The 72,089-nt window shown below is 32.4% G+C and overlaps 7 protein-coding genes and 1 pseudogene across 7 annotated transcripts; 3 read left to right on the forward strand and 5 right to left on the reverse strand.

Annotated features, from left to right (window-relative positions):
- Positions 1-2,047: 2,047 nt before the first annotated feature.
- On the reverse strand, positions 2,048-4,484 carry LOC112420367 (putative receptor protein kinase ZmPK1; annotated as a pseudogene).
- An 11,667-nt stretch (positions 4,485-16,151) lies between these two features.
- On the forward strand, positions 16,152-18,334 carry LOC11409771 (receptor-like protein EIX1). Its single transcript, XM_039832045.1, has 2 exons — positions 16,152-18,196; positions 18,310-18,334. Exons 1-2 carry the CDS (start codon positions 16,152-16,154, stop codon positions 18,332-18,334), a joined length of 2,070 nt encoding a protein of 689 aa, XP_039687979.1.
- A 1,875-nt stretch (positions 18,335-20,209) lies between these two features.
- LOC11410392 (putative receptor protein kinase ZmPK1) lies at positions 20,210-21,434 on the forward strand. Its single transcript, XM_024778893.2, has 2 exons — positions 20,210-20,302; positions 20,397-21,434. Exons 1-2 carry the CDS (start codon positions 20,210-20,212, stop codon positions 21,339-21,341), a joined length of 1,038 nt encoding a protein of 345 aa, XP_024634661.2. The 3' UTR covers positions 21,342-21,434.
- A 791-nt stretch (positions 21,435-22,225) lies between these two features.
- LOC11416411 (putative receptor protein kinase ZmPK1) lies at positions 22,226-24,464 on the reverse strand. Its single transcript, XM_003599265.4, has one exon. It carries the CDS (start codon positions 24,452-24,454, stop codon positions 22,334-22,336), a length of 2,121 nt encoding a protein of 706 aa, XP_003599313.3. The 5' UTR covers positions 24,455-24,464; the 3' UTR covers positions 22,226-22,333.
- Positions 24,465-25,475: 1,011 nt separating this feature from the next.
- On the reverse strand, positions 25,476-27,931 carry LOC11415392 (putative receptor protein kinase ZmPK1). Its single transcript, XM_003599264.4, has one exon. The coding sequence runs from the start codon at positions 27,929-27,931 to the stop codon at positions 25,565-25,567; it is 2,367 nt and encodes a 788-aa protein (XP_003599312.3). The 3' UTR covers positions 25,476-25,564.
- A 4,478-nt stretch (positions 27,932-32,409) lies between these two features.
- LOC11426116 (putative receptor protein kinase ZmPK1) lies at positions 32,410-34,975 on the reverse strand. Its single transcript, XM_003599263.4, has one exon. It carries the CDS (start codon positions 34,973-34,975, stop codon positions 32,561-32,563), a length of 2,415 nt encoding a protein of 804 aa, XP_003599311.1. The 3' UTR covers positions 32,410-32,560.
- Positions 34,976-39,232: 4,257 nt separating this feature from the next.
- LOC11415391 (putative receptor protein kinase ZmPK1) lies at positions 39,233-42,007 on the reverse strand. The gene has a single exon (XM_003599262.4). It carries the CDS (start codon positions 41,911-41,913, stop codon positions 39,481-39,483), a length of 2,433 nt encoding a protein of 810 aa, XP_003599310.1. The 5' UTR covers positions 41,914-42,007; the 3' UTR covers positions 39,233-39,480.
- An 8,796-nt stretch (positions 42,008-50,803) lies between these two features.
- Positions 50,804-55,001, forward strand: LOC11409259 (UDP-glycosyltransferase 87A1). The gene is made up of 2 exons (XM_003599260.4): positions 50,804-51,438; positions 53,925-55,001. Exons 1-2 carry the CDS (start codon positions 50,964-50,966, stop codon positions 54,875-54,877), a joined length of 1,428 nt encoding a protein of 475 aa, XP_003599308.1. The 5' UTR covers positions 50,804-50,963; the 3' UTR covers positions 54,878-55,001.
- Positions 55,002-72,089: the final 17,088 nt, after the last annotated feature.

Genomic DNA, 72,089 nt, shown 5'->3' on the forward strand with positions numbered 1-72,089 from the left:
CCACAATATTATGTTTTTTAACATACAACAATGCAGCATGGTTGAAATGTCCCAATCGTTTATGCCAAAGCTCAGTAGCACTGATTGGACTTGAAACAGCAGCCTGCACCTCTTCCATAAGATCTAAAGAGAAGCTTTTTCCCTTCATTTTGACCTTAAACAGATCATGCCCGTTTGCATCTTGAATTAAACACATTTTATCTTCAAACAACACTTTGTAACCTTTTTCAAGTAATTGCCCAACACTCAACAGATTTTGATGAATATCTGGTACATAAAGCACATCAGTAATGATTTTAGTACCTGAGCAGCTTTCAATTGCAATTGTGCCCTTTCCTTTAACTGAAATGCACTCTCCATTGCCGATTTTGACTTTTGAAATGGTTGTTTTATCCAACTCCTTGAACAACTCCTCATCATTGGTCATATGATGTGTACATCCACTATCAATTAGCCAACTTTCACCATGGTTGTTAGTGGAAAAACAAGTTGCTACAAATAACTGCTCCTCATCATCTTGTTGATCAGCCACTTGAGCTTCAGATTGAGCCTGCCTTTTGTTCTTGCAAATTTTTGCAATGTGTCCAAGCTGGTTGCATTTGTTGCAGCGTATGTCAGGCCTCTTCCAGCATCTAAAGTGTGGATGATTTCTTTTTCCGCAATGCTGACATGCGGGATTATTTGTCTTCTCGTCATCAGCTTTACTGCTCCATTTGTTGGAACTTTCTCCTTTCTCTGAGTTGTTCCATTGGCCCTTTTTCTTCTTTCCTTTGTGACTTTGACTGAGCTTCAGTTTAGCTTGCAATGCACCTTCAATTGTGCCTTCCTCCCTCATAAGTCTCCTTTGTTCTTGGGCTTGCAAAGCATACACCAATTCTGACAAAGTAATTGTTGACATATCTTTGGAATTTTCCAAAGAGGAAATGGTGGATTCAAACCTTTCAGGAACAGTTACAAGGATTTTTTGGACAATCCTTATATCAGAAAACTCACCTCCTAACAACCTCACGTTGTTGACAATGCTTAGAAGTTTGTCAGCATACTCTTTGATTGTTTCTGACTCCTTCATCCGCTGCATCTCAAACTCCCTGATCAAATTCAGCACTTGCATCCCTTTGACTTTCTCATTTCCTTCATACTCTTGTTTGAGAAAATCCCAAATTTCTTTTGCTGACTTCAGAGTCATGATTCTTGTGAAGATTGCTTCAGAAACAGCAGAAAATAGATAAGACTTTGCCTTCGATTTTCGCTGCTTTCTCTCCTTATGATTTTTGATTTGTGCAATTGTTGGATTGTCTGGTAATGGCTCAATCTCATAATCATCCTCAACAGCCTCCCAAAGATCATGAGCGTCAAGATAAGCCTCCATTCTGGTTGCCCATAGGTGATAATTCTCACCCTCAAAGATTGGCAATTTTATGGCTGAGTTATCAGAGTGCATTTTCAACTCTTTGGTAAGTGTTTGGGTGTTTAGTGGAACTCTCAACCTCACCAGGTCCCTCAAGAACAAGAATGCTCTTGATACCACTGTTGGAATTTAGAAAAGAAATTAAGCAGACTTATGAGTTCTGAAAACTGAAACACACACATTTCATTCCTTCTAACAACTTTAAATACAAGAAATTCATAATCAGAAATAAACAAAAAAACTGCCTATAAATTTGTAACAGACAAACATAAATTTGTAACCTCCTATAATTCCTATAGTTAAAATCATAACAGTCATAACCATAGGAATACTACAATAAACTCTAATAATAGGTTCTGATCCATATTCTCAACATATTGGAAGTATATGGATTAATGAAGTGTGAAGTGAAAAGAAATAAGGGCATTGAGGGTATATGTGACAAAGAAGTTGCAAAAGGTGGATCCACCAATATGAACCTCAATGTATTTGTACAAGACTTGTCGTGTGTTCAAGGGCATTGAGCACAAAGAGCTCTTGTACCTTTGTGACAATTAGAAAATTGGCAGATAAATAAGAATTTAGTGAAAAAAAAGTAATATCCTAATCATAAGTTCTTAAATCACATTACATCTAGAAAATAATTGAAACACAAGAAGTGAAACAGGAGAGATGGTTATTCATTGCACTTGCCATTAATAGTTATGTTGATGACTTAGGAGCCTCTCAACAACTTGACTTATGGTGGGTCTAACATCTTTCTCTTCCTGTACACAATCCAATGCAACATTTGCCAAAGTTTCCATTCTCTTTGCATCATAATTTGATCCCAATGCAGGGTCAACAATTTCTTCAACCCAACAACCAACTTCTAGTACTTTTTTTCTTTTCTCCCTAACCCATGTTACCAATCTCTCATGATACAACTCTTCTTTGTCTTTGATTTGGATACCAGTTGTTGGACTCTTTCCGGTAATCATCTCCAACACCACAACTCCATAGCTATAAACATCCACTTTTGAAGTGATTTGCATGTTGAAAACCCATTCAGGTGCCATGTAACCTCGTGTCCCTCGAATCCTTGAGAAGTTTGAATTATCATGCTCATTCCTTTTCAATAGCTTAGACAAACCAAAATCTGCAACCTTAGGTCGATAATCATAGTCAACAAGTATGTTTTGCGGCTTTATATCGCAATGCAAAATCCACTCCAAACACTCTTCATGTAAATAAGCAAGACATTTTGCAGTTCCTATAGCAATACCATATCTCTTTCCCCAATCAAGTTCATTTGATAAGAGATTATCAGCTAAAGTACCATTTTCCATGTACTCATAAACCAACAATTTATGTTTTCCCTCAGCACAATAACCCCACATTCCAATCAAATTCATGTGGTTAAGCCTTCCAATGATGCTAACTTCTGCAAGAAACTCACTATCTCCTTGATTTGTGTCATACAAACGCTTTATCGCAACAACTCGATCATCAGATAAAATACCTTTATACACGGTTCCTCCAGCTCCTCTTCCAATCTCTTGGCTAAAACCTTTTGTAGCTTCTTTTAATTCAGAATAGCTGAATTTTCTAAACCCGGTTGCTGATGCTATAACATATCCATGATTATCAACACTAGATTGTTTGCTATTCTTGAATAAGATACACCCTACTAGAAAGAAGCATAACACCTCAATTCCGCCCAAGCCACTTGCAAACATAAGCATGAACTTCACCAATCCATTTTCTTTTTCACCAACGTATAATCTTTGTAGTTGTTTTATTCCATTATTTCTCGAACAAACCAAGTTATCATACTCAGGGGGAAAAACTATATTGGTTTTTGGCAATTTCAAAAAGAGTGAACCTCTGAACTTTGTCGACTGAAGGCCGTTTAGTAACTGCGTCTTTGGATAACAATTATTCACACCCTTTTTCTTGACATAGCGAAATTGGAAAGCTATGCATTCACACATTTGTAAGCATAGATGCTTACATTGTTCATAGGTGTAATTTTTATGGAATCCATAGTCATAGCTGTTAAACTCAACACGGGGTAAGAATTTGAAGCGATATTCTGTCTTGTTATTGCATGAAAATTGGAAGCTTGGTTTGCACCCTTGAGACCAATCTTGGTTATTGATTATGCTATAACCTAGAAGACACGAACATTTTCTACCTTTTATTGGACCATAACTGCAAGTGCTGTTAGGTCCACAAATTCCATGAATTTGACATGGTTGTTGGACGAATTGCCCTGACACTAACCACTTCTCTTGCCCTTGTTTTCGGCTATAAACACGAACATTGCCATCAAAATCAAGTGTAAGTCTTCGTTGTAGCACTGTTCCATAATCACTTGTTATGAAAGTGAAATCATCTGAAGAACTGAAGTTTCCCAAACGATTTAATGTTGCTACCCTGTTATGATTGTACATGGATCTAGAATCTTGCCAATCAAGAAACAAAGGATCTGGCCAATAAACGCTTGAATCTCCAGGGCCATCATAGAGAAGACGGAGAAGATTATCGTTGTCAAAGAAAAGCTTGTAGCAGCTAGAGGAATAGTTGGTGTCTCTTTTGGACGAAACAAGGTTCATGTACCTTGTGAAACTTTGATCGGGAAGGAGGGTATCTGTTGGAAAATCAAAACTTCGCCACAAAATGAAACCATTTTTGTTATGTTCTCTGAAAATGAGATTTCCCGTATCGTACAAAACCAACTCAAGTTGTTTGAGTGAGTATGTGTTTGTGGACCAAACATTAAACTGTCCTGCGTCGGTTAAAATGAGGTTGCCGGTATTAAGAAGGGAAAGTGTCGAGCGTTTCCGTTAACTGGTTGGTCACGATTTGCCATCCAAACAACGGTAGCATTGGTGAGGTTTTTGTGTTTTTGAGTGAACCATATGGCGAATGAATAAGCATTTTCACGTACCGGATAAAAGCCTGCGGTGAATGTGCCTTCGGGTGAGACTATAACGTCTTCTTCATGTCTCTCCACTGACAGGGAAAATGATGATGAATGTTGAAAATGGAAAAGCAAAATGAGAATTGTGAAGAAAATTGGTGAATGAATCATTTTAATTGTTATTGCTGCATAATCTTCTTACTATTTGCCATCATATATAAACGTAGTACGGTAATGAAAGAAGTACGTGAAGCGAAATTCCTTGACTTTACCCAAGCCACACGGCATTGACAATGTCACCCAACCTTGTATTAATTTGTCGGAAATAATTTTGTTTTTTTACAAAAACAAAACAATATTCGGTCATTCAAATTGATAGAACACATCAGTTACAATAATATGATCAATGTGAATCTGTCAACAAACTCACGACACCCAAGTATACAACGAAAAAATGCTTACAAATAATATGATAAAATATAAATCATTATAGTACCTATGATTCCGGATCTGCAACGTTGACGCCAAAATCATTGATTGAATTTATGATTGACTGAAGCTAATCTTTCAATAGAAATCAAACGAACACCGCAACAAGATACAAAATTAAACAACATCGCACAAAGATAATGAACAACACAACGTCGCACTCAGCAGGGATATCACGAAAAAAACACAAGAAAAAACTTGTGGTCGGAAATAATTAAAAACAGTTTTTCACTTGAAGCAGTTTTTTTTTTCTTCCCGAAAACTATCTAATGAAGGTACTAATGTTTTTTTCTTTGGTGAAACAAACTTATAGCATTTCATTAATCAAAATGTGTTTAATATAATTTGGTATTTCAACCAAAATCTACAAACTAGTTGGTAATATAGACGCCTTAGCTAAATTGTAAGCAACCTCGTTTTGCTCGTCTCCGCACAAACTCAACACCTTAGTTTTTATAAAATTGCTTACGGATTGTCTTACAATTTTGGATAGTAATCCCAAATTATGTAGAGCCATGTTTTAGAGATAAGAAACTATCAACCACTCTCTTCGCATCCAACTCAAGACCGATGGATCTCTGCTTAAGCTCATAAACTCATTTTAAGGCTGATAATAAACCAAGAGCATGAAGCTTCTCACTTGAAGCAATTTTTGTTTTCTTTTCAGTTCTCATTCTTTAGAAAAATGTAATGAACGAATGAAAACTCTTGAAACTAATTATTTTAAAAAAGAAAATATTTTTAGGGATAAATTTCATTATTTAATCTATATCAATATTAATGAAAAAGACAAAAAAAAAAAACTTTTATTGATTTGTTTCTGTTCAATTCATATATTTGTGTACAAGTACAGACTCTATATATATGTACAGGGAGACTCCTCCATCGATTCTAGTACATATTACATGTTAATGATATTGACCCTTGACATAAGGAATCAATATTTAATCCTAACAGATCCTAATCAATTATTGTAAAACATATGCTAATAATGATGTTGACCCTTACATAAGGGATCTGTCTAAACTAAAACTTAATTGACAGCTCATACAAGCTAATATTCAGCCATATTACTTGTTGACTGGTGCTAGTCACACCCCAAAAAAAACAAGTTACACCCCAGAATGACTAATATACCCCTAAGTTGAACATAAGTAAACTAAATTTACATTAACCTAAATTGAACATAAGTAAACTTAATTTACATTGAACATAAGTAAACTAAATTTACATTAACCTAAATTGAATAAGTAAACTGAATTTACATTAACTGAACATAAGTAAACTTAATTTACATTAACCTAGATTGAGTAAACTGAATTTACAATAACCTTTTATATCTAGATTGAACGTAAATAAACTAAATTTACATTAACCTAAATTGAACATAAGTAAACTTAATTTACATTGACATAAGTAAACTAAATTTACATTAACCTAAATTGAACATAAGTAAACTGAATTTACATTAACCTAGATTGAACATAAGTAAACTGAATTTACATTAACCTAGATTGAATAAGTAAACTTAATTTGCATTAACCTAGATTGAGTAAACTGAGTTTACACTAACCTCTTATATACATGTAAACTGAATTTACACTAACCTAGATTGAACGTAAAGTAAACTAAATTTACATTAACCTAGATTGAACATAATAAGTAAACTTAATTTACATTGACATAAGTAAACTAAATTTACATTAACCTAAATTGAACATAAGTAAACTTAATTTACACTAACCTAAATTGAACATATCTCATACCAAAACAAACAATAAACAAATAGAAACTCATTGAAAATGAAATTCATGAAATTCACTAACCTTTATGAATATAGTACAGATCAATAACAAAGATGTTGATTCAGATATTGGTTGCGTGATTTGTGGATGAAAGGGGGTAAGGGTTCAGAATGATCATAAAAGATGGATTTTTAAAAATTTACATGAAGAGGGCAATTTTGATATTATTGTAAAATTTTAAATAAATTTGGGTGTAACTAGTTTTTTTTGGGGTGTGACTAGCACCAGTCTTACTTGTTTCCCAATAAATATATTAAAGAAATACATTATTTTAAGCTGAATTTTTTCTACTATTTTTACACTTAATTTAAACTATGGTCTTTACAATTTTATCCATTTCAGAATAAATTTAAATCTTTTACTAAAAAAAGTCCGTTAAATCTATTAATTTAGAGTAAACTCAATGCAATATGAACAAAATTAGACATTATAAAGAAGTTTTAATTCATCTTACTTTTCAAAAGATTATATAATCAAGTGTGATAAAATAAATATACAACTAAATAAAATAAAAAAGCAGATAAACAGACACATTAATGTCTGTCTTTCCAGTATCCGTATATATATTTTTTTTTATCCTACACAAAATGATAAATAAAAGGCTTAAATATGTATTGAAATTTTATATGATATGATGATATTTTTATTTAGTTTCATGCTATTGTTTGTTTGATGAAAGTGGGGGAACATGGATTTGAAAGAGCAAAGAGCATGTTTGTTTCTCTGGATATTCAGAAGGTGTGTTGTTGGGAGAAGACGACAAGGAAACGAGAGGGGAAAGGGAGAAGATGAAGTCAGGGATATTTTGGTCTTTTCGCAAGTTACATCAGCTAATTAATGATGTGGCGCTTATTAATGGGGTTGAGGGACCAATTTTTAAATGATTAAACTTTACAAGGGTAATTTGCCAGAATTAATGATTAATCAATTTTTAGATGACCCTCAATTACATGGACGAAACACATATTAAAGCCTAAATAAAATGATAATTATTCTATTCAAAATTACCAAAAGAACAAAATATTAACTTTCATAATGAATTGACGACCTTCTGGTTAAGTACGGATAAACTTATACTATATGGCTTAGATATGTAAATACTCCTCTAACTCCGACTCTCATACATCTTGACTTGGGAGATTTGCATAGAACTTTGCATAGGATATACCACTTTACCATGAGACCTAATAACTTTGTGAATTTCTTTTCTCAGCTTAAGCACTTTTTGTGCCCCTTTAAAATGACCATTTTACCCCTTTATATTTAATAATCCGAAATGCATTTGACATTTTTTCAGATTATAAAATCTAAATTGTGTTTACACAGTTTTAATGGTCTAATTTTAAATGATATAATTTAAAATGACATAATATAAAACTGACAATGAAATTTAATAATTCAACACATTTTATTAATTCAAAAGGATTTTATAATACACATTAACATAACACTAATTTGTACAAAATGTTTGACATCAAAAGCTAAATTTGTAATACAAGAAGATGGAGGAGAAGCTTCACCTTCCCTCTCAAACCCTCCAAAGAATTCGTGAGCACCAGATGATGGAGAAGGCGAAGGTGGAAACCGATCTATACAATTTTTGAGGGTCAGCTATGAGATTATATAACTTGAACCAGTCAAATACAAGATTTTGATGTGGTCCACATTTCACCGACAATTTTTGTGGTTCACGACACATATAACATTATACAAATTGGTGTGTTTGGTTCATTTTCAAATCACGTCATAGAACCTTGAACACTTATCTAGTAGATATGAACACTAAGCTAGTTGTAGTTTACTACAATGGGGGAAACTGAATATGTTTAGGGTCCACATTTATGTCAGATAGTCTGGCTTGAAGGATTAGCTTGATCAAATTAACGGTCATCTCAACCACAAATTCATAAGAAGGGTGGCCAATGTTTAGTACCGTCGTCTGTCGATCAACTTAGATGAAAGTGTTTGATTCACCTAGGTGAATCTCTAGAACGACGACATCGTGAGAATCATGTTCTCTATATTTGGTCAGTATAGTTCAAAGGGAGCAATCAAGTTAGACAATTTCATTGGTTAAATCTTTTCATGATATTTAGGAAAGTTTGATTTGACCCCGAACCTACAAAGAAATCGGGGCTAGCACAAATATACTAGATCAACTATCCCATTTACCTGATCCATAATCTTGTTTGTGTTTAATATTGTTGTTTTTTTTTTTTTTTTTGAATTATCTTGTTGAAATCGTTATGTTTAATTTATGTTGTAGAATCTGATTTAAGGACAATTTTTCTATTTTCTATAATCTAAACATTGTTAAGATTATATGATCTAAAACGTGCAAATCCCTCAAATCATAACTTTTAACAAAGTTTGTGAGAGTTAACTTAAAATCAGGATCTGCAGGAATCGTGGCACGATGGCTGAGCAACGTGGCAGGATTGGAGGTTTCAAGTTTGAGGCAAAGCACTGGAAAAATCGTGGCACGATGGGATCGCATCGTGGCACGATGGTGTGCTGGCAGCGAAAAACAGAAACATATTTTTTAGTGCAGATTTGTTCCAAATTTTAAGCAATACTTTTACTATAAATATAGACCTTGTATCAGAGCAAACTTGGAGATAGAGGGGGCTGAAATAAGGGTTTAGAAAGGCAACAACAAAACTAGGGTTTGTATAGAGTTTGTCTATTTGGAACAAACACTAGGGTTTGAGGGTTGATTCACCTTGGGTTAACTATTAGGATTGAGTTTCTTGGTTACGGGAAGAGGCTGGGACTTTGGGTAGAATTAGGCGGGAGACTTATTCTTTTAACCCGTTGATTTCTCTTTTGTAACGATACTCATCATATAGTGGAACGGATGACTGCTCTCTCCCCTAGATTAGGTCAATTTGGACCGAACTGGGTCACCAAATTCTTTTGTGTTCTTCTCTTCTTTGTGTTCTTCTCGTCGTTCTTTTCTACTTTTGGCTTGTATTTATAACTTCCATACACTTTGTTTTGGTTGCTTGATTATCCCTTGCTCCACACATCAAAGGAAAATAGACACTCTACCCTATATCGAAATGCAGCAGAGTGTCTATTTTCCTTATTTACCTTGACCTATTTAGGGATAAAGTTACTAATATTGTAAAATCACAATTAATTAGGTAGGGCTACATTATTTAAATATTTTAAATATGTTTGTACACCGAACATTTTGTAACAGGAAAAAGTGATCAAATATAGAGGTTTGTACATTGAACATTTTCACCGTTGGATTCATTGAATCAAAGTAGCATCATATAAGTTGTTTGTTTTCTTAAAGATAATTCCGATAAAGATGAAGAGGAGATTTAAGAATATCATAATCGCTGTTAATCATCTGAATTACAAAAATCTAATCTTGCATGTTGTCATCAACATCATCTTACAATACAATAGAATTCAACGGAGCATACACTCTCTCAACTGATCCTCCTCCCAAGTCCATGACATCCTACGTCATTTCCAAGCTTCATTACTAAAATAAAATACAATTAAGGAGCTTTATGGTTCAATACAAAAGAAAGGATAAAAAAAGTACTAGTCTGGTCCCTTTATTTTAGTTTCATTAAGTGAAACATAAAAAAAAAAATATTCTACAACATCTATACTTCACAAATTATAAGTCACTTCTCAAAAAAAAAATTGTCCTTAAAATCGATTTCTTTACGATATTAATAAATTATTAATGTTTATTTTTTCTCATACTTCTCACTATTTATTAGGCTTTTATTCCAATTCTCATAACTTATCTTTACCTTGCATGTCTGTTATGAATGATAATTTTGTAAAATAACTTATAAACTTATTTTCCATACAAAATTAACTATATTTTTTAATTTACGTAAAATGGATAAAACAACTTATAATAATTTGTGACGATAAGGTAGCATTTAGTATGGAATGGTGCTATATCTTGCAACAAGCTTGCTCGCGAACATATCACAAATATTTAACCTATTTATTTTTTAATAATTATTGTTTATGCTTAATTTTGAAATGTGACTATAATATTTAGTGGTTTTAAGAGACATAACAGAAGGGGTTAGCATTATTTTAGCTTATTCTTTGTTCTTGATTTCAATATTTCATAAGTAATATTGAAGTTGTTTATGTAACAAACAAAAAATGGGATCAGAATCGGTGCTGGTTTTTTTTTTTTTTTTTTTTCCATGGGACTAAAACAATTATGATTTAAGAATTCTATCAAAGTTACAAACAAACATAAACGAAAGTGATGACTAATAATGGAATCTTCACATACAAAATTGAAAATAAAAAAAGTGATCCAATTACACTTTGAGTAAATATAAGTATTATTTTTGAGTTGTTCATGTTGGACTTTTATTTTGGCAAAGGAATTTCTTCAGCACAATTAGCTGATCTACGAATAAATAATGCTTAATCAAAATGATTTGAGATTAAACCAAACAATTAAACTCAAGTGGTTAATAAACTTTATTAAAAAAGAATCGATCGAGAGAACATGAGTTCATGAAATTAGTTAAGACTAAACTGTCTAAATATTTTAAATATGTTTGTGAACTAAACATATTCTAATAGGTTATTAATTTTTTTTTTTTATTTTTATCAAGAACAAATATTGTTTTTAATTGGCTAAACTACAGTTTTGGCCCCCTAAGTTTACCAATGTTGCGATTTTGGCCCCCTATTAAAAAAATGACAATTTTGGTCCCCTATGATTTAGCCCCTTTGCAATAGTGACCTTTTAGCCAATTTTGACCTAGTCAACGCCTAAGTGGCATGCCACGTGTGTAATTACTAAATTAAAAAAAAAATAAAAATGCCAAATATTTAATAATGAAATAAAATGATATTAAATAATAATTAAAAAAAAATCCAAATTTTTTATAAACACTCATCCTCTTCTTTATATCTTCATCATCATCATCATTCTTCATACATTTTCACAAAAAAAAATCCAGATTTAAAAAAAAAAAAACAAAAAACAGAAACTGAAAAGCTATGTGTATTAACTACTGAATTAAAAAAAAAAATTGGAAATGGAATGTCACGTGATAGTTCTTCAAGAACAAAATTTTGATTCTTTCAAAAAAAAGAAAAATTCATCAATCTCCTCATTCCTCATCTTTTCCCAGCGAAGAAGAATTACAGGGAGCATCAACAAAAAGAATAAAAACTCCCTAATCCTGCACAAGGTAGCAGGAAAAACACCAACAAAAAACTGCAGCAGCATAGCAGACTAAAAGCAGCAGAAAACCAGTAAACGAACCCAACCAACTGAACGCTAAAAACTGCCGCACAGTTGGGCTATTTGTACACCACACCCATTCCGAACAGCTGCAAGCAAAACACAGATATGATTTCTAAACATATTGCCTTAAAACTGCAGTTTTGAAAGATCTTTAAATCCACATCAAACTTGCCCATTTTGGTACAGTTTACCTTTACGAAGGCTGGTGTTCGAACTTTGTTATGTGAATTCCGGCGAAGTCGAAAGCACGTTTGATTTGTTCTATGTCGGGATTTGAGAAGGTTTTGGATGAATGAAGCTTGTGTGGAACCACAAATCTGAGTTGTTGTTTCGGTGATTTATTGTTATGAATTTTGTTTTGGATTTTATGTTCACCTGTGTTATTATGTTAGAGATGATTTCCTGGGTTTTTTTGGAACTCATCATCATCACATGCCTCTTCCTTTTTCAGTTTCTGTTTTTTTTTTTTTTTTTAAATTCTGGATTTTTTTTTTATGATGAATGTATGAAGAATGATGATGGTGAAGATGAAGATATGAAGAAGAGGATGAGTTTAAAAAAAAATTGGGTTTTTTTTAATAAATTATTATTATTTTATTATATTATTAAATATTTGGCATTTTTATTTTTTTTAATTTAGTAATTACACATGTGGCATGCCACTTAAGCGTTGACTAGGTCAAAATTGACTAAAAGGTCACTATTGCAAAGGGGCTAAATCATAGGGGACCAAAAGTGTCATTTTTTTTAATAGGGGGCCAAAATTGCAACATTAGTAAACTTAGGGGGCCAAAACTGTAGTTTAGCCTTTTTAATTATGTCCTTTTGTTAATTTATTTGTTTTTTTAGTACTTTTTTAAATAGCCAACGTTAATAGTAATTAATTGAATCATATATGATATGTTACATTAGGGGTCCTTTAAGTTTAAGATTTGTAAAAGATTAGTCATTTAAGTTATTTTGGTCACATATAAGTCCTTTAAGTTTATAAAAGTTTTCAATTTAGTCATTCTGCCACATCGTTGTTTTGGTTAACAAAAGGACTAAATTGAAAACGTTTATAAACTTAAAAGAACTTGTGTATGACCAAAATAACTTAAAACTAATCTGTTAGAGACCTCAAATTTAAAGGACTTATGTGTGACGAAAATAACTTAAAGAATCAATCTATTACAAACCTCAAACTTAAAGGACCTATGGTATAATTTAGCTATGATTTGGATCATGTTATGTTATTGCTGGATAATTTTCTTATTATTTGTCATTATATCTAAACATAGTATGATAATGAAAGAAATACGTGAAGTGAAATTTCCGTGACTTTACTTTTAGCTCCTTCTCTCAATCCCCACAGCTTGACCATAATACGTGAAGAAATACGTGAAGTGAAATTTCCGTGACTTTACTTTTAGCTCCTTCTCCCAATCCCCACGGCTTGACCATAATACGTGAAGAAATACGTGAAGTGAAATTTCTAACTTTACTTTTAGCTCCTTCTCCCAATCCCCACGGCTTGACCATAATACGTGAAGAAATACGTGAAGTGAAATTTCCGTGACTTTACTTTTAGCTCCTTCTCCCAATCCCCACGGCTTGACCATATTACGCGAAGAAATACGTGAAGTGAAATTTCCGTGACTTTACTTTTAACTCCTTTTCCCAATCCCCACGGCTAGACCATAATACGTGAAGAAATGCGTGAAGTGAAATTTCCGTGACTTTACGAGTGGACATATGAATGTAAAGTTGTTCTCACAAATCTCAAACATGCGTTACCAAGAACTCTAATTCTCTCAAGACCCGAACAAGGTGAAGCCCTCTACTTATATCTTCATGTTTCTGTTGAAGCTATTAGTGCAACACTCGTAAGAGAAACCATAGAGAGTAAAAGGTCGGTTTACTTTTTGAGCAAAACCCTCTAAGGGTCAGAAATCAAGTATGAATAGCTCGAATAAGATTGCACTTGTAATAGTGATTGAGCGAAGTACATACTCCCTCCGTCCCAAATTGTAAAAAAAAAAAAAATTCATACTTATTAAGAAAACTAAAATATAAGAATTTGAAGTATAATTTTTTGTGTTTTCTTTGGAATAAGTTTTCTGAGAAGATGTAAAAACAATTTTCATTGGTTATTGATTATGGAGAAAATAGAAGAGAGATAAAACTGAATGTAATTTGCATATAATTTCATGAGAATAAATAAAAGTTTTTCTTTTGAAGGATGATTTTTTAAAATAACAAGATTAAATTAGATAAAAGTTTGTCTTTTTTACTTACATTTTAGGACAACAAAAATGAGTTTTTTTCCTTACATTTTGAACGGAGAGAGTACTATATATGAAAATATTTTCATTAAAACAAATAAACTATATAGTATGAAAATGACATTTTCTCGGTATTTTTTTCCATGCTATTTCCTTGAGAAAATATGTCGAGGGTCATTTTCTCTCTGCTATTTCCTTGGGGAGATAAAAAATTTAGGGTCATTTTCCCTGTTATTTCCTTTGCACTTTTCAAATATACAAGTTTTAGTTCTTTGTAGTTGGTCCAAAGTGCGATTTACTTTTAAATTGTTCGATCTTGACGGTGCGTAGCTGCAATTAAGAATTGAGGTTCTGTCAAAAAGAATTGAGATCATAGTTTTAAAACTCGGCTCGGTCATCGATTTGGCGGGGGTATTGGGTCAATGGTCGAACCACTGAGTTATTGGTCGAACCGCATGACTGAATCAGAACCACTCGGATGACTCGGTTAGATAACTCGGTCCTTAGATTAAATTTATATAGTTATTTAACCGGATTAACTCGGATTGAATCGGTGATTCGTCACTTTAGAAACTAAAATAATTAATGAGTGTTGTAATTTAAAAAAGGTTTACATTTAAGGACAAAAATAAAATTAAATGGGTGTTTAAATATATGGACGAAGAGAGTAATACATATTCAAATAAATATAGTAAAATAAAAAAATTCTTTCAAAAAAAAATATTGTAAAAAAAATGTTTATTAAAATATTTGAGATGTCGGACAATAATATTTAAATGATAAGAGTGTGCTTGGTTACTTAAAAAAAATAGAGTGTACTTCGTTCCCTAAAAAAATTGTTCGGTTATTATATATAAATAATAAGAAGTTATTTTAAAACAAAAGAGGTTCATGTTGCAGTGGTAAGTGATTGCCTTGCAAGTTGGGGGGATGTAGGTTCAACACCCAGCGCTGCTATTTTTTGGCTTAATTAATTCAATTAATTTCTGCTTTACTTCAAACCGGTCAAGTTTGTCAAACCCGCCGGTTCACCGGTTTTTTCCGAATTTGACTGAGTCACGCCGGTTCAGTCCGGTTTGATTACATGACCGATCCATTTATTAACTCGAACTGGTCACCCCACCGGTTTCTGGTCGGTCCGATCCGGTTTTCAAAACTATGATTGAGATTGTATATTTGACAAAATCTTATCTTTGACCTTAACATAATTTGAGTATTAAAGTCCCTGAGCTTAGCTCATTCATTTGTTAGGGATATTTTTTAATTTATGTGTGACCTCTAGACATTAGTTTACTTGACGAAAATAATAATAATAATAAGAGTATTAAATTAACATAGGATAAAAGGAGTTGTGGTTCTGAGGATGGACGTGAAGGGCGACAATAAAGGGCATAATTTTTTAGAGGTACCAAAAATATTATTTTATTTAATAGTTAGTATATTATATACATAAATTTTGTTGTTATTTGATTAATTCTATTGAAAATATTTATTTAAATAAATTTATTTATGATTAATATTTTACAACAAAAAACGTAAGAAGAAAAGCATTGAAAAATCAAAGTGCACGACTTTTTTGATTCGTCCAGATTCCAGAACACCAAAAGTCTTAAAACCGACCTAAATATAGAAGTTAGGCTACGATTATGCATCTTTGCCAAATACATAAGAACTAACAATCATGGTGAAAAGACTTAGTAAAAACAGAAAACAATATTCATGATAAAAATATTTAATAAAAAAGAAAAGAAAGCATGATAAAAAGATAACGTAGATAATTGGTAATGGAAAAAAATGTCATCCAATGGTCAAGCAACAAATGAAATTTATTAAAACAAAAGAATGATGAAAACACCTTTCTTGAACACAATTCTTTGTATATAAGTGTTTGTTTAACTCGTAGATAGTATCCATTAGAGAAACCCATCTTTATTTTGTTGTTGAAATTATGATGAGAAACTATATTATTCTTATATTCTATGCATTGTTGGTGTTGTCTTCCATTGTTGGGTTCAACTCAACAATGAAGAACGGAGACAAGAAGTGCAAAGAGAGGGAGAGACATGCACTCCTCACATTCAAACAAGGCCTTCAAGATGAGTATGGCATTTTGTCCACATGGAAGGATGATCAAAATGCAGATTGCTGCAAATGGATGGGAGTCTTATGCAACAACGAAACAGGTTATGTTCAAAGACTTGATTTGCATGGTTTGTATTTAAATTGTGAAATCAATCCTTCAATAACTGAGTTGCAACATCTAACATATCTAGACCTTAGTTCATTGATGATTAGAGGTCATATCCCAAATTTTATTGGCTCCTTCATCAATTTACGATACCTTAATCTCTCAAATGCCTTTTTTAATGAGAAGATTCCTTCTCAACTTGGAAAACTCTCACAGTTGCAACACCTTGATCTCAGCCACAATGAACTCATTGGAGGAATCCCTTTTCAACTAGGGAATCTCTCAAAGTTGCTACATGTTGATCTTAGTCACAACATGCTCATTGGAACAATCCCTCCCCAACTCGAGAATATTACATGGTTAGAATACCTTATACTCGGTTTCAATTCTCATCTTGAAATCAATAGCCAAAGTCAAGGCAATGTTGAATGGCTATCAAACCTCCCTTCATTGAGAAAAATTGACTTGACTAATGTTCTAATTGTCAACTATTTTTCTTATCACACCCTACAATTTTTATTGAAGCTTCCAAGCCTTGAACAATTGTATCTAAGTGAATGTGGCATTTTTGATGACAATATTTTTCCTTTATCTGATTCCCATTTGAACTCTTCTATTTCTCTTACTCTCCTTGATCTATCTTGGAATGAATTGACGTCATCAATGATATTCCACTTGGTGCTTAACTACACCTCTAATCTTCAAGACCTCTACCTTTCTAATAACTTTGTAAGAGGTACTATTCCTGATGATTTTGGCAACATAATGCATTCACTTGTGAATCTCGAACTCTCAGACAACAGTCTAGAAGGCAAGATCCCAAAATCCATTGGGAGTATATGCACCTTGCAAAAATTTGCAGCTTTTGATAACAACTTGACTGGAGATTTGAGTTTTATCACCCATAGTAACAATTTTAAGTGCATTGGAAATGTATCCTCTTTACAAGTGTTATGGTTATCAAACAATACAATTTCAGGTTTGTTACCCGACTTTTCAATCCTCTCATCTTTGAGACGGTTGTCTCTTAATGGCAATAAGTTATGTGGAGAAATACCTGCAAGCATGGGATCACTTACGGATTTAGAGATTTTGGACCTGGGAGTAAACTCTTTTGAAGGTGTCGTCTCTGAATCCCATTTCACTAACCTCTCAGAATTGGTAGACCTAGATTTGTCTTACAATTTGTTGAATGTGAAGATTAGTGATAATTGGGTTCCTCCGTTTCAATTAAGTTATTTGCGTCTAACGTCTTGCAACCTGAATTCTAGATTTCCTAATTGGCTCCAAACACAAAACGACTTATCTGAGCTTTCCCTTTCAAATGTAGGTAATTTGGCGCAAATACCTCAATGGTTTTGGGGAAAATTGCAAACACTAGAACTATTGAACATTTCAAACAACAATCTCAGTGGTAGGATTCCAGATATGGAACTCAATCTAACCCATTATCTTGAACTAGATTTGAGTTCAAATCAACTCGAAGGTTCCATTCCTTCTTTTTTACGACAAGCCCTAGGACTACATCTCTCCAATAATAAATTTTCAGATTTAACTTCCTTTATATGCAGCAAAAGTAAGCCTAACATTTTGGCGATGTTGGATTTATCAAACAATCAATTAAAGGACGAGTTGCCTGATTGTTGGAATAATTTAGCATCATTACACTATGTTGACTTGAGCAATAACAAGTTGTGGGGAAATATTCCATCCTCAATGGGTGCTCTTGTTAACATAGAGGCTTTGATTTTAAGAAATAATAGTTTGAGTGGACAACTTACTTCCTCATTGAAGAATTGTTCAAACAAGTTGGCTTTGTTGGACCTTGGAGAAAATATGTTTCATGGTCCATTACCTGCATGGATTGGAGAGAGTTTACGGCAATTAATAATATTAAGCCTTCGGTTCAATAACTTCTATGGAAGTATACCTTCAAATATTTGTTATTTGAGAAACCTTAGAGTCTTGGATCTTTCCCTAAATAACTTATCAGGAGGAATCCCAACATGTGTGAGTAATTTTACTTCCATGACTCATGACGACAAGAGCTCAGCTACAGCATTGTATCACTCGTATACAATCAAAACCAAGAATGCGTCTTATTATGTACCATATTATTTCAACCTAATCTTGATGTGGAAAGGTGAAGACCAACCCTACAAAAATGCAGATATGTTTTTAAAAAGCATTGATCTCTCAAGCAACTATCTTTTAGGGGAAATACCAACTGAAATGGAGTATTTAGTTGGATTGATTTCCTTAAATTTGTCAAGGAACAATCTTAGTGGGGAAATAATTTCAAACATAGGAAACTTCAAATCACTTGAATTTCTTGATCTATCAAGTAATCATTTGTCAGGAAGAATTCCTTCCAGTCTAGCTCATATTGATCGCCTCACTATGTTGGATTTGTCAAACAATCTGCTCTATGGGAAGATTCCAACTGGAATACAGTTGCAGAGTTTTAATGCCGCATGTTTTGGAGGAAATTCCGATCTCTGTGGAGAACCACTTGGTATAAAATGTCCAGGAGAAGAGCCAACCGAACATCAAGTGCCAACAACAAATTCAGGAAACGAGAATTCAATATTTTTGGAAGCTTTATACATGAGCATGGGGATAGGATTCTTCACTAGTTTCGTTGGCTTGGTAGGCTCAATAATGTTAATATCGTCTTGGAGAGAAACTTACTCCAGATTCTTGAACACCTTGATCTTGAAAGCCTTCATGTGGTGGAAGCAGTGAATGAACTTGTCTAGTTGCTCCAAAGTGGATGAATGATGAGCAGGTACTTATGCTCTTTCTTACTTTTTTGTTATGGTTCAATTAAATCATGAATATTTTAAGTCTTGATGTATAAGCTTTATCATTACCAGTGATCATTACCAGTGTTTCCCTGTGAGGTTTATTCCATGGAAATTGCACTGCTTTGATGTTATTTCCAAGTACTAAATTTAATTTTTTACTTTTGCAGGATCTCTTATTCGTTCTGTATGGGATGATTGCATTTTTTTGCTGTTGTAGAATAATGTAGATTGATTAGCACTGTGAAGTCCAAACCCTTGACTGTTTGTTTATGGAATGGATATAGTATGAATAAATGGATTGTATGCTTAATTATATATAGGTTTAGAGTTTACTCCAGCAGAACAAATTATCAAGGATGCTATAGAAACCTATGGGGGCTGAATACAATGTGACATGTGGTGATGGTGTATTCATTGCTCATGTGATTCCTTTTTCTATTTTTAATTTTATGTTATGTTCGTATAATTAACTAGCATGTTAAATAAGATTTGACGATTTAATCTTCACTACTTAATTGGAAATGCCATTTGTCTATTCTGTTTACTTGAAATTTGCTTTGCTTGTCACCTAATTGTTGGTGTTCCAATAGCAGTACAAGTTGGTTCCAATAATGGATTTAGCAAAGCCTTTTGTTTTTTTTAGGGAAGAAAATCATTGCATTTCATTAGATAAAATATGCCAAATACATGTAGGTATATCATCAATCACATGGGGGCTAGGATTAGATAGGGCTGCCAGAGCTAACTCGTGAGCTACCCTATTTGCTTGCCTCCGGCTGAACTCAACATGAGAGTTCTGAAATCTATCAACTAGTAGCTGTTTACAAGCAGTGATAATACATCCAAACTCGCTACTATCTTCTAGACTAGAATTGACACAATCAACAACCTTTTTACAATCAAGAACAAAATCTACATTATCAAACTGTTGATTAGAGAGTCAATCCAAAGCCGTGTGTAGTCCAACAGCTTCCCCCACATCTATATCACAAATAGGGGCAAACCATTATGTTCTTGCAAGTACAAAAACACCATCATCATCCCTAAGACACATGCCCAAACCAACCCTGTTAGGAGAAATAGAAAATGATGCATCAATGTTGCATTTATACCTGCCAGGTGCCGGTTTCTTCCAAACATCTTCCTCTTGTCTCAAAGGCCGAACCTGTGGAGTTATGGGTTGGTTACTGCTGCATGATCTAATTCTTTGGGCTGAGCAAATCCTTTTGTTATTAATTTAGTTATGTCGAATGATGAGTTCATCCCTACATAGAAGCACTTTCTTAGAGATAATCAAGGCTACGTTCTTGCAGGAGCAAGATTTCGAAAATTCACTTATTCGGAACTAAAACTTGCAACAAAATGTTTTAGTCAAGAGATTGGAAGTGGTGCTGGAGGAACTGTGTATAAGGGTTTATTATCTGATAATAGAGTTGTGGCTATAAAGAGACTGCATGAAGCAAACAAAGGAGAGAGTGAATTTCTTGCTGAAGTTAGCGTCATTGGAAGGCTTAACCACATGAATTTGATTGGTATGTGGGGGTATTGTGCAGAGGGAAAACACAGATTGTTAGTTTTTGAGTACATGGAAAAAGGTTCTTTAGCGGATAATTTGTCATCAAATGCACTTAATTGGGGTAAGAGGTATAAAATTGCTCTCGGAACTGCAAAGTGTCTTGCATATTTACATGAAGAATGTTTGGAGTGGATTTTGCATTGTGACATAAAGCCGCAAAACATACTAATTGACTCTGATTACCAACCCAAGGTAGCGGATTTTGGGTTGTCTAAGTTACTACAAAGGAACAATCTTGATAATTCAAGTTTCTCAAGGATGAGAGGAACAAGAGGTTACATGGCACCTGAATGGATTTTCAACTTGCCAATCACTTCCAAGGTAGATGTTTATAGCTATGGAGTTGTGCTGCTAGAGATGATTACCGGGAAGAGTGCAATGACAAGTATCTTAATCACAGATGGAGAAAAGACTCATAATGAGAGTTTGGTAACATGGGTGAGAGAGAAAAGAAGGAAATTATTAGAAATGAAATCTTTGGTTGAACAAATAGTAGACCCTACATTGGGATCAAATTATGACATGGTTAAATCGGAGACTTTGACAATGGTTGCTCTAAAGTGTGTTGAGGAAGAGAAAGACATGAGACCTAACATGAGTGAAGTTGTTGAAATGCTTCAAACTCATGAACATGATTCTTGATGATATGCACAAACTAAGAGCCATCTTTGATGGTTATTAGTTTTCATGTTTATCTTTCTCAATTCAATTCAAAGTCATGGACATAATTCTTGATGGTTTGCACAATGAAGAGCCTGCTCTCATTGCTGTTATAGTTCCCCTGCTTATCTTCATCTTATCAAATTTTTGAAGTCATACTGCTCTATTTATATAGGTCATTTTCTTTTGCAGTTTAGTTTGCAACCAAAAAATAGTTGAGTAAATGTAACAGTAAAGATGGAATTCCTTCAAATATTAAAGATTTATTGACCAAGACAAGTCATGGAGCAGTAAAGACCAAGAACTAGAAAATTACTCAAATACTCACCCCTAGATTAATAAAACTTTCATCTCCCACGCTTTTGCATTTATCTTTTTCTTTACAAAATCAAAAACCATCATATTTCTTCAATTCACAACTTTAGGCTAGTTACACGTAAATGTAACGCTCTCGAATGCTTACATGATTGCCAATTGACCGCACAAACCAACACCTAAATGTAACAACTCTTAAAGCTGTTTTTGTTGGTGTTCCAATGTTTACATTCCGTTTATTCTTTGAGCAAGTTAAAAAGATCAGAAACGTGAGGATTTGATCACACCAGAACAAATATAGAAAGTTATGTGGAAGTTTATGGATTATGGAGCTTTTGCCTCTACGGCTTATTATAACCTCAAATTGACTGTTCATGTTCATTTTTACACGAGTGTATACAAATTTAAATCAGTTTACATTCAATCCATTTTTTACTAAAATCAATTTTACAAAATATATTTTTTTACATCAGAACCAATAATTTCCCTAACTATTAAACTAAGTTAACTGTAGGGTAAGGAAAAAAAATTAATATCCTAATCATACATTCTTAAATCACAATACATCTAGAAAATAATTGAATTACAAGTAGTGAAACAGTTGAATAATAGTAATAAGGAGAGATGGTTATTCATTGTGCATGCCATTAATAGTTATGTTAATGACTTAGGAGCCTCTCAACAACTTGACTCATGGTGGGTCTAACATCTTTCTCTTCAGCCACACAATCCAAAGCAACATTTGCCAAAGTTTCCATTCTCTTTGCATCATAATTTGATCCCAATTTAGGGTCAGCAATTTCCTCAACCCAACAACCAAATTTAGATCCTTTTCTCCTTTTTTCCCTAACCCATGTTACTAAGCTCTCATCACAAAAGTCTTCTCCATCTTTGTTTGGTATACTTGTTGTTGGACCCTTACCAGTAATTATCTCCAACACCACAACTCCATAGCTATAAACATCCACTTTTGAAGTAATTTGCATGTTGAAAACCCATTCAGGTGCCATGTAACCTCTTGTCCCTCGAATCCTCGAGAAATTTGAATTATCAAGGTCATTCCTATTCAATAGCTTAGACAAACCAAAATCTGCTACCTTAGGTTGATAATCCGAGTCAACAAGTATGTTTTGTGGCTTTATATCGCAATGCAAAATCCACTCCAAACACTCTTCGTGTAAATAAGCAAGACCCTTTGCAGTTCCCATAGCAATGTTATACCTTTTACCCCAATCAAGTTCACTTGATGAGAGATTATCAGCTAAAGTACCATTTTCCATGTACTCAGAAACCAACAATCTGTGTTTTCCCTCGGCACAATAACCCCACATTCCTATCAAATTCATGTGATTAAGCCTTCCAATGATGCTAACTTCAACAAGAAACTCATTCCCTCCTTGACTTGCATCATGCAATCGCTTTATCGCAGCAACTCGATTATCAGATAAAACACCTTTATATACAGTTCCTCCAGCTCCCCTTCCGATCTCTTCGCTAAAACCTTTTGTAGCTTGATTTATTTCAGAGTAACTGAATTTCCTAAACCCTGTAACTTCCTCTAGATCATTCCCATGAATAACAACAATAGATTGCTTCCTATTCTTCTTATATAACATACACCCTACTAGAAAGAAGCATAAGACCTCAATTCCGCCCAAGCAACTCACAAACCAAAGCATGAACTTCACTGATCCATTTTCTTTGGAATTGATGTATGATATTCCTAGTTGTTTTACTCCTTTATTTCCTAAGCAAACCAAGCTATCATATTCTTCCGAAAAAACAGTATTGTTTTTTGGCAATCGCAGAAAGAGTGAACCTTCGAACGTTGTTGAATGGCGTCCGTTTAATAACTGCGTCTTTGGGTAACAATAAGAGAAACCCTCTTCCCTCATATAGCAAAATTGGAAGGCTATGCATTCACATGATCGTAAACACAAATGCTTACACTGACTATAGGTGTAATTTTTATAGGATTCATAGTTGTCAAACTCAACATGGGGTAAGACTTTGAAACGAGACTTTGTCTTGTTGCAAGAAAATTCGAAGCTTGGTTTGCATCCTTGAGACCAGTCTTGGTTGTTGATTATGCTATAACCTGGAAGACATGAACATTTTCTACCAGTTCTTGGATCATAACCGCAAGCACTATTAGGTCCACAAATCCCGTGTATTTGACAAGGTTGCTGGAGGAATTGCCCTGTTACTGACCAATTCACTTGCCCATGTTTTCGGCTATAAACTCGAACATTACCATCAATATCAAGGGTCAATCTTCTTTGTAGGACTGTTCCATAATCAGTTGTTTTGAAAGTGAAATCATCGAAAAAATTGAAGTTTCCCAAGCGATTTAATGTTGCTACCCTGCTATTATTGTATGAGAACGACCTATCTGCATCCCAATAAACGCTTGAACTTTGCGCGCCATCATAGCGAAGATAGAGATTATTGTTAGAATCGAAAAAAAGCTTGTAGGAACCAGAGGAATAGTTGTTGACACTTTTCAACGAAACAAGGTTCATGAACTCAATCAATTTTTGATCAGGAAGGAGAGTATCTGTTGGGAAATCAAAACTTTGCCACAAAACGAAACCATTTATGTCTTGTTCTCTCAGAACGAGGTTTCCTGTTTCGTACAAAAACAACTGAAGTGCTTTGGATGAGCTAGTTTTAGTCGACCAAACGTTGGACAACCCAGCATCGGTTAATACTAGATTGCCGGTATTAAGAAGGGAAAGTGTTGAGCGTTTTCCATTAACTGGTTGATCACGATTTGCCATCCAAACAACGGTAGCGATTTTCCATTAAATGGGTTACATGCAAGGTACTATACAATGCTATCAGCCAATCACGATGTGAATCCCTCTATGATAATGAGCAAAGGTGATCAGCCAATCACAACGTCAATCCCTCTACGGGAGTTCCTCGCCAATTTCACCTTGAACCCTTGCTTGTAAATTTAGTAACATTTGAACAATTGTTAGGTAAAATCCATGTTACTAAAGAGCTTCAATAACATTTCATAGTATTATTAGTAACATTAAAAAACTGTTGTATATTCATATTTTTGTAACACTTTTCATAGTATACTACCAATTGATGATTTATTCAATGAAAATTGTTTTTAATTTGTTGATGTTTGAAATTTTTTTATTTGCTGTCAGTAATGTAGATGATTGTGTTGATCATATACAAGGAATTTCTTCAGCACAATTAGCTGATCTACGACTAATACGTAAACAAAACGACTTAATTAGGTTTTGTAACTTAGTTTGGAACGCATTTCAACAGCGCCATAATTCAAGACTTGGAAATTGGAGAAATCAATTCTTTAAAAGCTTTGATAAACTTTCCAATATTTGCTTGAAAGAATTCATTCAACAACATCTAGTCATTTCAAAGAAGTTGCAAAAGGTGGATCCACCAATATGAACCTCAATGTATTTGTACAAGACTTGTCGTGTGTTCAAGGGCATTGAGCACAAAGAGCTCTTGTACCTTTGTGACAATTAGAAAATTGGCAGATAAATAAGAATTTAGAGATTTTTCCCCTATAATTTATTTTAACCTCAAATTTACTTTTCATGTTCATTTTTATACGAGTGTATACAAATTTAAATCAGGTTACATTCAATCCATTTTTGACTAAAATCAATTTTACAAAATCAAATTTTTTTTACATTAGAACCAATCGTTTCCGTAATTATTAAACTAAATTAACTCTAGAGAAAGGGAAAAAAAAAAAAAAATAAGTAATATCCTAATCATAAGTTCTTAAATCACATTACATCTAGAAAATAATTGAAACCCAAGAAGTGAAACAGTTGAATAATTGTAAACAGGAGAGATGGTTACTCATTGTGAATGCCATCAATAGTTATGTTAATGACTTAGGAGAGCCTCTCAACAACTTGACTCATGGTGGGTCTAACATCTTTATCTTCCTGTACACAATCCAATGCAACATTTGCCAAAGTTTCCATTCTCTTTGCATCATAATTTGATCCCAATGCAGGGTCAACAATTTCTTCAACCCAACAAGCAACTTCTAGTACTTTTCTTCTTTTCTCCCTAACCCATGTTACCAATCTCTCATGATACAACTCTTCTTTGTCTTTGATTTGGATACCTGTTGTTGGACTCTTTCCAGTAATCATCTCCAACACCACAACTCCATAGCTATAAACATCCACTTTAGAAGTGATTTGCATGTTGAAAACCCATTCAGGTGCCATGTAACCTCGTGTCCCTCGAATCCTTGAGAAGTTTGAATTATCATGCTCATTCCTGTTCAATAGCTTAGACAAACCAAAATCTGCAACCTTAGGTCGATAATCAGAGTCAACAAGTATGTTTTGCGGCTTTATATCGCAATGCAAAATCCACTCCAAACACTCTTCATGTAAATAAGCAAGACATTTTGCAGTTCCTATAGCAATACCATATCTCTTTCCCCAATCAAGTTCATTTGATGAGAGATTATCAGCTAAAGTACCATTTTCCATGTACTCATAAACCAACAATTTATGTTTTCCCTCAGCACAATAACCCCACATTCCAATTAAATTCATGTGGTTAAGCCTTCCAATGATGCTAACTTCTGCAAGAAACTCACTGTCTCCTTGATTTGTGTCATGCAAACGCTTTATCGCAACAACTCGATCATCAGATAAAATACCTTTATACACGGTTCCTCCAGCTCCTCTTCCAATCTCTTGGCTAAAACCTTTTGTAGCTTTTTTTAATTCAGAATAGCTGAATTTTCTAAACCCGGTTGCTGATGCTATAACATACCCATGATTATCAACACTAGATTGCTTCCTATTCTTGAATAAGATACACCCTACTAGAAAGAAGCATAACACCTCAATTCCGCCCAAGCCACTTGCAAACATAAGCATGAAATTCACCAATCCATTTTCTTTTTCACCAACGTATAATCTTTGTAGTTGTTTTATTCCATTATTTCTCGAACAAACCAAGTTATCATACTCGGGGGAGAAAACAATATTGTTTTTTGGCAATTTCAAAAAGAGTGAACCTTTAAACTCTGTCGAACGAAGGCCGTTTAGTAACTGCGTCTTTGGATAACAATTATTCACACCCTTTTTCTTGATATAGCGAAATTGGAAGGCTATGCATTCACACATTTGTAAGCACAAATGCTCACATTGTTTATAGGTGTAATTTTTACGGAATCCATAGTGATAGCTGTTAAACTGAACACGAGGTAAGAATTTGAAGCGATATTCTGTCTTGTTATTGCAAGAAAATTGGAAGCTTGGTTTGCACCCTTGAGACCAATCTTGGTTATTGATTATGCTATAACCTGGAAGACACGAACATTTTCTACCTTTTATTGGACCATAACTGCAAGTGCTGTTAGGTCCACAAATTCCATGAATTTGACAAGGTTGTTGGACGAATTGCCCTGACACTAACCACTTCTCTTGCCCTTGTTTTCGGCTATAAACACGAACATTGCCATCAAAATCAAGTGTAAGTCTTCGTTGTAGCACTGTTCCATAATCACTTGTTATGAAAGTGAAATTATCTGAAGAACTGAAGTTTCCCAAACGATTTAATGTTGCTACCCTGTTATGATTGTACATGGATCTAGAATCTTGCCAATCAAGAAACAAAGGATCTGGCCAATAAACGCTTGAATCTCCAGGGCCATCATAGAGAAGACGGAGAAGATTATCGTTGTCAAAGAAAAGCTTGTAGCAGCTAGAGGAATAGTTGGTGGTGTCTCTTTTGGACGAAACAAGGTTCATGTACCTTGTGAAACTTTGATCGGGAAGGAGGGTATCTGTTGGAAAATCAAAACTTTGCCACAAAATGAAACCATTTGTGTTATGTTCTCTGAGAATGAGATTTCCCGTATCGTACAAAACCAACTCAAGTTGTTTGAGTGAGTATGTGTTTGTAGACCAAACATTAAACTGTCCTGCGTCGGTTAAAATGAGGTTGCCGGTATTAAGAAGGGAAAGTGTCGAGCGTTTTCCGTTTACTGGCTGTTCACGATTTGCCATCCAAACAACGGTAGCATTGGTGAGGTTTTTGTGTTTTTGAGTGAACCATATGGCGAATGAATAAGCATTTTCGCCTACAGGATAAAAGCCCGCGGTGAATGTGCCTTTGGGTGAGACAATAAAATCATTTTCATGTCTCTCCACTGAGAGGGAAAATGATAATGAATGTTGAAAATGGAAAAGCAAAACGAGAATTGTGAAGAAAATTGGTGAATGAATCATTTTAATTGTTATTGCTGGATAATCTTTTTACGATTTGCCATCATATATAAACGTAGTACGGTAATGAAAGAAGTACGTGAAGCGAAATTCCTTGACTTTACCCAACCCACACGGCATTGACAATGTCACCCAACCTTGCATTAATTGGTCTGAAATAATTTTGTTTTTTTTTTTACATAAGCAAAACAATATTCCGTCATCAAATTGATAGAACACATCAGATACAATAATACGATCAATGTGAATATGTCAACAAACTTACGACACTCAAGTTAATAGCATACAACGCCAAAATGCTTACAAATAATATGATAAAATCTAAATTATCATAATACCCACGATTCTTGATCTGCAACGCTGACGTCAAAATCATTGGTTGAATCTATGATTGATCGAAGTTAATCTTTCAATAGGAACCAAACAGACATCACAACAAGATGCAAAATCAAACGACGCCGCACAAGACAATGAACAACACAGCGTTGCACTCAGACAGAGAAATCAGGTAAAAACACAAGGAAAAACTTGTGGTCGGAAATAATTGAAATAGGTTCTCACTTTTTAATCAAGGTTCTCACTTTTTTGTGGAGAAACCAACTTATATCATTTCATTAATGAAAATGTGTTTAATATAATTTGGTATTTCAACCAAAATCTACAAACTAGTTGGTAATATGAACACCTTAGCTAAATTGTACAGGAACTTCGTTTACTTGTCTCCGCACAAACTCAACACCTTAGTTTTCATAAAATTGCTTAAGGATTGTCTAACAATTTTGGATAGTAATCCCAAATTATGTAGAGCCATGTTTTGGAGATAAGAAACTATCAACCACTCTCTTCGCATCCAACTCAAAATCGATGGGTCCCAGCGTAAGCTCATAAACTCATTTGAAGGCGGATAATAAACCAAGAGCATGAAGCTTCTCACTTGAAGCAGTTTTTGTTTTCTTTTGGTTCTCATTCTTTAGAAAAATTTAATGAACGAATGAAAACTCTTAAAACTAATTATTTTAAAAATGAAAATATTTTTAGGGATAAATTTCATTATTTAATCTGTATCAATATATTAAAGAAATACATTAGTTTTAAGCAGAATTTTTTTTCTACTTAATTTAAACTATGGCATTTACAATTTTATCCATTTCATAATAAATTTAAATCTTTTACTAAAAAAGTCCGTTAAATCTATTAATTTAGAACAAACTCAATACAATGTGAACAAAATTAGACACTATAAAGAAGTTTTAATTTTTTTCAAAAGATTATAATCAAGTGTGATAAAATAAATATACAACTAAATAAAATAAAAAAGCAGACAAATAAACACGTTAATGTCTGTCTTTCCAGTAGTTAATCCGTTTTTTTTTTTTTTTTATCCTACACAAAATGATAAATAAAATGATGTTCGTTTCCCAACCTAAATCAGTGAACTATTCTATTCAAAATTACCAAAAGAACAAAATATTAACTTTCATAATGCATCGACGATCTTCTAGTTATGTACGGATAAACTTATACTATATTGCTTAGATATATAAATACTCCTCTAACTCTGACTGAATCTCATAGATCTTGACTTGGGAGATTTGTATAGAACTTTGCATAGGATATACCACTTTACCATGAGACCTAATAACTTTGTAAATTTCTTTTCTTAGTTTAAGCACTTTTTGCGCCCCTTTAAAATGACCATTTTACACCTTCATATTTAATAATCCGAAATGCATTTGACATTTCTCAGATTATAAAATCTGAATTGTGTTTACATGGTTTTAATGGTATAATTTAAATTGACATAACATAAAATCGACAATGAAATTTAATAATTCAACACATTTTATTAATTGAAAAGGATTTTATAATACAAAATGTTTGACATCAAAAGCTAAATTTGTAATACAAGAAGATGGAGGGAGAAGGAGGGAAGGTTCACCATCCCTCTCACGCCTTCCAAAGAATTCGTGAGCACCAAATGATGGAGAAGGCGAAGGTGGAAACCAATCTATACAATTTTTTAGGATTAGCTATAAGATTATATAATTTGAACCAGTCAAACACAAGATTTTGATATGGTCCACATTGCACCAACAATTTTTATGATTCACAACGTATATATTCTTATAATGATTTGAAGAATAATTCTTATTATTTTAGGGTTTTTAAAGACATTTATTGAAATGTAAGGATTATTTTTCAAAGTCACGCAAAATGTAGGGAGCAAAAATTAATTTAACCTTAAAATAATTGGGACCCGCTAACTGGCACATCAGCATTCCGTTAGAGAATTAACAGCAATGACTAATTTTGATAACAGAGATAAAATGTGAGGATTTTAAAAACAATGAAATGTAAAGACTATTCTTCAAAGGGGCGCAAAACGTAAGGACTTAAAACATATTTAACCCTATTTTAATTTTTGATTTTTTTACAAGATTCATATTATATAATTCAAACAAAAAAATTTGAGAATTTTGGACAACGTGTAAGAAGTTAGCATTGGGGGAAAATAGAAAAAACTCTACCCTATGTCGAAATGTAGTAGTAATGTAAAAGGTTGGGTGACCCAAGGTCAATACAAATTATGGTCAAGCCGTGGGAATTGGGAGAAGGAGCTAAAAGTAAAGTCAGGGAAATTTCACTTCACCTACTTCTTTCATTATCATACTATGTTTAGTAACCCAAAGTGAATATTTTAATAAGAGAGAAAGGGAGAATGGTAGATAGCAACACTTCAACTATTAATTTGACAGCTCCTTCAAAAAAAAAAACTATTAATTTGACAGTTGTAATTGGATCATTTTAAGTTATTTACCTTATTTTCCTTATTTGTCCTTGGACCCTTTTTAAAGATTTTAGATTAAGAAATTATTGTTAAACGTTTTATATCCGACAAAATGTGTGATACGAACATAAGTTTACAAGTGAGAATAATTCTCACTTCACAAGTCGATTGTATTAGGTCCAACCACGATTTTTAAGATATATTTAAAAAAAATCAAAGATTACAACTTTCATTACATTAAATACACAATTTTTTATAAAAATTTATCTTTAAGTTCTTTTAACAATGCTCTGGAGGCACTCGTTAACATTTAAAAAAAAATCATTATTAGCATGCTTGTTCCATTTAAAAATAATAAAAAACATTGACATGGATTGTTTCTAAAAAAAGAAATCTAAACTGAATGAAATTAAGAAGTTGTTTTAGGTTAATATTCCATCAAAGTCTCGTATATAACTAAAGATTTTTTATTTTAAATTATTTGAATTATAATATTTAAAGTGGTTCTAAGAGAAGTGGTTAGCGTTATTTTAGTTTATTCTTTGTTCTTAATTTCAATATTTCATAAAAAGTGAAGTTGTTGATGTAAAAAACAAAAAATGGGATCAGTGCCAGGTTTGTTTTTTAGCGTGGGACCAAAACAATGTATATAATCAAGAATTCTATCAAAGTTACAAACAAACAAAAACTAAACTGATAACTAATCTTAATGGAATCTTTACATAAAAAATTGAAAATAAAAAAAGTGGTCCAATTAGAAGTAGAACTGTCAAATTAATAATTGAAGTGTTGCTATCTACCACTATCCCTTTCTCTCTTATTGAATCTTCATTTGAATTTAAACTTTGAGCAACATCAATACCAAAGTTGAAGTACTTGATGCAACATCTATAAGTAAATCTAGTTGTTCATGTTGGACTTTTATTTTGGCATTCAATCATGCAAAGCATATAAAAGGAATTTCCTCAGCACAATTAAAATGATGACTTGAGGTTTATGCGACGTGGTTTAGAATGGACTTCAAGATTTGGAAGCTGAAGAAATAAATCTTTGAAAACTTTGTTGAACTATCCAATTCATTCCTAGGTAGTTTCCTTTCAGTGTCTAATTCCCAAATGATTGAAATTGTTCAAGCATTAAACACCAGTGGAATTCAACTATGGAAATAGCTTTATCTAGTGTTCCAATGCTTACATTCACTTTATTCTTGGACTAAGTCCGAATAGTAGAAAAAAATTGGATGTGGGGAAAAATGGGTTGGCGTTAAAATGGTGAGTTAAAAGTGAGGAATTGATCACACAAGAACAAATACTGGAAATTTACGGATCATGGAAGTGGATCCTCCTATAGGAACCTTGATGTATTTTAGAAGACATTTCGTGTGTTCAATGTGACGTTTTAGAAATCGAACATCAAACCAGTGAGACTTTCAACTTATAGTTGGATAAAATTGTGATCGAACCACTCAATGACTCAAATAACTAAATTTTAGACAATGACAATTTAAGGTTTAACCGACTGAACCATCTGATTTGATTTTAAATAATTGTTCCGAGGTCATTGGACACACGGACCTTATTTCTTATTCGATTTTCAATAATTTTTCGAGGCCATTGGAGACACGAGTCTTGTTTCTTCGTGACATGTATAAAACAGGAAGATAAAAGAGGTGATATGATACGTATATTAATTTTATTTGAGATTGAGCTTAAAACAGGCATACAAGCAACATAAATGTGAAAACTATGATCACATTCTAAACACTTAGTTATTTAAATGTTACCTCCAAAATTGTGATAACAACCTCCATGAATCTAATTACATCTAGAAAATAATGGATAGCCTTAATTATGCTCATCCCTTAATAGCCTCTCAACAACTTGACTCATGGTGGGTCTAACATCTTTCTCTTCCTTTACACAATCCAAAGCAACATCTGCCAAAGTCTCCATCTTCTTTACATCATAATTTGATCCCAATTTAGGGTCAACAATTTGCTCAACCCAACAACCAACTTCTAATCCTTTTCTTCTTTTCTCCCTAACCCATGTTACCAACCTCTCATGACACAACTCTTCTTTGTCTTTGATTTGGATACCTGTTGTTGGACTCTTTCCGGTAATCATCTCCAACACAACGACTCCATAGCTATAAACATCCACTTTTGAAGTGATTTCCATGTTGAAAACCCACTCAGGTGCCATGTAACCTCTTGTCCCTCGAATCCTCGAGAATTTTGAATGATCAAAGTCGTCCCTATTTAATAGCTTGGACAAACCAAAATCCGCTACCTTCGGTTGGTAATCAGAGTCAACAAGTATGTTTTGCGGCTTTATATCACAATGCAAAATCCACTCCAAACATTCTTCGTGTAAATAAGCAAGGCCCTTTGCAGTTCCCATAGCAATGTTATACCTTTTACTCCAATCAAGTTTATTTGATGAAAGATTATCGGCTAAAGTACCGTTTTCCATGCACTCGTAAACCAACAATCTATGTTTTCCCTCAGCACAATAGCCCCACATACCAATTAAGTTCATGTGGTTAAGCCTTCCAATGATGCTTACTTCAGCAAGAAACTCACTCTCACTCTCTCCTTGATTCGCTTCATGCAAACGCTTTATCGCAGCAACTCGATTATCAGATAAAACACCCTTATACACAGTTCCACAAGCACCCTTTCCAATCTCTTGACTGAAATTCTTTGTTGCATGTTTTAGTTCAGAGTAGGTGAATTTCGTAAATCCTGTTGCTGCTGCTGCAAGAACATAGTTGTGATTTCCTTCACTAGAATGCTTCCTGTTCTTTAATAAGAAACACCATACCATAAAGAAGCAGAAGAACTCAATTCCTCCCAAGCCACTTGCAAACCAAAGCATGAACTTCACTGATCGATTGTCTTTGCCTTTGACATATAATCTTACTAGTTGTTTTGGTGCATTTTGTGAACAAACCAAGCTATCATCCTTGACAATGTTCTCGTGGGAAAAATCAATATTGTTTTTCGGCAATAGCAAGAAAATTGATTTTTGGAAATGTGGTGAATGAAACCCATTTAAAAACTTTGTCTTTGGGTGACAACTATAAGTACCACTTTGCTTCCGATATGTGTATTCAAATCCGATACACTCACACAGTCGCATGCACAAATGCTTACATTGTTTATAGGTATAATTTGCGTAAGTACCATAATCATATCCATAAAATTTGACATGGGGTAAGTGTTGGAAGCGAGTATTTGAACTTGTCTTGTTGTCACATGAAAGTTGGAAGCTTGGTTTGCACCCTTGGAACCAGTCTTGATTATCGATCCTGATATAACCTGGAAGGCACGAACACTTTCTACCACTACGGAAATTATAACTGCAAACGCCATTGGGTCCACAAATCCCCTGAATATTACAAGAACCTATACGAAATTGCGCTGATACCGACCACTTCTCTTGTCCATGTTTTCGGCTATAAACACGAACGTTACCATCATGATCAAGGGACAACCTTCGTTGGAGTAGTGTCCCATAGTCACTAGTTGTTATAGTGAAGTTATCAGAAGAGCTGAATTCCCCTAAAGGACTTAGTATTGCAACCTTGCTACTGTTGTAGGTGGATCTACCAGATTGCCAACTGAGGAGCCATGGAACTGGCCAGTAAACTCTTGAAACTTGAGGTCCATCGTAGATAAGACAGAGAAGATTGTCGTAGTTGAATAAAAGCTTGTAGAAGCCAGATGAATAGTCATTCTTGCTTTTTGAGGAAATGAGTTGCATGTACCTTGTGAAACTTTGATCAGGAAGGAGAGTATCTGTTGGGGAATCAAAACTCTGCCACAAGAAATTGGAAACAATAGTGTTGTGTTCTCGAAGAATGAGATTTCCTGTGTCGCACAAAAACAACTCAAGTTTTTTGGATGAGTTAGTGTTTGTGGACCAAACGTTGAACTGTCCTGCGTCGGTTAAAATGAGGTTGCCAGTTTTGAGAAGGGAAAGTGTTGAGCGTTTTCCGTTAACAGGTTGGTCACGATTAGCCATCCAAACAACGGTAGGATTGGAAAGGTTTTTGTGTTTTTGAGTGAACCATATGGCGAATGAATAAGCATTTTCACCTACGGGATAAAAACCCGCGGTGAATGTGCCTTTGGGTGAGACTATAATGTCATTTTCATGTCTCTCCACTGAGAGGGAAAATGATAATGAATGTTGAAAATGGAAGAGCAAAATGAAAATTGTAAAGAAGATTGGTGAATGAATCATTAGAATCATGATATGTTATTGCTGGATTGTTTTGTTATTCACTGTCATCATATATATATACACACATGGTATGGTAATCAAAAAGGCATGTGAACAAAAACAGGGGTAACTTCCTTAAAATAAAATAAAAACATGGGTAACTTTTTGGTCTTCGTTCCTTCTCCCACGGCATGATCATAATTCTTCATTTTACCCAATTAAGTCACCCAACCTTTTTACTAGGAAACCAAACAATGTCGTAGAAATTATCAAAGACATTAGTGAGATGAAACGATTCGATGAATGAATTATGAGATACAATGATTGTCCTTGTATACACATGTGGACGTGCCAACTTTATACCAGTGTACTTTTTTTTTTTCCTAGATATCGTGCGCGTAACTGTATAGATTAATTCATCGAGTTAGATAAGACCACATTGAATGTCAAAACTCTCACTCAAGAGATTTAACATTTATGCATACCCTGAGCTAGATCTGAACATTTGTTCTCCTTGTCAGAATTTGGACCCTGAACCTCAAACTCTTTAACATTTAACTCAAAACAGTTGAACTACACAAACGTTCTTATATATGACACTCAATGGCGTAGCCAAGACCTCAGGTCAGGAGGTGCAATTTAAAAAAAAATAATATGATCATTATTGTTCTTTTTTTTTTATAAAAGAGGGCCAAAGACCCAATGGAAAAAAAAAAAAAAAAAACTCAAGTTTGCTAGCCAGTCAGCATATTTGTTGCCTTCACGCCACATGTGAATAACTTCAGTATGTCAATCCCGTCGAAGAAGCTCTTGAATACGTCTTATCAAGGAAGGAATGGCTCCATTGAAAAAGTGCATCCAAACCTTCAATATATGCTAACAGGACTATCCCATTTCATTGTGAAATCTGCTTAACTTGCCCTCCCTTTCTTCAAGCTCCTCAGAAAAGAGGCAGCCTTCAAGTGGATCTATGAATGTGAAGTTGGTCTCACACATGTCAAACATTCGTTATCAAGACCTCATGTGCTCTCAAGATCCGAACAAGGTGAAACCCTACTTATATCTTTCTGTTGCTGCTGAAGCTGTTAGTGCAACACTTGTTAGAGAAATTAAAGATGATCAAAGATAGTTTACTTTATGAGAAAGCTCTCCAAGGGCTGGAAATCAAGCATCAAAAGATCGAAAAACATCGCGCTTATAATAGTGATCGGAGGAAGTACATACTATATATGAAATTATTGTCATTAAAGAAAAACTTTATAGTATGAAAATAATATTTTCCGCATAATTTTTTCCATGCTATTTCGTTGAGAAAATATGTCCCGGGTCATTTTCTTTACTGCTATTTTCTTTGGGAAATAATATTTTTGGGGTCGTTTTCCCTGCTATTTCATTTGCACTTTTCTTCTTACTTTAATGGTTGGTATCTCGGATAATATTTTCAAACATACAAATTCTTTGTAGTTGGTCCAAAGTGCATTTAATTTTTAAATTGTTGGATCTTGACGGTGCGTAGCTGCGATAATAGCAAGATTCTAAAGTGCAACAATTAAGAATTGAGATACTGTAAAAAAGAATAGAGATTGTATGTCCGAGAAAATCTTATCTTTGACTGTAATATAATTTGAGCATTAAATTAATAGGGTTTTTCTAACTTGTGCAAAGATTGCACAGTTAAGCTCCAATAAATGCACTATTTTTTTTGTTTTTCTAAATCTTATTAATTAGTCTTTCTTTTGAAAATTGATTTTTTTTCATCTCTCTTCTATTAACTGCTATAATTTCGGTGCACTGAGAAATATAGAGAAAGTTAAAATTCAAATTCCACAAACACATTAAACTGAACATTTTATTCTTTTGTCACGCGACTTTTTCCTTCAACTTTGAAAAAGTCTGTTAAGATATGGCAAATCGAAAGGAACCAGACCATTTGTACTCGTATGATTGTTATACCACACTAAGTTAATACCTTAATTTGCTTTCACATATTTTTTTTGCTTTCACGTTTTTTTTTTTTATTTCTTCATTTGTTCTTATTTGTTTTGTCAATTACTTTCATATTTTTTTCGTTCTTTCAAAAGGAACCAAACCATTTGAAAATAGGGTAACAGACCAAAAGAAAATCTTACTTCTTCTTTCAAATTAATATATTTGTTCTCATTATTAAGTCTGCAGGTGAGTAGTTAGCCAAAGAGTGGGAGGCTATAGTTGTTTTTTTGGTTCACATCACGATATAAAAGAATGGTTTCATGTTGTTACAGTTGTCTTTCACAATAAAAATAAATAAAATAAGTCACAAAGTGGTTTTAACGTAGAAAGCACCCGTAGGTAAGTACTCCCTCCGTTCCTTTATAATTGTCACTTTTGCATACAAAATTTGTTTTCAATTAACTGTCGTTTTCAAAGTCCAATGTATCATTAAATGTGGTTTTACCTATATTACCCTTATATATTTATTGCTGAGAGAGAAATATATGGAATGAAGTATTAAATTATTAAGGTTATTATAGAAAAAAGATAAATTGTTGTATCAAAAGTAGTAAAAGCATTTGTTGTCTTGATTTGTGTAAAAAGTCAAAATGTGACAATTAAAAAGGGACAGAGGGAGTATGAGAGAGGGTTTCAGAAAAAAAAGGAGAGAGAGAAAGAAAAGTCTAATTAATTGGCTAATTAATAGGATTTAGAAAAATATAAAAAGTAGTGCATTTATTGGAGCTTAAGCTGTGCAATCTTATACAAGTTAGAAAAACCCAAATTAATATAGGATAAAAGGAGGGGTGACTCTAACCATGGGCAGGAGGGGCGGCAATCTAAGACATAATATATTCATACATTACAATAACAATATTTATACATAGTAAATCCATACATTTGATTTCTAAACAAATAAAAAAGTTAATTACAAAGTTATTTGATTAAGCAAAAACATGAATATTGTTCATCACATTTAATAAAAACTAAGTTTCTTGATGCAACACAAACATAACTAAAATTCATAACATTTAAGAAAAACAAAGTTTCTTGCTTAAAAAAACATAATAAAGTTTATCATATTCGACAAAATAAAACTTCTTGATTCAACAAATTCACGGTGATAAATGTAATTTACTAGTGGGTAAAGGTATTTGTGGATGCGGATCAATCAAATATGAATCCATTAAATAGCAAGTAGTTGAAATATCCATTTATTTTATCCATTGATATCCATTAAGGTATCCACTTTGAGTCCGTGACAGATTTTATCCGTAGATACATGAGTGCGGATTTTGTGATCCCTAACTATGACACATAGTTATTAACCTATTTATTTTTTTAATAATTATTATTTATGCTTAATTTTTAAATATATGATTATAATATTTAAAGTGGTTTCAGAGAAGTGGTTAGCATTATTTTAGTTTATTCTTTGTTCTTGATTTTAATATTTCATAAAATTGAAGTTGTTTATGTAACATACAAAAAATGGGATCAGTGCCGGGTTTGTTTTTTTCCTTGGGACCAAAACAATATATATACTCATTTAAGAATTCTATCAAAGTTACAAACAAACAAAAAATAAAGTGATAACTAATCTTAATGGAATCTTTACATAAAAAATTGAAAATAAAAATAGTGGTCCAATTACAACAGTCAAATTAATAATTTAAGTGTTGCTATCTACAATTATCCCTTTCTCTCTTATTGAATCTTAACTTTGGACTCACACTTTGACCAACATCTATAAGTAAATCTAAGTATTATTCCTAGTTGCTCATGTTGGACTTTAATTTTGACATTCAATCATAGAAAGCATATAAAAGGAATTACTTCAGCACAATTAGCTGATCTAGGAATAAATAATGCTTAATCAAAATGATTTGAGGTTTTTATGCAACGTGGTTTGGAATGCACTTCAAGAGTTGGAAGCTGAAGAAATCAATTCTTTGAAAACTTTGTTAAACTAACCAATTTATCCCATTGCATTTGCTTATTTCAAACATGAAACAATTCATTCATTAATATATCTACTGATGATAGTAGACTTGACTATCAGTGTTGTACATTTCTCTAGCTTAGTTTCCTTTCAGGGAAATGGCTCAACAGCTTGAGGGTATCTGTGACATAGCAGTTGCAAAAGGTGGATCCTCCTATATGAACCTCAATGTATTTTAGAAGACTTTTTGTGTGATCAATGCAATTTAAAAACCGAACCATACATCGAACCAGCGAGACTTTATGGTTATAGAATTATAGTTAGACAAAACTGTGATCGAACCACTCAAATAACCAAATTTTAGACACTGCCAGTTTAAGGTTTAACCGATTGAACCGTCTTATTCGATTTTGAAATATTGTTTCAAGGTCATTGGATACATGGAGCTTGTTTCTTCGTGACAAGTATAGAACAGGCATATAAGCAACAGAAATGTGAAAACTATGATCACATTCTAAACACTAATTATTTAAATGTTACCTCCAAAATTGTGATAACATCCTCCTTGAATCAAATTACATGTAGAAAATAATGGAAACAGAAGTATTAAATGTGTACACTATCAATAATCATGGTCATCCCTTAATAGCCTCTCAACAACTTGACTCATGGTAGGTCTAACATCTTTATCTTCTTGTACACAATCCAAAGCAACATTTGCCAATGTCTCCATCTTCTTTACATCATAATTTGATCCCAATTTTGGGTCTACAATTTGTGCCACCCAACAACCAACTTCTACTCCTTTTCTTCTTTTTTCCCTAACCCATGTTACCAACCTCTCATGACACAACTCTTCTTTGTCTTTGATTTGGATACCTGTTGTTGGACTCTTTCCGGTAATCATCTCCAACACAACGACTCCATAGCTATAAACGTCCACTTTAGAAGTGATTTGCATGTTGAAAACCCATTCAGGTGCCATGTAACCTCTTGTCCCTCGAATCCTCGAGAAATTTGAATTATCAAGGTCATCCCTATTCAATAGCTTGGACAGACCAAAATCAGCTACCTTCGGTTGGTAATCGGAGTCAACAAGTATGTTTTGCGGTTTTATATCGCAATGCAAAATCCACTCCAAACATTCTTCGTGTAAATACGCAAGTCCCTTTGCAGTTCCCATAGCAATGTTATACCTCTTACCCCAATCAAGTTCATTTGATGAGAGATTATCAGCTAAAGTACCCTTTTCCATGTACTCATAAACCAACAATCTATGCTTTCCCTCAGCACAATAACCCCACATACCAATCAAATTCATGTGGTTAAGCCTTCCAATGATGCTAACTTCGGCAAGAAACTCACTCTCACTCTCTCCTTCATTCGCTTCATGCAAACGCTTTATCGCAGCAACTCGATTGTCAGATAAAACACCCTTATACACAGTTCCTCCAGCACCTCTTCCGATCTCTTGACTAAAACCTTTTGTAGCTTGTTTCAATTCAGAGTAACTGAATTTCCTAAACCCTGTTGCTGCTAGAACATACTCATGATTCTCATCAGAATTTCTGCTGCTCCTAAACAAGAAAAACCAAACCATAAAAAATCCCAAAAGCTCTAATCCTCCTAATCCACAAGCAAACCAAAGCATGAACTTCAATGAACCATTTTCTTTCTTCTTCATGTATTCTCTGTCAAGCTTTACCACTCCATTCCTCTCACAAACCATTCCACTGCTATTTTGTTGAATCCTAATCTCATCAACAAAACCACTACTTTTCGGCAATTTCAAGTAGAATGATCCAAGAAAACTCTGCGAACGATGGCCATTAAGTAACTGAATTTTCGGATAACACCAATAGACACCACCATATTCAGCTGTAAAAGTATACTGAAATCCTGCACAATCACACAATTGTGCACACAAAGTCTCACATTCTTTGTAAGTTTTATTCGTATAAAATCCGTAATCATATCCATAAAAATCAACATGAGACAAAGCCAAAAAACTTAACTCATCATGAGTCTTGTTACTGCAAGAAAGTTCAAAATTGGGTCTACAACCTTGAGAACTATCTTGATCATTAATCCAAACATAACCAGGTAGACAAGAACACTTTCTACCAGTCAATGGATCATTACTACAAGTACTATTAGGCCCACAAATTCCATGAATAAAACAAGGTTGTTGACGAAATTGACCCGAAACAAACCAACCCTGTTCCTCATCTTTTCTACTATAAATGCGAACGTTACCATCATGATCAAGTGTAAGTCTACGTTGCAAAAAAGTTCCATAATCAGCAGTATTAAAAACAAAATCATCAGAAGAACTAAAACTACCAAACGAATCCAACGACGCGATTCTACTACTATTGTAAGTACTTCTTGTACCACTACCAGCTGCACCATTGCTTGTAGTCCAAGGATCTGGCCAATAAATGCTAGATACTCTCGGTCCTTGATATAAAAGACGAAGAATGTTATCATTGTCAAAAAATAGTTTGTAGAAGCCAGACGAATAGTTCGTCTGACTTCTTGATGAAACGAGGTTCGTGAACCTCGTTAGGGTTTGGTCAGGTAAAAGTGTATCTGTTGGGAAGTCAAAACTTTGCCATAGAATATTGTTTTTTCTTGAACCATTTCTGCTTTGTTCTTGAAGAACAAGGTTACCTGTTTCATGTAATAGTAGTTCAAGTGGTTTTGTTGAGGTGGTTTCAGTGGACCAAACAATGGACTGAGCTGCATCTGTTAAGACGAGGTTTCCAGTTTTGAGAAGGGAAAGTGTTGAGCGTTTTCCATTAACTGGTTGGTCACGATTTGCCATCCAAACAATGGTAGTGTTGTTGAGATTTTTGTGTTTTTGGGTGAACCATATGGCAAAGGAATAAGCATTTTGTCCTACAGGGTAGAAACCTGCTGTGAAGGTTTTTTTGGGGGAGAGTATGATGTTTTGTTCAGGGTTTTCTACTGAGAGGGTGAAGGATGAGGTGTGTTGAAAATGGAAGAGAAAGATGAGAAAAGTTAAGAAGATTGGTGATGGTGAAGGGGACATTGTTGGAATCTTGGGGGGTGTGATGAGGGAAGAAGATTGGTGCTTAATATTGAATTGTTTTGGTGGTGTAGTTTTATGGATAAAGAAGAAAAATAAATAGTGCGGTCCTAAAAGGACATTGAATTATTTTGTACCTGTAGTATTTGATGGTAGGTAAGGTATAGATAATTCATGTGTGTGAATGCAATAATTCAAAAAAATTGTAACATGCATTTCTTTATGTTTTCTTTTGTTATAAGTCTTTGCTTATATTTGTATGTCAATGAGAACAGTGTGTGTAATGTAGAAGTATTCTCGTTCTACATAAAAGAGCTTTCAAAATTTGTAGAAATTTGGGCCTAACTGTTACTCACAAAACTGGTTTATGAGGTGAGGATTGCTCCCATTTATAAGCACATTGTCATGTCATGTTCTGTGCGATGTGATACTCTTAACACACCCCCTCACAAGCAGCACAATTGGGTTTGGTTCGTGAACATAAACGGCGGGTGCCCCGATAGTGAAATCCTGATAGCAGGTGATCCAATGAATCTTGAAGATGCTCGGATATTATCTTAGAAATCGTGGTTGGGTCTAATACAATTCCACAAAACCAACTTATAAGGTGAGATAGTTATAAGAACTAAATCTTAAGATATTTAACATTGATGTATTAACAAAACTGAATTTGAATCTTAAGCTCTTTGATTAGATCGATAGAGATATCCAAAATTAAAAACTTAACCCCTGCATATTAAAATGTTTTTATCTACCAAATAAACTAAATAAGATAATTTTACCGTCTAAATGCAATAAATTCAAAAGGAGATAAAAAACGAGAGATTACTGAAAAGTGAAGAATCAATTATAATGTCTACACGTGTTTACACGTGTTCTGTATTCTTTTTTTTGGATTTAAAAATTAATATATTTGAATAATAAACCTCCTAGTGGTATTAAAAAAATTGTAACATGCATTTTTTATGTTTTCTTTTGTTATGGTCAATGAGAACAGTGTGTGTAATTTAGAAGTATTCTCGTTACCGCCGTTGATATTGTTCATGTGTCAATGTCGGCTGGTCAATTTTCAACGATTTGGCGCTATCTTCTAACTCTACCTAACTAACCTACGTCGAACCTCGTGCTATTATTAGATTCCCATTACAAAAAGGGTTCAATTATTCCCAAAGAGATAAAATATTTGGAGTCCTAGGTAGCCATTTTTTCCTTTACACCTCTTCCCTTCTTTGAAACTATCATGTTGACTTTTTTTGTTGACGTTATAATGTTGACTTTTACTAGAATAAGGGGTCTAACAAACTCCTTAAGATGTGTTTGATTGTGTGGAAATAAAAAAGAAAATGATTTGAAAAAGAGTATATATGAGAAGAGAGAAGAAGATGAAAAATATATTACTCTCTTTTAAAATGAATGATATAGCTGTTAGAAGAAAGTATGAACAGAGAAAGAGGTGGAAAAGAGTATGAAAAAAGAGAAGTATATGTCAAATGTAGAATGTTTGACATATTATTTAATACAAGAGAGAAATGAGAGAAATAGAAGAAATTGAATAAATTTTTCTTTTTTAAAAAGACAAACATTCTTAGACTAATAAATTTGAAATACGATATTATTTTATTATGTTTTAATTTAATTAATTAATTGCAGTAGTTTAATTTTATTAAGTATTGATTCTATATTATTATAATTTCACATTAATTTAATTAATTACTAAATTGATAAACCAATTTTTATGATTCATAGACACCCTTAGGTGGCAATACACCCTTGGACATCCACACAAAAATCTGACATGTGGTCACATGGACCCCGCACAAGCACATTTTCTCTTTCCTCTCCTCTTCTCTCTTCCTAGAATATAGGGTGTACAAAGGTGTATGGAAATAAAGAGTGTCTATGTAACATTTTCCTTTTATTAATTTTGTAACAATCAGATTTGGTTATCTCATAGAATAATCAAATATCGTTTGTATTCAATGCTTTGTTTTCATGGGTACAATTAAAGAAACATCCAAAATTCTAAGAGTTTTACTTTTTTTTTTCATCCTATGTTTTTTCTTGTGCGTCCTATTTTTTTTTCCAAAATTACCCTCGGTACAATCCGGAATATATAATCCGAACACGTCCGGATTATATAATTCGGATTGCAACAGTACACAAAACTGAAACAGATTTGTCTGTCATTGTGATTTTTATCATTGTTTTTCAATAAATCATTATATATATGTATAAAAGACGATTAACTTAAATATTATATCATTATATCAAAAAAGAGTTGAATTTATATCATTACACATTTCACCTAATGATATACATTTCAACTAAACTAATGATATATATCTAATCATGGCGCCGAAAGATCAATGGGATTATCATCCACTTCAACCTTCACAAGTCACAACAGGACCAGGACCAACCCTCTCATCGGGATCAAGATTTTCAATAATGTACAATTCTTCGTCATCTTCTATCACCGCTACACCGGCCGCCCGACTTAGCTTATTATAATTTGCCATCCGGCTGGCATATCTATCAGGCTAGGTGTCTGCATCCTCTCGATGGTATCGTCTCCATATAGCAGAAGTGGGAGGAATCGGACAATCATCCTTCAAATCCAATGCTATTAAATGGTTGTAATTCACATATGCCAGACACATCAACGGATCGATACTTGGCGACGAATAGAGGGAAATAGGTTTCTGATTTCCCAATGGACAACACAACAACCGTTTGGTTGAATTTCTGTGCGATGAGAAAACCCATATCCGGCATGGTCATCAATTTATCCCATGGTGCATTCCTAATACCGTCGTAGGATAGAGCGTTTGAGACCTCTTTATACCGTCTATCATCATTAATCATGCTCGGAACCCACAATGGCTATCACCGGGTACATCTGTAACCTTTTCAATAAAGTATTGCATCCAAATTGGGATTTGGTCTTTGTGTGGTATGTGGACTTTAACGGGTGTTGGCTTCTTCGGATTTTTTGGAATTGGTCCAAAACGAAGGGCGCGCGAGAAGGCGGCTGAGTGGGAAAATTAAATCTCAAATTCTAATCTATCTCCTTGTTTCTTCACACCAGCGAAGAGAAAGAGTTTTTGTACTGGACTGTTCAAAAGTCTATACTTGTAGTCCAAGGTCAAACAAAAAAACCAAATTCCTAATTGGATCAACAACGCTTTTCATATCCTCCTTCTATGAGGGGGTGTGCTCGCAACAATACATAGCACCAATTCAAACTTATGAATCGTAATTGTCTCTTATCATTGCAATCTTTAACACTCGACGATTATAGATTTCACCATCTGTAACCGTCGAGCAACGACTACGACACGTTGAATTCACAAGCAACCTACACCTTCCTATATAAGGGGACTTTAACAGTCTCCCAATATACGATTTTATTCACCCTTAACCCTATTTTCTTGCTCAAATTCTCTGAATTGAGCGTCAAAGTACCTGCAGGGACATCACCACTCGCCATTCCAAGCACTCAAGAACAACCGGCTCATTGTATCGGATGTCATTATGCTGATCAGGTTAGATCAATTTTCATGTGGGGTCCGCACATTTAAATGTGTCGTTCTTATTTCATCGCTCTATCAAATAGCATTGATGTGATACTTCTCTCCTAACACTCTCTCGTCTCAAATTCTATTGTTTCTTACGCCTCCATAAATAAAGATTTGCCAAAGGTGGAACACATTAAACAAGAACTATAGCCTTAGATTAATTAAAATCACACATTTTATTTGTACATTCTACACATTTGACTGCACCCTCTATTTCTGGTTAAACTATGATGCACATCTCCAGAGTTTTCTAGAAATCATTAGTAAGTTATTAAAACATTATTACTTATTAAGTATTGATGCACACTTGAAAATATTTCTAGAATATTATAGAAGTTCTTAGAATAAATTAATGCTAATTTTGTATTACAAAACATAATGTAAGTTCTAGAATCAACTATCTACTTTGTTATGACTTTGATATACCGTAAATTACTTTGTTGCATACAAACCTACGTGTATTGTTGTTCTATTATATTCCATTGTGTTCTGATTTGTTTTGCTAAATGAAAATATGGCTGTATTATGCATATCGATTCTCTTAAGTGTTATTGCATAATTAAAGCAATGCAATTGTTTATGGGAAAGGGCCTATGTGTTTAAGTTGTATCCAAGTTATGTGTTGTTTGATCTCGACCATGTGATGACACTAAACATGTTTTGGTGTAGTCTAGGTCTACGAGGGGAGCATGACTCGTGTTACAACCTATGGTCGAAATGAGGTGTTTGTGTATAGCAAGTAGAAAAGGACTTGAATATATATATGCCTCCAAGAGAGCATTCAACAGGTACAATTTGATTACACATGACCCCTTCATTAAATGTGTTTGCGAGTTTAAGGTGGTGTAGACATTCTGCATGAGCTAGGTGATGCTCAAGGAAGTTCGCTTTCTTTGCTACTAATTGTTTGCTTGAACTTTATGCTTTGAGACTTGTTTGATTGGCTTCGTGCCAAATATTTATGTTTGTTGGGATTGTGTACACTATCACATCAAACAAAAATTATTCATGTGTATACAACATACCAAAAATGAAATAAGAATCTGAGATTAGGGGTGTAAGTGGTTTGGACAAAACCAATGAAATCGAAAATCCAAATCAAACAAAATCGAAAAAGTATTCGACGTTGTTTGGTTTAGTTTAAAACTGAACCGAACCAACCTAAATCGATATAGATTGGTTCGGTTCTTGGATTTTAATTTTGAGATCCAAAGAATCGATAAACTGAACCGATAGTAACCTCACTCTCCATTTTAGTAATATTATCCTTCCACACACACACACTTATGATTAAGCTCAAAATTAAAGTTCAACATAAAATACTCCTTAATTCATTCACTTTCTCTCATCATCATCTCATCTCATCTCATCACCCACACTCTATTTCGTTTCTACTAAAAAAGAAAACTAGATGCCAGTCACACATAATCTATCGTTCCTCACCTATCAATTGCTCGCATACATTTCAAATTACCCAAAATACCCTCGACAACAATTAATAATTTTTAGCTCGGATACACTAATTTAAAAAGTGATTTAATTAATTTTAAAAGTGTTGAATGAAAATTAACTACCATTTTGAAGCGAACGGTAATTAATTGTCATTTAGTAAATGGTAATAATTAGGCGTGTTCACGGTATGATTTGGTTCGGTTTTAAGGTTAAAAGTCATCCGAACCGCAAGATAAATAAGTATACGGTTTGGTTTGGTTCGGTTGACTTTTAAAATAAAGTCTGATCCAAACCAAACTAAACCAATGCGGTTTGGGTTGTATCGGTTGGTGCGGTTTTTTTAGACAATTTTTTTCATTTCCAACATTAAAATTAAATTAAAAAGCTAAAACACAACATATTTTCAGCAATGTTTTAAATTTCACTCAAAATTACAATTTTATTTTCATCCAACAATGTTCCCAACTATGTAGACTAAATTTAAACGCGGATAAAAAGTAATCATATTTGGTAATAAATACAAAAGACTAAAATTGTTATCATTCTGTAAGAGTTCAAGTAGTACATTAATACATTTTTTTAAAGAAAAAGTAAATAAGAAACTTAACAAGAGAAAAAATATGTCATTTGATTAAAGTTTTCATTGAGTTTCTATGGGTATTGGTTCAAGTGATATATATTTTATTAGTGTTTTTCTTATATTGCGGTTTGGTTTGGTTTGGTTGGTAAAATCAAAACCGCAAACCGAACCAAATCATGCGGTTGAGTAACAAATTGATCTGAATACTCCAAACCAAATGCGATTTGTTGCAATTTCGATTTAAATTGGTTCGATTTATGGTTTTTCTATTGGATTGGTTCGGTTTTAAACACCTTTAAACTAACAAAAGTTTGCGAGCAATTGGTAAATACCTAACGAACAATATTTTTTTAATCATTGTTTGAGAAGGATTTGTATAAAGTATGAATGAATGGACCAGCCTTCTATTGTCCCGCAGTAAAAAAAAAAGGAAAAAAATTTCGTATATTTAAAAAAAGAAACAATTTGTTGAAGGGAAAAAAATAAACACTTTTTTTAGAGGGAAAAAAATAAATACATTTTTTAAAGGGAAAATATAAACACTTAAAAGCACCTAAAATACCTTTTTTAAAGGAAAAATAAGAATCAAATAAAATTCTCTAAAAAAAAAAGAATCAATTAAAATAACATTATTTTTTTTTTGGTTGCTCTATAATTAGGAAAATCAGCCATTGAAACAAATTATAGATAAAGAAGATGTTAAACCTGTAGGATTGAGTCCAGGAAAGGGTTCAGTTAAAGTCTCACAAACATAGAAAACAACAGCGGAGCTTGAGAAAAAAAAAATGTGTTGGCCGTTGAAGTAAATGACAATATTTTAAAAGTGTTCTCTATGATACAAACCACAGTGTTAAAAAGCGTGTTCAATGTCCTCGTAAGTTTAACTCAGTTGATGTAGATAATAAACTCCCTCCATCTCATAATAAATGATCTATTTAAAAATTTGTAATTTTGACCTAACTTACTTTGACCATATTTTTCTACTAATATACATAGATAAATAATATCATATAAGATATCGTTAGATTCGTCTCGATGAGTATTTTCAAATATCAAATTTTCATAATTTTTTCTAACATATTATTCAAGATATTTAAACTCAAAATTATATATTGAAATGCATAATAGAGTCAACTGTGTCATGTATTAAAGGACGGAGGGAGTATAATATATGTAAGGTCATCAGTTCAAACTTAGACCACTACAAAAAGACGTGCTCAATTATATCAATGACAATAATTTTGTTCATCATAGTTAACAATGATTAAATGATTCTTCTAGATAAAGCGGTTTCTAGATTATATAACAATGACAATGATTTTTTGATAGAGTTGTTTATTGTTAGTGAAAATTGTTGTCGTAGGAATAGACATTACATCACACTGTACGAAAATTGTTGTCAAATGATAAGATGAGACTTATTAGTATACTTTAAGAAACAGTTATGAGACGTTGTCCCATATATATCAAAAAGAAAATTTGGGGGTGAATTGTGGTCCACCAGAGCCTTAGAGAAGCTCAACCGTTGATAGCAAGCAAATCAAAGTTCATTGAGTTTATTTTTTTGTCTCTTAGCTAATAATTTAGTTCATTTATGTCCAATAACTAATTAGTGTTACGTTTAGATCCCTTAATTATACTTTCGTTAATCAAATCAAACCATTGAATCTTATAAGTCTACTGTATCTAATAGCATACCATCACCAATTAAATTTTTTTACTCTTTTCATTCACAGTCATAAACTTGCATAGAGATTAAAACCGAGAAAATGTAGAAGATTGCAACTAATTGCACCTTTTGATATCGTAGAGGGAAAAAACATTATAAAATTGCTAAGCATTAATCCAAAATATTATGAACCCTTAATTTATTACGGATTAAATTAAAAGTTATTTTGATGTAAAATAATTTAGAGATTATATTTTAGAGATTTTATATAAAATTAGAATCTATTTTGCGTTTGTTTACCGTGGTAAAAATTATTTTTTTAAACAAATAATTTAGTTTGTTTGAATACAACTATATAAAAGAAATATTTTGTTAAAAAATTAATTCATTCTTTTAAACCATATTTTTTCTCTCCTCTAAAAAAATCTAATTTTTGATATGCTCGTAACAGCTTATTATTTGAAGTTGTTTTTAGAATTTTTTTTTTTTTTAGATTCTGATTGTTTTTTAGAAGTTGTAACAAATGGATGCAAGACTCTTAAAAATAATTTTTTATTAAATTAATTTTTTTATTAAAAAAGATATATAACAAACGGCTCTAAATCTCATTGATTTTCTTAAAAAAATCTAAAAATATGAAATAGTATTATGTTTGTGATTATTATATATTATTATTGGATTTATTTAGATATGAATACTCTAGCAAATATTCAGCAAAAAAAATATTAGGAAATTTAGTTTCTCCCATCACTAATTTTAAGAATTTAATTTTCATTCTTTTTTTTTAACAAAAATTTCATTCATTTCTTATATGTCACATATGATGTAAGTGACTTTAAAAGTTATCATGATAAAAAATATATATATTCTAAGGATTTGATGATTATAATAAGGTAAATTTTTATTTGAATACAAAATATGATGTGACATTGAATAGTTATATGGTGAATACATATCCAACTAAACTTTAGTGGTATCACTTTGTTCACCTTTAATAAATTGTGTTATGAATTGGCCAAAGGTCTAATCCACATGATAATAATTCATTTGCAAATTGTAAGACTATAAGACGTCAAACTCAACATTCTCCCTCTCACCATCTCATTCACGTTGAATTGTCTTTTCCAAATGCACCCCATGTTTTCACCATTATAATGGAGTTTCCCTCGTAGATTCCGACGAATTTTCGAAGAACTGAACAACTTTTTCCATCGATCCATCCTTACGGTGAGATTCTGGTTCTACCGAATGAAACAAATTTGATAGTATATATAATAATTCTTTATACGAAGTTGTAGATATACTTAAATTAATCATTTGGTTTAAGATTTTGTCAAACACATTTGCGTAAGATGTCAATCTTTTAAATGAATATAAGTTACCTAGCTTTGAACGAACCAATTTTTGCAGTTGCACATGAATAATACCTTAATTATATATATAAAAAATTACTCTATTTATTTGTTTTTGTTACATCGGCATCAACTGAATATGGTAAGCTTTCTTTAAAAAAAAACTGAATATGTTTAGCTTTTTGAGAAAATGCTGAAAATGGTAGTAGTGTAAAAGACAAAAAGTTGTCACTGATTATAAGAAAGAAATCTTTCACATTCATTGTACTGGAAAACCGCTGTCTTTTTTTTTTTTTTTTTCCAATGAAAAACCACCCTTTCATGTTATAAGTACACAAATTCCTCTACCTTACTACACAAAACCCAAGCAAGATTGTTATTGATTTCAACTTGAACCCCTTGTTTCCTCCATTTCCATTACCATGGAGTTTCCTCTTCAAGACCCACAATCACCAAAAGCCACCATCATGAGCCATGTGTTAGTGGTTCCATACCCATCACGTGGACACATCAACCCCATGATGAACCTAAGCAAGTTACTTGTCTCTAATAACCCTAACATCCTTGTCACCTTTGTTGTCACACAAGAATGGCTAACCTTAATTGATTCAGAACCAAAACCCGACAACATAAGAGTTGAATCCATCCCTAACGTTGTTGGTGACAAGTTTATGGATGTTGTTGAAGCTGTTATGACTGAAATGGAAGCGCCTTTCGAGCGGTTAATCGATCGGCTTGTTCGGCCACCGGTGACGTTTATCATCTGCGATTGTTTTCTCTTTTGGGCAATTCGTGTTGGAAACCGGAGGAATATTCCAGTGGCTGCATTCTGGACAACCTCAACGTCGGAGTTGTGGGTGCAATTTTTCCATATCTTCCTACAACGCAAGAATTTAGGTAAGGACAATTATATATTTTTTTAATATAATTATGTTATTTTCACAATGTAGTCTTTAACTATTAATTGTTTAAAAAACAAAGATTGAACCATGCATTATGTAGTTTTTCTTTGTAAGGAATGGATTATGTAGTTAAGAGATCCAAATATAATATGTTCATCTTAAAATTTCCTTACCTCAGACTTCAACTGTTAATAAAAGATTGGTATTTCTGAAACTGCCAAAATCAGCGGCCGATTTGGAGAAATCGGGGCCCAATTTTGGGTGTTGCGTTGAGACTTCTATCTCATACATTTTCGACCCGAAGTTCAAAAACGGCGCCCGATTTTGCTGATGCAGAGAAAACATAAACGTATTTTTTGGGCTTAGATTTGTTCCAATTTTTTAGGGATGCTTTTACTATAAATATAAACCTTGTATCAGATGAAAAGAGGTAGGGAGTAGAAAAACAGGGTTTAGAAACGAACAACAAACTAGGATTTATAGAGATTTCTCCTGGGAACAAACACTAGGGTTGTGATTGATTTGATTCACCTTGGACAAAACATTATTAGGATAAAGTCTCTTGGTTATGGGAAGAAATTCGAGACTTCGGGTAGAATTAGGTTTGAAGTTTAATTATTGTAACCCTTTTTTGATATCTCTTTGTAAAGTTACTCATCATTATAATGGAAAATAGAGTTGTTTTCTCATCGAGACTAGATCATTATTGGATCGAACTGGGTAGACAAATTTTGTGTGTTCTCTCTCTTTCTCTCGCTGTTTTCTATTTTTTGCTTATGTTTATAAGTGTCATCCATATTGTTTTGGTTGCTTGATTAATTTGATGCAGACATCAAATATTTTATTGGTGTCATTTTTAAGAGATTCAATATATATATGGCCAGTACGTGTAAGACTTTTTCCCACCAAATACCATGTGTGAGTCAGTCATCTTTTTTGTTTTGTTTTTATTTGTCGTAAAATATTATATTATTCTCTTTTAAACAGAAAAGTTGAAATAGAATAGTAGAAAGAAAGAATCTAGATCTACAATAGTTTTGTCCAAAAAATTTCTTGTAAAAAAAAAAGAATCTAGATCCACAATAGTTTTGTTTGAAAATTAAAGGTTTGAATATTCAACAAGTTGTCGATTTTTAAATAAATTTTTTAACTAAAGAAAAATTATAATAGAATTTTTAAATTTATTAGATTTGTGATTACATCCTTAAACTAATTTTTTAATTGAAGCCCTAAACTTTAAATAATTTGCAGTTATCTCGAATTGGGACTCAAATACATATCATTCAAAGTTTTAGGGATTTAGTTAAAATTATTTTAAAGTATTAGAGGGAAATGAATATAAATTATTAAAAGTCCAGGGACTTGTTATAAAAATTATTTACTGATCTAATTGAATATTTTTGACAAATTAGGGGCACACGTATACAATTATTTTTTGTTTAGGGACATGTTTAAGAATTCTCAAATAGTTTAGACAGCTAGTGAATAATTGAACCAAATATATGTTGACATGTTTTTTGTTTTTATTATATAAAAACTTTAATGAAAACAATATTGTTTTTTTTTTTTACAAGTGAAAACAATATTGTTATAATTATAATAAAACCTAGCAATTTTTATTTAAAAAAAAAAACATATTTTTAGGTGTTTTCATTTTGTTTGTTTCATATTTTTTAATAAACTCTTTAATATTATTAGCAATTCAAAATTATTAAAGAGTTTGATACATATTTTTATCTTTCGAAAATAATTTTGGATTGCTAATAATTTTAAAGAGTTTGAAAAAATAAAATAAATAGTAAATAGTATATATATATGTAAGAAAATAAAATTGATGTTTTATTGAAATCGGAGGCGGAGCACCATATGGGTTGAGGTGGGCCATGGTCCACCCCAAAAAATAATTAATTTTTTTCCTATAGAGGGAAATACGAAAACACCCTTGATTTCTTTTTTTTTCTTCTGGTAGATAGACGAAATGGCAAAGCCATTATAAAACTCACACACACAAGTGGAGGCACCGGGGTTAACACCCTTGATTTCTAATTATACTAATTTATTTTCCTATTTTACTCACCTAATTTGCTGATTTTGACTTTAATTGTTCTTATGAACAAATGGTTCAATGTATTATGTATTCATCATCTCTAGAATTTTGTATTTGTTATATAGAAGTCTGATATTAATTGATATATACACACCTAATCTCCCATGGTTGTCACAATATTGTTGCTACTTTTCTATTGACTGCATATGTACTTGATCATCCCATATTGTCGTTTGCAAACAAAATTGTAATTATTATTACTAATTTTGGCGGCCCACCCGAGTTTTTTATCCTGGCTCCGCCACCGATTGAAATGTTAAATTGACATGAAAAGTGACACATTTTTTTATTATGGAACTAAGTGAGACGTGTTTCTTATCTTTTCAATCATGAGTTCATAACTTAAGAAACACAAATTATTATTGATTGTGCAGAAAATGGTGAATATTATATCGATTATATTCCATCAAATTCTTGGGTTCGTCTAGCAGATATTCCTCTTCTTGATAAGAACAACCACCAAATTTTGCAATGGGCTCTCAAAAGTTGTCAATGGCTTCTCAAAGCACAATATCTATTACTACCTTCAATTTATGAGCTTGAACCTCAAGTAATTGATGCATTAAAATCAAAGCTCACAATTCCAATTTACACAATTGGTCCAAACATACCTTACTTTAATCTTGGACACAACTTAAATTCTCTAAATGCTACTAATAATGGTGCTGCCCAAAGTTACATAGATTGGTTAAATCTCCAACCTAATGGTTCTGTTTTGTACATTTCATATGGAAGTTATCTATCGGTTTCAAGAACACAAATGGATGATATTGCAGCTGCATTGCACGATAGTGGTGTTCGGTTCTTGTGGGTAACGCGTGACGAGACTCATAGATTGAAACATATGTGTGGGAAAATGGGGTTTGTTGTGCCATGGTGTGACCAATTGACGGTATTGTCACATCCTTCTATAGGTGGTTATTGGACACATTGTGGTTGGAATTCTGTTATTGAAGGTGTTTTTTCTGGGGTTCCTTTTTTAACATTTCCACTTGCTATGGATCAACCACTAATTAGTAAGATTATTGTTGAGGATTGGAAAATTGGGTGGAGAGTGAAAAAGGATGATAAGTTAGACACTTTGGTGACAAAAGAGGAAATTGTTCTCTTGATAAGGAAATTCATGGATTTGGATTTTGATTTAGGAAGGGATTTGAGAAAAGGAGCTAAAGAGTTTCAGCTTTTATGTCAGCTAGCAATAAAGGAAGGTGGGTCATCTGCAACTAATGTTAAAGCCTTTTTGAAGAATATAGTGGAAAGTGGTTTGACACATGAAGCATCAAATGGAATACATAAAGTTCAAGCTGCTATTGAGAATTTCAATTAAATTGTTGTATCTTTTGTCATGCTTAATGATTAAATAAAGGTATAGTTGTTTGGTTAATTGTATCATAAAGATTAAGTTTGTATTAAAAAAATTGAAGGTCTGAGATTTTCAAAATTTTCTTCAACTTTTGCTATTAAAGACTCGGATTATTTGCAATCATCGAACTCAATGGTTGTTGGGATCGTTATATTTCAACCATTAGATAAAGATAGGATAGTTCATATTTTAAATTTACCAAATCATATTCAAAATACTAATTGGAATATAAGCTATCGATCATTATATGACGGTTTATATAGACATTTGTTGAATTTGTGATTACATAGAATCCAAATATGAAATTAACACCTATCAAAACCCAAATGAAAAAAAAAATTGAATTTCGGTTTCCTATCGCCAAAGAATCACATTTGATGCAATCAAATAAACAAAATTGATTACTGGATTATGATGTATTGATTATTTGATCAAGATTGTATGGTTCATATTTTAAATCTGCATCAAAATTATGAGTCATCTAATCTAATGTTGTCAATCTCTTGACTTTGTGACGAAATTACTTTGGCACTACATAATTCAAATGATGCAACAAATACCATATCATGATTCATTTTGCATAGGACTTAAACTTTGAGTTCGAGTCAAGTATGAACCTGTTTTTTAATAGAGGATATATCATTAACCTAAACATGTTTAAGAAACATTAAACGTGGCATATATGTTTTCCTCTCAATGAGCGGTTTAGGAGGTTGTTTGAGTTGTCAATGAACCAGGGGACGTCTGTCGCAAATATGTTTTCTTTGGGGTGGGATGAGGGAGAACGGGCATGAAATTGGAGACGTCGATCATTTGCATGGGAGGAGGAGTTGATAGAGGAGTGTTGGACATTACTTAACAATGTTACTTTACAGGTTAGCAGTGGTGATCATTGGCAATGAAAATTAGATCCGACAGTCGGTTACTCTGTCAATGGAACATATCAGTTGTTTGTTCAGTCTATTCCCCATGTTCATACTCCTAGTTCAGATCTTCTTTGACACAAGGACATTCCTTTAAAGGTATATTACTTTGCTTGGCGTCTTCTCAAAATTTGACTTTCTATCAAAGACAATTTATTTAGGCGAGGTGTACTTAATCATCTAATCACTTGTTTTTTAAATGTAATTTCTTCAACAACATATTTGACATTATATTGCCTTTTTAATAGGTGGTTCATAAGTAAGGCAATCTTTTATGTAGGTTATTTGATTTTCATGCGTTTGTGTAATTTAGAAGAAGAGGAATAATATAATATTTAGTCAAAAGGGTGTCTCTATTCATCATCTTTTAGATAAAGTTAAGTTATTTTTTTATTGGTGGTTGAATGCAAAATATGTTAATTTAGCTTTCAGTTATCATGGTTGGTGGTTTAGCCATTTCCTTTGTTTGAACATTGGCTACTCTTTCCTTTTTCTTTCTTTTTGGTCATTGTGCTCTATTTATAAGACTCTGATGTTTCTCTTTAGTACATCTTGTACTATAAGAGACTTTTTTTTATTGTTAATATAATTCATTTTACCTTGTCAAATTAAAAAAGAAAACAAAAAATCTAATTCATCTTTTAATGAAATTGCACTTTATAATTTTTTAGTTTACTTCTAAAAAAAAAAAATCAAGAATCAACTTTATTTTTATAAACAAAATTTACTTATATAAGTACAAGGGATACTCAAATCAAAACTCATTACAACTTAACTACATCAAACACTTTGAAGGCATAAGAGAGACATACTCCACAAATCTTAAAATAAAATGAAATTCTTATTTCTACTCTCCCTATTAGTAAACAATGATCCACCACCTCTAAAATGTCTGCGATTTTCTCGTTAAATAATATTATTGCACTCCAATCAAATACACTAAATTATAGTGAGCATATTAAATGTGAAGCAATTCCCGTTTACACTTGCACACACTCACTATTGTTTCACTCACCTTGTTTTGTTAATAGGGAAGAAGAAGATTTAGAAAGAGAGAAAACGTTTTGAGAGAGTTGTGTGTGTGAGAGAGATATGAAAGTGCACGATTGAATTCACTTCACAATATTGACTTAGATTTTCACATTAACATCAACTATTTATACATCACAAAATAGAGCTATGTTTCTCAACAACTAACGGATAAATTTAAGTAACTGTCATAACAGAATGTTCTGAACTCTATCTTCTGTTACTTTACACTATAAATAATCTATTATTATTTCCTATATTGAATTAAACTCACAACAAAAATTATCCACTTCACCCCATCCTAAAACATTTCCTAATTTTCATCTTTATTTGCAGGAATGTTGTAAGGAAAGGGAAATCTAAAGTTTAAAGGTTGTCCTCCAATAGTCCAACTCATGTATATTTCTAAAAATGTATACTCTTGTCTTGCCATTTCCAAACACTTTTTGTACTATTTTCAAAATCTAATTTATCGTCCTCGTGAGCTTATCTCAGCTGGTATAGACAATGCATAAAATATGCAAGGTCTGAGCTTCAAACCCCGACCACCACAAAAGAAAAACCTAATTTGTTTCCGATTCAACATCACTACCAATTGAGCATAAATCAAATCCATTCTCTTGCTTAATACTCCTATCAGACCATATACATATTAAATTAACACACTCCAAATAACATTTGAATCTATTAGGCACCTACAAATTAAACACATGTAAATTATTTACCTTCTATTTAGATAGATACACCTTATCCCAACATAACCAATTAATTTTTCTTTGTTCCAAACGTTCACCCTAAAGGAACCTTTTATAAATTTGAGCTACTTCTTTCGCAACCTTTATTGATGCCTTAAAGAAAGACAAAATGAAAAGCGGTAAGCTACTTACACCGAATTTACAAGGACCAACCTACCTCGTATAAACAAATATTGACCCTTCCACCACGAAAGTTTCTTCTTCAATAAATTTATTATCATAATCAATTTTTGTGTTAGCACCTAACGAAATACTTAAAAGCATAACTAACGACACACTATCAATGTTACAAGAAAGAAAATATAATGCCACCTCCATAAAGGGGTCATCCAAATATTAATTCGAAACTTCCCAAAATAGTTTTGATGCTCCACAAGTTTTCCCATAATCCGTCGTAATCAATATAGTATCATCTGCATATTGAAGTATATCGAAACATTTTTTATGAAGAAACTAAACTAGTTAATCCAAATTAACATCAGAGACAACCGAACTAAAAACTTTATGGGAAAATACACTCTGAGGACCCAGGTCAACACCACTAGACCAAAGTATATCGAAACTTAATTCATTATTTACCTTATAACTTTTAAAAGCTCCAATATCCACCGCCTTTAGCTGCTATCGCAAAGTGGAACAGAGACAAAGGATCACCATGTCTTAGTCCCTTCCACACCTTGGACTCCTCTATCGCACTTCCATTAACTAGCACAAATTTTGAACTCAAAAAATACAAGCTTGCATCCAAGATATCCATTTATGAGCAAATATCCAAAGACTTCTTTGTTTCACTGTTTCAATCTCTCCTTCCCCAACTTCAATTTCACTTTAATCACATAAGTTTTCTTCCCATATACATCAAAGGACTTCTAGCACTACTCAACAAAAGGTAAAAAGATCATTATGTTCCTTTCAGTATCTATTAAATCAAAACGTCTTCGATCTCTAGTTTTGGATAAAATATGTCACGATCTTCGACTCATTGCTCCACTAAGATATCCAGTCATTAACCTCAACATTATTAGACAACATCAACCTATCAATTCTACTCGCTGCACTTCCATCTTGGCGAAACCACGCATATACAGCGGCGAAGCTAGCAATAATTTTATGAGGTGGCCACCCAAAAGTAACCAAAGTCATAAAAAAATGACTACATCTAAAATCGAACTTGGGGTAGCCAAATATATATTATTAGGGGTAGCTAAACATAAAAATATACCTACAAATTCAATATATTTTTTTGGGTTAATAGTGTTTTACCCCCTGTAATATAGGTCATTTTCGATTTTCCACCCTGTAAAAATTTTTGTTTAGTTTTCGTCCTTGTAATTTGAAGATTTTTTGCTTTTGGACCTTCATGGAAAATTTCGCCCCTTGTAATTTGAGAAAATTTTGGTTTATGCCCCAAAAATTTGAGCAAACTTTGGTTTACCCCCTGTTAATTTGAGTGAATTTCGGTTTAGCCACCTGACATATCGTCGATTTTGTACTGTCAAAATTCATGAAGGTCCAAAACCAGAAATCTTCAAATTACAAGGACAAAAACCAAACAAAAATTTTTACAAGGTGGAAAACCGAAAATGACCTATATTACAGGGGGGTAAAGCACTATTAACCCTTTTTTTTTTTGGGTAGCCATAGCTACCCCTCTCTTTAACAAGCATTCGCCCATGCGCATATATCTTTCCGTAGTTATTATAACTTATAAGACTCGCATATTTTCGTAGTTAGCACTGCACTAGCATATTTCCACCCATATGTATTTTGTGGATCTCATTGAACCATGTTATCTTAAAGTTATTCACTTTTTTATTAATGGTGCAACTCTAAGGAACTCATATTTAGTCCTACACTAATATATAGTTTTTTTGTTTGTTAATTCTACGAGTTTCATAAGAGATGGGTTCTTGTAATCCAGAATTCGGTCGGAAGATAAGTAAGACAATTAAAATCTTCTCATCAAATGAATAATTTATGCATATATATATGCATTTGCATGAGAAAAAAAATTAATCCTTTTTGTCAAATACTCCCTCTGTTTCAAAATATAAGCAAATTTTATTTTGTTAGGTTCATTCAATTAATGATGTATGTGGTTTATAATATAGACCACAATAAACCACATACATCATTAATTGAATGAACCTAAAAAGTAAAATTTGCTTATATTTTGAAACGGATGGAGTATATAGAAAATTTCAAGTCTCACATTGAGAGAGACATTGTTTTTCAAGTTAATTTTATAAAGATAGATGGTTGTGGTTACCAGATCAGGGTGGCGGGTATTCAGTTCGTGGTGTGTATGACATGCTAACATTACAGGAACATCCTTAGTTACATCCAAATATGGAGTTAATGTGGCATAAACAGGCTCCTCTTAAAGTCTCTATTCTTACTTGGCGGCTTTTGAGGGATCGTTTACCTACGAAAGCAAATTTGGCAAACCGTGGTATCATTCCTTTGGAGGTGCAGTTGTGTGTCACTGGTTGTGGGCACGTGGAAGATGTGAATCACTTGTTTTTGTCTTGCCCAATTTTTAGTGCCTTATGGCCATTGGTGAGGGCTTGGTTTGGGGTTGAAGGGGTTGATCCTCAGCATATTTCGGACAATTTTTTGCAATTTATTCATTACGCAGGTTGCTTAAAATCGCGAAGATTTTTTTTCCATTTGATTTGGCTTCAGTGTGTTTGGGTCCTATGGAATGATCGGAATGATAGAATTTTTAGAAACAGGAAGAACTCTTTACCTCAAATGTTAGACAAAGTAAAATCATCTTCTTTGTGGTTAACAACTAGTAATGTTGTTTTTAGTTTTGATACTCATAATTGGTGGTCGAGCCCACTTTTATGTATGAGCATCGACTGAAAACTTTGTGTTCTTGACAGGACCTTGTTCTTTCCTTGATTGTTTAGCACACCTTATGCTCCAACAATTACGTTTTTGGTAGTAATATATTTCATTTTTGCTTGTTCAATAAAAAGTTAATTTTATAAAGAAAGGTTAGCTCGAATGTAAAATTCTAAGATAATTAACCTGACTGATATTTCTATAAAATCAATTTCTTTTCTATTGATTATTTGATTTCATTATCGATCGTACTAAAAAGATATGCACATTAAAACTTTTAATAGTATGATCATTTCCCTCGTTTTTTGATGGTGCACTTTTACCCTCAGGCCTCTATGGCTTCATTTGGGGGAGTTATGTGCTACCGTTGCATTTGGTCAAAGAAAATTGATGTATTTAGTCTAAGTTTTATTTTAAATACATAAATTTTATCTTATCCATTTTTCTTATACTATGATACAGAAGGATTATGTAATAGGTTTTTGGTTGTAATTGGATTAAGAGTAATTTATTCTTTTTTCTTGGTGCAAATAATTTATTCTTTTTTGTTATCTAATATTTATACTCTATTGCAACCTCTACTCTCAAAAACTTTTGTCGTTCTAATGAAAACTCTGGTCTCTTTTCTCTTTTGTTAACATGCTATCAATGGAAGGAAATGAGTATCTTGGTCTGTCTCAGTATGTATCATAGCCTTAGTTTTTCAATTGTTTCAATCCGTGAAGTTCTATTGATACCTTCTATCGTTGTTTGATTTGATTTAGGGACCACACTACCATTTTGTTGGTTGGTCTTTGTACACTTTGTTTATTTGCTTGTTTATAATGTTAGTGACAAAAATTAGAGAAATATATTTGAACAACCATTTTATAATAATTTTTGTGACAACTTTCTCTCTCATATTCACATTACATTTTTATTTTCTCTCTCTATTATTTTGATTTTCGTGTCAATACATAGTTTTCTTTTGTAAAAATAAGGTTGTCTATTTGGATGTCAAACAAATAGATGTTCAAATAACACTACTCTAAAAATTATTCTCTTCAATCTATTAGTGTATATAGAGTCAAATAATATAATATTTATTATCAATATTACTTACACATGAATAGGAGGCAAGCGGGCAACAAGCTGCGCCGCTAGACCTTTTTGGATGGCAAAATCAATCCTCGTAAACACAACATTCATGGACCTAGGAGACATAACATTGTTATGCATAATCCTTTGGACTCTATATAGAAGGTCAACTGCCTCTGATGCTAGGAAGCCAAAAGTGTCAAAAGCAAATGGTATAAAAGCATGTTGATTGTCAGAACACGTTTTCTGATGTTTGGCCACTTTGCTTGACACAACTTTTAGGGATGCATGTCCTACTGTAAATGCCCCTATTGGAGCTATGTAAAGAACGAAATTATAGAGAAAAAAGACATGGAGTTATGTTGACGAAACCTCTGTTAAGTCCATGGTAATTCAATATTTTATGTGGTGGCGGATCCAGAATTTTCGGTTAATGGAGGCAAAATTATATATTACAAATATTTTTGTAAAATTTATATCGACATATGAATAATAAATTGATGACATCATTTTCATTATGGAAAGAACTAAAAATTATAAAATTATATCATTGTATACCTAACATAAAGTTTATAATTTTTTCATTTTCAACACTATTAAAATATTTCTCTTTGTAATTGACAAAAAAAATATATGAAAAAAAAATGCAAAATGCTAACAAGAGCCTTTACGACGTTGTTTAAGCAACTATATCAAATAACTTTTGTCTAGAAAGTAATATAACTACTTTGACTTATATTTATAAGTTAAAATTTATTTTTATAGGTTCCTTAAACAATACGATAAAAGTACTTGTTAGCATAACCAAAAAAAATATTCAATAATGTATCTCGCACATTATTGTATATTTAACTCTTCACAAGTTACATTATTCAATAATTTTTTGTGAGGGTGGGAGGGGATGTCTCCGGTGACATTTTTCTCATGTGTGATCATGACCATCTATTAAAGATGTGAGCGATAGCATGTTTTAATATTAAAAAAGGAGAGAGAATATAGTTAATGGTGAGATTTAATTACTGCAGAAAACATGAGAGTTTCTCGGTGGAGAGGATCTCTCCCCTCTGAATTTTACCTAAGAAAAAATTAAATCTATTCAGAAACTCATAAAGAAATTAGAATGTTAAATGGGGTCATACCCCCAATTTACTTAACCTGTATCCGTGCCATATTTGTTTATTAAATAAGTTTTGCTTACATTTCACTTTATTTTGAATAACTAATAGGTAAATATAAGAGATATATGAAGTAAATATGCAAAAAGGTAGTAAAGATTCAAAGAATGAAGACTTATTGACCAAACTAAGTTATGGAGTAATCAAGACCCATTACAATAGCCAAGTAGTGGACAATCACTCACCAACACTTCAGATTTTGTGATCATAAGTTCCAAAAATGTTATCAATTAAGCAAGGCAAGCAAAAGATCAAGCCTTATGAGATTAGAAGTTGGTAAGAACAGCATCAACATGGGGCTACGACTGTAACTTGTAATTGATTGTAATTAAGCTTTATAATTCTAAAGGTGCAAGAAATAAGAAGTCTTGAGCTATAAATAGGACAAGCCTAGACTTGATTTCACATCATATTACACATTAGAAAACTCTTGCATTATTCTTGTTATTTGAATAAAGTATTTCGGTTTTACTTGTTTTCTTTTATTTTCACTACGTAGTTCATCCTTATGATGAGTGAGTAGTTCCATTTTGTCGTGGGATAATGGAAAGTAATCCTACGATAAACTTTTTCATAATCCTTTTATTTTCTTATGCTAAGGGAATTCAAAACTCTGATCTAACCTTATCGCTTTTTAAAGCGGATTATGGTGTGATTGTTAGAACTCGACTAATTGAGATAGACTAATTGATACTTTAGATATATTAATTGATACTTTATAGACTATTTCATCCTTAGGCTTGTTTTCCCAAAGCAAAAAGAAAGGAATAGGACATGGAACGTTCATAGTAGTGATGAACTCTAATAACTTCGAGACATCCTTTTTTATCATATGAATATTTTCAACACAATCTTCAATCATTCATCTTGCAAAAATTCAAAAAGGAACATTGATAGTAATCAAGGATGGAGAGGTTGTGAAAATATTTCAAATCAAAATACTCAATCTAACCAAAACCTTCACAAATTGGCTAGACCTCTTGGTTTCAAAGGGAAATTGTTTTTCCGATAGCCCACAAATTTATAAGTTAAAAATGTGTTAGACAAATTTGTAGCAACACAAACAAAGCAAAATGAGGAGTTTGGAAAGAAAAAAAAAACTTTTGTCAAACGAGTGAAGTATGATAATAACCTAGGAACTTTTAGGAGTAAATGGATGATCAGACTAATGAGTCGAACCGACGAGAAAACCATGAGAATATGAAGATGATGACGAAGCATCGTATGTTGTTTTAGACTATGTTTTTAGTTATTTTATTATCATATTAAAACAATATTTATAGGTCATTTAGCGGAGTTGTTCATGGTTTGAGGGATATTTGTATTGTTTTCATTCGAGTCATTATAATCCAGTTTCTTCTCTAATCATGCAACTTCATATGTGTTGTAGTCTTTTTTTTTATAACCAGGTGTTGTAGTCTTTTTATTGATAAATCATGTAATTCCACAAAACAAGACATTGTATATATTGAGGATTATGAAAACTGAAGAAGGAAGATCAATAGTACTAGAAAAGTTTTGGAAGAAGGATGAAAAATTGTATTGTTCGCCCATGCATATGGTGTGCATTATGTGTGGGTTTTATGGACTTCCAGCTTGTTTTCTAAGCTGGATCGGAAGAAAACCCCCATAAATCTCAACAAACCATAGATGGGAAGAGGCCTATAAATAGAGACATTGACACACTATTATCCATTCGGAAAGTTGGCAATATGTTCTTGCGCATGTTTTACTTTTATTTTAATATGTTGGCAGTTACCATGAGTAGTTAAACCTTTATGATTAGAGTTTCACAATGAACCTCTATTTATTTGTTGGATTCAATTAACGAAAGTTTTTATTCAGTTATGATCATAGTCTTATATAATTTCGATTTGTTCTGAACGCTATGATGCTTTTCAACTTGCAGTTGACCAGATCTCTAGGTTCTGGTATAGGATTGAGTATCTTGCTCTCACTCGAACAAGAGCAATAGAAATTTCTTATTATTTTTTTAATTTAATTATTGAATTTAAGTATGATATTATGATTATGATAAAATTATAGGGGAAGTCAAAAGTATAGTTTTTGTTTAGACACAAATACTAGAACTTTCCACCAACTCATCGCAATTTCATATCAAAACCATCATTTATAAAGACTATGTCATAACTAATAGAAACCCAAGTCAATTAATTCCAACAAAAAATATAAAGGGGATCCAAGAAAACCCTAATTGTCGATAATCATTTAAATCAACCAAACCCTAATCCATATTGTGTAATCAATCAAACTTGCAAACCTATAAATCCTTTTACTGTTTTTAATTCAAATAAGTTTAATAATTTTCAGTAATCACCATAAATCCTTATACTGTTTTTTAATTCAAACCTATAAATCCTTTTCCGTTTGCCGATAATCACCAGATCCTTAAGATTAATTGTAAATCAACCCAAACCCACTAAAGTCATCATGACCCAAGCACCTAAACAAATACCATAAAATCAAGAAGATATGTTTGTCATTCTTTTGTTAAAAAAAAATACTACAATTGAACCTTTCTACTAAAACTTGGATCGGCCAATGTTGCATAACCACTAATTTGATCACAAAAATCTCGAGCAAACATATTTGATAGTATTACAACTTGAACACAAACGATTTCTTTTTGTCAAAAACTAGTTACAAACCCGTGCTTCGCACGGGTTGAATAACATATTTTTTTAAAAAAATTTAACTCCGAAGGAGAAATCTTATAAATTACGGAAAATTGTTGTCCTTTATAAATGTGAAAATCAAAGCTGCATAACCAAAATTTTGCAACACAGAGCCTAAAACACTGCATAAAAAATAACATAACAACTATTGTAATATCATATTCCTTAAAGTTAATCCGAACGCAAAATTTTTCCCTAGATTTAACCTAACTTCTTTGCTTAATTTTACTGTATTAACCCTATTTAATTTAATCAAAATGTTAACGTTAATTGTTAGGAAAATCAAAATAAACAAATCGCACATAATTTTTCTCCTTAATTTTACTAAACAAATTATATCAACTCTAGATTTAATTTATGCAAAATGTCATATCTTATTTATAAACGTTAACCCGTGACGCAATATAACCATAGATTTAACCTAATTTTTTCGTGTGACTTTACTATATTAACCCTAGATTTAATTTATGCAAAATATCATCTCTTATTTTTAAATGTCAACCCGTGACGCAATATTAACCCTAGATTTAACCTAATTTTTTCGTGTGACTTTACTATATTAACCCTAGATTTAATTTATGCAAAATGTCATATCTTATTTTTAAATGTTAATCCGTGACGCAATATTAACCCTAGATTTAACCTATTTTTTCGCGTGACTTTACTATATTAACCCTAGATTTAATTTATGCAAAATGTCAGCTCTAATTTTAACCTAATTTTTTCCTCCACACTTTTACATTTAATGTTTATCTAAGGTCAAATAATAACCTTAGATAATCACGACATAAAAAAAAATTCTTCGAAAGAAAAGATGTTAAAACAACGGAACATTGTGATTCATCATAAAATATGTATGAGCTGATTTCGAGATCATATAATCAGTTTATGAGATTAGGAATTGGCATAATGTTTAGGATGAAAACAATTGGAACCAAAAAGGAACTAATGATGTGTGAATTATGATTACATATTATCCAAAAATAATATCAAAAAATAAAAGAAAAGGTTCCCAACGTGAATTGAAGAGAGATACTTGTGAAATAAATTGTCGAGAAAAAGTTTTTTGAAGTAGCATTCAACAACTTTTGGCCAAAGCTCATTCCATTCAATTTTTTGAAGTAGCATTCAACAATTTGATATTGTATTTGGCCTAACTTCTCCTTAAAAATGTAGAGAAGTTTGTCAAACGATACCTTAATCTCCCACAACGGCAATGTAGAAGCAACTGAATTTGGGAGAAAAAATTTAAAAATAGTTAAAAATATAAAAATTGGAAAATAATTAAAAGTTATTAAAAATATAAAAATTAGAAAATAATTAAAAAATTGGTTAGGGGCAAAAATGAAAATTCATAGGTCAACCTTAAAAAAAAACTCAACCAATTTGTAATTTACCAAATTGCCCCTCATAGGGGCAAAATGGTAAAATCAATGGACGTTAACTTTTATATTAGTATATAGATGATTTTGAAAAGAGATATACAAATATGTGCATCATTATGAATGAATTATTTAAAATACAAAACATATAATCTCACAAGTCCGCATCAAACTCCACGTAGGATGTTCTATATTTGATCCTTAGTATGTTTATCACATTGTCTAAATCAGTTACCGGATACGGATCTAGAGGTGCTAATGCATTAAAACTGATAAGATTAAACGTTAGCAACATTAGAAGAAATTAAAATACGAAAAAGTAATAAAATAAAGGGTTAATTAAGTTTTTGGTCCCTATAAATATCTGCAGTTTTGTTTTTAGTCCCTATAAAAATAAATCACACTTTTTAGTCCCTACAAAATTTTCTGTTAGTGTTTTTAGTCCTTGTTAAATTAAAATTTGTTTAATTATGCTTAAACTTCTAAATTATTGAAAGATTTTTTACATACATGTTCATAACATCGTAATACACTCTTTTGTAAAAAAATTTAGTTTTTTAACATGTAATGAATTAAATATGAATTTTTCTAAAAGCCAAATTTTCAAGATTATATTAATGAAAATTTGGACCTAATAATAAAATTTTAAGTTACTTTTTTGCAGAGGAACTTTGTATAATATTCTAAGTAAGTATGTGAAAAATATGTTACACATTTAAAAGTTTAAGCACAATTAAGCAAATTTTAATTTTACAAGGACTAAAAGTATGTGTTGGTCTATGTTAAATTGAAATTTGTTTAATTATACTTAAACTTTTATATTTTTAAATGATTTTTGACAGACATGTTAAGAACATTATAATAATCTCTTTTATAAAAAATTAGAATTTTTTAACATGTAATGAATTAAATATAATTTTTTTAAAACGCCGAAAGTTCAAGATAAAATTAACGAAAATTTGGACCTAAAAATAAAATTTTGAGCTAATTTATTGTGGCGGAACCTTTTATAATATTTTAAACAAGTATGTAAAAAATCCTTAAAAAAATTTAAATTTTAAGCATAATTAAACAAATTTTAATTTAACAGGGACTAAAAACATTAACGGAAAATTTTGTAAGGACTAAAAAGAGTGATTTATTTTTATAGGGACTAAAAACAAAACTGCAGTCTGCAGATATTTATAATGACCAAAAACTTAATTAACCCTAAAATAAAAATATGAAACAGACGAATACCAATCAAACAATTATATGAAAACAATGTCTCGATATTACGATTAGCCATTATGAAAATGAGAGATGAACAACAAAAGACAATGAATTGACAAATGAGAGATACCAAAGGCAAAGTTATTAATTTATAGAGGAATGAGCGGATGCGTAGTTCTTATATTTGAGAGAGAAAGATTAATTTTGAATTCGAATTTCAAATACTTAACCTCCAGTTATAAAAGCGCGTTAAAGTTAATTTATGACACAACTAATTATTACATGTTAAATGTCGTTTATTAGAAAGCAACGGAGAAAAGCAAATCCATCATAATGGAAAGCAATGAAGGACAACTACGTCTTTTCAAATGCTTTGAAGGGAAGAAAAATTAGAGTTAAAGGGTAGCTTGACCTTACAAGGTTTTATAACAAGAGGTAAGAGATGGAAGTTAATGAAAATAATATTTATATCCATGTCTAAAAAATGCAGTTTTTTTTGGTACCTCTTTTCTACATTAAAATATTAATATATTTTTTACTAATATTAATATATTTTTGTTTGTCACATGCAAAACAAAAATAGACAATACATAAGGAGCACTGTCATAGATGATGTATGTCCCAAATTAGCAAAGGGATTCAAGGCTTTTTTGCACTAATTTATATTAGTCATGTTGGATTTCAAAATCTTCATAACAAACAAAGCATATGTAATGATATAAAAGATTCCTTGCATACACAGAATCAACTATAAAGTCACAACAATTAGGTAACCACGCTGAAAACGTTATATCAAAGTCTATAATATTCATACTAATCCAATACATGTAATCATAAACTGTATCATTACCTCCATGGACATGCAAAATCTGGATGTTGGAGCAATTGAAATGCAAAATCTGTGATTAGAGTTTTACAATGAACCTCTATTTATTTGTTGGATTCAATTGACGGAAGTTTTTATTCAGTTATGATCATAGTCCTATATAATTTCGATTTGTTCTGAACGTTGTGATGCTTTTCAACTTGTAGTTGACCTGATCTCTGGGTTCTAGTATAGGATTAAGTATCTTGCTCTCACTTGAACAAGAGCAATAGAAATTGCTTATTTTTTTAAATTAAATTATTGAATTTAAGTATGATATTATGATTATGATTCAATTATAGGGGAAGTCAAAAGTCTTTTGTTTAGACACAAATACTAGAACTTTCCACCGACTCATCGCAATTTCATATCAAAACCATCATTTAAAAGACTAGGTCCTAACTAATAGAAACCCAAGTCAATTCCAACAAAAAAAGATAAAGGGGATCCAAGAAAACCCTAATTGCCGATAATCATCTAAATCAACCAAAACCTAATCCATATTGTGTAATCAATCAAACTTGCAAATCTATAAATCCTTTTAGTGTTTTTAATTCAAATAAGTTTAATAATTTTCAGTTGATCACCTTAAATCCTTATATTGTTTTTTAATTCAAACCCATAAATCCTTTACTGTTTGCCGATAATCACCAGATCCTTAAGATTAATTCTAAATCAACCCAAACCCACTAAAGTCATCATGACCCAAGCACCTAAACAAATACCATAAAAATAAGAATATCTGTTTGTCATTCTTTTGTTAAAAAAAAAAAAAAAAAAAAAAAAAAACCTACAATTGAACCTCTCTACTAACACTTGGATCAGCCAATGTTGCATAACGACTAATTTGATCACAAAAATCTTGAGCAAACATATTTGGTAGTATTACAACACCTTGAACACAAACAATTTTTTTTATTGTCAAAAATGATTTTGAAAAGAGATATACAAATATGTGCATCATTATGAATGAATTATTTAAAAAACAAAACATATAATCTCACAAGTCCGCATCAAACTCCACGTAGTATGTTCTATATTTGATCCTTGCTAGTATGTTTATCACCTTGTCTAAATCAGTTACCGGATACGGAACTAGAGGTGCTAATGCATTAAAACAGATAAGATTACACGTTAGCAACATTAGAAGAAATTAAAATACGAAAAAAAATAAAAATATGAAACAGACGAATACCAATCAAGCAATTATATGAAAACAATGCCTCCATATTACGATTAGCCATTATGAAAATGAGAGATTGAACAACAAAAGACAATGAGTTGACAAATGAGAGATACCCAAAGGCAAAGTTATTAATTTATAGAGGAATGAGTGGATGCATGCGTAATTCTTATATTTGAGAGAGAGATTAATTTTGAATTCGAATTTCAAATACTTAACCTCCAGTCATAAAAGCGCGTTAAAGTTCATTTATGACACAACTAATTATTAGAAAGCAACGGAGAAAAGCAAATCCATCATAATGGAAAGCAATGAAGGACAACTACGTCTTTTCAAATGCTTTGAAGGGAAGAAAAATTAGAGTTAAAGGGTAGCTTGACCTTACAAGGTTTTATAACAAGAGGTAAGAGATGGAAGTTAATGAAAATAATATTTATATCCATGTCTAAAAAATGCAGTTTTTTTTGGTACCTCTTTTCTACATTAAAATATTAATATTTTTTTTACTAATATTAATATATTTTTGTTTGTCACATGCAAAACAAAAATAGACAATACATAAGGAGCACTGTCATAGATGATGTATGTCCCAAATTAGCAAAGGGATTCAAGGCTTTTTTGCACTAATTTATATTAGTCATGTTGGATTTCAAAATCTTCATAACAAACAAAGCATATGTAATGATATAAAAGATTCCTTGCATACACAGAATCAACTATAAAGTCACAACAATTAGGTAACCACGCTGAAAACGTTATATCAAAGTCTATAATATTCATACTAATCCAATACATGTAATCATAAACTGTATCATTACCTCCATGGACATGCAAAATCTGGATGTTGGAGCAATTGAAATGCAAAATCTGTGATTAGAGTTTTACAATGAACCTCTATTTATTTGTTGGATTCAATTGACGGAAGTTTTTATTCAGTTATGATCATAGTCCTATATAATTTCGATTTGTTCTGAACGTTGTGATGCTTTTCAACTTGTAGTTGACCTGATCTCTGGGTTCTAGTATAGGATTAAGTATCTTGCTCTCACTTGAACAAGAGCAATAGAAATTGCTTATTTTTTTAAATTAAATTATTGAATTTAAGTATGATATTATGATTATGATTCAATTATAGGGGAAGTCAAAAGTCTTTTGTTTAGACACAAATACTAGAACTTTCCACCGACTCATCGCAATTTCATATCAAAACCATCATTTAAAAGACTAGGTCCTAACTAATAGAAACCCAAGTCAATTCCAACAAAAAAGATAAAGGGGATCCAAGAAAACCCTAATTGCCGATAATCATCTAAATCAACCAAAACCTAATCCATATTGTGTAATCAATCAAACTTGCAAATCTATAAATCCTTTTAGTGTTTTTAATTCAAATAAGTTTAATAATTTTCAGTTGATCACCTTAAATCCTTATATTGTTTTTTAATTCAAACCCATAAATCCTTTACTGTTTGCCGATAATCACCAGATCCTTAAGATTAATTCTAAATCAACCCAAACCCACTAAAGTCATCATGACCCATGCACCTAAACAAATACCATAAAAATAAGAATATCTGTTTGTCATTCTTTTGTTAAAAAAAAAAAAAAAAAAAAAAAAAAAAAAAAACCTACAATTGAACCTCTCTCCTAACACTTGGATCAGCCAATGTTGCATAACGACTAATTTGATCACAAAAATCTTGAGCAAACATATTTGGTAGTATTACAACACCTTGAACACAAACAATTTTTTTTATTGTCAAAAATGATTTTGAAAAGAGATATACAAATATGTGCATCATTATGAATGAATTATTTAAAAAACAAAACATATAATCTCACAAGTCCGCATCAAACTCCACGTAGTATGTTCTATATTTGATCCTTGCTAGTATGTTTATCACCTTGTCTAAATCAGTTACCGGATACGGAACTAGAGGTGCTAATGCATTAAAACAGATAAGATTACACGTTAGCAACATTAGAAGAAATTAAAATACGAAAAAAAATAAAAATATGAAACAGACGA

Source organism: Medicago truncatula, chromosome 3 (assembly GCF_003473485.1).
Source record: "Medicago truncatula cultivar Jemalong A17 chromosome 3, MtrunA17r5.0-ANR, whole genome shotgun sequence".
In the NCBI taxonomy this organism is placed as follows: Eukaryota; Viridiplantae; Streptophyta; class Magnoliopsida; order Fabales; family Fabaceae; genus Medicago; species Medicago truncatula.

Excerpts from the sequence above, each read along its gene's own strand:
- LOC11416411 (XM_003599265.4), bottom strand. The coding sequence starts at position 24,454 with ATGGCAAATCGTGATCAACCAGTTAATGGAAAACGCTCAACACTTTCC.
- LOC11415392 (XM_003599264.4), bottom strand. The coding sequence starts at position 27,931 with ATGATTCATTCACCAATTTTCTTCACAATTCTCGTTTTGCTTTTCCAT.
- LOC11410392 (XM_024778893.2), top strand. The coding sequence starts at position 20,210 with ATGATGCATCAATGTTGCATTTATACCTGCCAGGTGCCGGTTTCTTCC. Across the intron at positions 20,303-20,396 it reads CCGAACCTGTGGAGTTATGG|AAGCACTTTCTTAGAGATAA; the intron begins GTTGGTTACTGC and ends ATCCCTACATAG.
- LOC11409771 (XM_039832045.1), top strand. The coding sequence starts at position 16,152 with ATGAAGAACGGAGACAAGAAGTGCAAAGAGAGGGAGAGACATGCACTC. Across the intron at positions 18,197-18,309 it reads TGGATTGGAGAGAGTTTACG|GAGGAATCCCAACATGTGTG; the intron begins GCAATTAATAAT and ends ATAACTTATCAG.
- LOC11426116 (XM_003599263.4), bottom strand. The coding sequence starts at position 34,975 with ATGATTCTAATGATTCATTCACCAATCTTCTTTACAATTTTCATTTTG.
- LOC11415391 (XM_003599262.4), bottom strand. The coding sequence starts at position 41,913 with ATGTCCCCTTCACCATCACCAATCTTCTTAACTTTTCTCATCTTTCTC.
- LOC11409259 (XM_003599260.4), top strand. The coding sequence starts at position 50,964 with ATGGAGTTTCCTCTTCAAGACCCACAATCACCAAAAGCCACCATCATG. Across the intron at positions 51,439-53,924 it reads CCTACAACGCAAGAATTTAG|AAAATGGTGAATATTATATC; the intron begins GTAAGGACAATT and ends TTGATTGTGCAG.